Raw genomic sequence first — 72,089 nt, 5'->3', positions numbered from 1 at the left:
TTCATTTATGTAATGAAACCGCTAGAATTTCCAAACCTTGTGCTAAAGATAAACATAGACCTGTGGTAGGCATGCCTGTTATTTCTGCTAAAATAGGAGATCATTGTTATCATGGCTTATGTGATATGGGTGCTAGTGCTAGTGCAATACCTTTTGACTTATACAAAGAAATTATGCATGACATTGCACCCGCTGAGTTAGAAGATATTGATGTCACAATTAAACTTGCCAATAGAGATACTATTCCACCAATGGGAATTGTTAGAGATGTTGAAGTCTTGTGTGGGAAAACTAAATATCCTGCTGATTTTCTTGTTCTTGGCTCCGCACAAGATAGCTTTTGTCCCATTATTTTCGGTAGACCCTTCTTGAACACTGTTAATGCTAAGATAGACTGCGAAAAGGATGTTGTTACTATTGGTTTGGGTGATATGTCTCATGAGTTCAACTTTTCTAAATTTCGTAGACAACACCGTGAAGAGGAATTGCCTAGTAAAGATGAAATTATTGGTCTTGCTTCTATTGCCGTACCTAATAGTGATCCTTTAGAACAATATTTGCTAGACCATGAAAATGATATGTTTATGAATGAAAGAAGGGAAATAGATAAAGTATTCTTTAAACAGGAACCCATCCTGAAACACAATTTGCCTATTGAAATCCTAGGGGATCCTCCTCCACCCAAGGGTGATCCCGTGTTTGAGCTTAAACCGTTGCCTGATACTCTTAAATATGCTTATCTTGATGAAAAGAAGATATATTCTATTATTATTAGTGATAACCTTTCAGAGCATGAAGAAGAGAGATTATTGAAAACTCTGAGGAAGCACCGCGCTGCTGTTGGATATACTCTTGATGATCTTAAGGGCATTAGTCCCACTCTATGTCAACATAAAATAAATTTGGAGAAAGATGCCAAACCAGTTCGTGATCACCAACGACGACTGAATCCTAAGATGAAAGAAGTGGTAAGAAAGGAAATACTAAAGCTTCTGGAGGCAGGTATTATTTATCCCATTGCTTATAGTCAGTGGATAAGTCCTGTCCATTGTGTCCCTAAAAAGGGAGGTATTACTGTCATTCCTACTGATAAAGATGAATTGATTCCGCAAATAATTATTACAGGTTATAGGATGGTAATTGATTTCCGCAAATTAAATTAGGCTACTAAAAAAGATCATTACCCCTTACCTTTTATTGATCAAATGCTAGAAAGATTATCCAAACATACACATTTTTGCTTTCTAGATGGTTATTCTAGTTTCTCTCAAATACATGTGTCAGCTGATGATCAATCTAAGACCACTTTTACTTGCCCGTTCGGTACTTTTGCTTATAGACGTATGCCTTTTGGTTTATGTAATGCACCTGCTACCTTCCAAAGATGCATGATGGCTATATTCTCTGACTTTTGTGAAAAGATTTGTGAGGTTTTCATGGACGATTTCTCCGTCTATGGATCCTCTTTTGATGATTGCTTGAGCAACCTTGATCGAGTTTTGCAGAGATGTGAAGAAACTAATCTTGTCTTGAATTGGGAAAAGTGCCACTTTATGGTTAATGAAGGTATTGTCTTGGGGCATAAAGTTCCTGAAAGAGGTATTGAAGTTGATAAAGCCAAGGTTGATGCTATTGAAAAGATGCCATGTCCCAAGGACATCAAAGGTATAATAAGTTTCCTTGGTCATGTCGGTTTTTATAGGAGGTTCATTAAGGACTTCTCAAAAATTTCTCGGCCTCTGACTAATTTATTACAAAAAGATATACCATTTGTCTGTGATGATGATTGTGTAGAAGCATTTGAAATACTTAAGAAAGCATTGATCTCTGCACCGATTGTTCAGCCACCTGATTGGAATTTACCCTTTGAAATTATGTGTGATGCTAGTGATTATGATGTAGGTGATGTTCTAGGGCAAAGAGTTGATAGGAAATTAAATGTTATTCAATATGCTAGTAAAACTCTAGACAATGCTCAGAGAAATTATGCTACTACTGAAAAGGAATTCCTAGCAGTTGTATTAGCTTGTGATAAGTTTAGACCATATATTGTTGATTCTAAAGTAACTATTCACACGGATCATGCTGCTATTAAATACCTTATGGAAAAGAAAGATGCTAAACCTAGACTTATTAGATGGGTTCTCCTGCTACAAGAATTTGATTTGCATATTGTTGATAGAAAGGGAGCTGAGAACCCCGTTGCAGACAACTTGTTTAGGTTAGAAAATGTGCTTCATGACCTACTACCTATTGATGGTAGCTTTCCTGATGAACAATTAAATGTCATAAATGCTTCTCGTACTACTCCATGGTATGCTGATCATGCTAATTATATTGTTGCTAAATTTATACCACCTAGTTTCACATACCAACAAAAGAAAAAGTTTTTCTATGATTTGAGGCATGATACGTCTCCAACGTATCTATAATTTATGAAGTATTCATGCTATTATATTATCAACCTTGGATGTTTTATATGCATTTATATGCTATTTTATATGATTTTTGGGACTAACCTATTAACCTAGTGCCCAGTGCCAGTTTCTATTTTTTTCCTTATTTTTGAGTTTTACAAAAAAGGAATATCAAACGGAGTCCAATTGACGTGCCAATTTTTGACGATTTTTTATGGACCAAAAGAAGACCCCGGAGTAAAAGAGTTGGGCCAGGAGAGTCCCGGGGCGTCCACGAGGGTGGGGGCGCGCCCACCCCCCCCCCCCCCCCCAGGCGTGTGGTCATGTCTCGTGGACACCTCGGGCACCTCCTTGACGTGAGCCCGGCGCCAAAAATTCCTATAAATACAGAAACCTCGGAAAATTAACCTAGATCTGGAGTTCCGCCGCCAGAAGCCTCTGTAGCCACCGAAAACCAATCTAGGCCCTCTCTGGCACCCTGCCAGAGGGGGCCGTCATCACCGGAGGACATGGAGGAGGATCCCGGAGGGGCCATCATCACCATGAAGTCCAAGGACCAGAGGGAGAACCTCTCCCCATCTAGGGAGGAGGCCATGGAGGAGGAAGCACAAGGGGGAGAACCTCTCCTCCTCTCTCTCGGTGGCACCGGAGTGCCATCGGGAGGGAAATCATCGTCGCGGTGATCATCTTCATCAACATCACCATCATCATCATCACCCTCATCTCTTTTACGCGGTCCACTCTCCCGCACCGCACTGTAATCCCTACTTGAACATGGTACTTTATGCCACATATTATGATCCAATTATGTGTTGCCATCCTATAATGTTTTGAGTAGATATCTTTTGTCTTTGGGTTGATTGATGATCTAGATTGGTATGAGTTGTATGTTTTACTTTGATGCTGTCCTATGGTGCCCTCCATGTCGCGCAAGCGTGAGGGGTTCCCGCTGTAGGGTGTTGCAATACTTTCATGATTCGCTTATAGTGGGTTGGTGAGTGACTGAAACACAAACCCGAGTAAGGGGATTGTTGCGTATGGGAATAAAGAGGAGTTTATGCTTTAATGCTATGGTTGGGTTTTACCTTAATGATCTTTAGTAGTTGCGGATGCTTGCTAGAGTTCCAATCATAAGTGCATATGATCCAAGTAGAGAAAGTATGTTAGCTTATGCCTCTCCCTCATATGAAACTGCAATAGTGATTATCGGTCTTGTTAACGATTGCCTAGGACAATTCCGCACACCGATCCACCATTATTCCACACTCGCTATTTATAATATTTAGTAATATATTCTAACTTCATGATAACAGCACCTACTTTTATATTTTAGCTCTCCGATATCATACAAAGTTATCCTCTTCATACCCACAACCTAGTTTTATTTCTCATTGCTAGTTGGAAGCAAACGTTCGGTGTACGTAGAGTCGTATCAGTGGCAGATAGGACTTGAGAGAACATTGATCTTACCTTTAGCTCCTTGTGGGTTCGATACTCCATACTTATCACTTCCACCTTTGAAAATTGCTACGGTGATTCCTTGCACTTGGGGATTATCAAGCTCTTTTCTGGCGCCATTGTCGGGGAGCAATAGCGTGGGGTTGATATTCTCGTGTGTGCTTGTTTGCTTTCTTCACTAAGTAGATTTTGTTTTTCCTTTTTGTTTCTGTTTAGTTGTGGGTGAAACATACAAAAAAATTACTTGCCTCTCATGCCTAAAAAGTTTTTCAAAAAGAGAAGTGATTGGAAAGTTATGCATTGAAGAAGTGAGGGTCGACCTTGAGCACTCGTGTTCATGCTCATGGAAACAATGTAGAACTTTTCATGGAAGTTTATCTGTAAATAATTATCCCCTTATATATATCCATTGTATTATCTATACCTACTAATAAAGCAAGGTGCGTTTCTCCAATTTTTTCATCCGTTCACCATCAAAATAATATATTTTTTTTCTATCCGAGGTGGTACTTTGTACGTCCGTCTATTAGCAAAAGAAAAAATTTGTCCAGATCTACATCCATGGGCCGCACGCTATGGCCCATTAAAGTCCGCCGGTTTTTTTTCTGCCCACGCAACAACAAACAAAATCCTATTTCCCGCACAGAGCGGCAAATAGTTCAACGTACGCACAAGGCGCCATGACACGGCCACTCATTATATCCTGTGTTTTGTTTCTATTTTACTTCTTATGTTTCTTCCCTTTTTATTTTCTGTTAATTTTGTATTTTTACCGTTCCAAGTCTATATTTTTTTCTTTTTTCGAAAATTCAAAATTTTCAGAAAATAATTCGAATTTCATTTAAATTATTCTGATTTTTTATATGTGTCTATTTTTTTTAAAAAATCAATATTTAATAAAATGCATTTGACCAATTTTCAACATTTGAAAATATTCATGTTTATTTTTTCCTTCCCACGTAGAAACACAAAATCCTATTTCTCGTACAGTGCGGTAAATAGTTCAACATACACACAGGGCGCCAAGACTAGCCCACTCATTTTTTCTTTGTTTTGTTTCTATTTTTCTTCTTCTATTTCTTTCTGTTTTTATTTTATGTTTATTTTTTATTTTTACCACACATACCTTTTTTTCTTAAATTCGGAATTTTCAAAAAATGTTTCGAATTTCATTTCTTATTCAAATTTTCCTAAAAAGTTAGGAATTCCAAAAGGCTGTTCCAATTTTAGAAAAAGTTTGGAAAAAAATTTGTTGCTCCAAAGTTTGTTCAAAATGTTAATACTTATTCCCATTTTTCAAAATGGTTGTAGTTTGAAAGATTGCTCAATAATTAATAAAATGCATTTGAAAATATTAATGTTTTGCCGATATGTTCAAAAATTAGAAATAATGTTTCCATTAAAAAAACACATTTTCTTAAATTCTTCTGAATGTTCAAAATATGTTTCTATTTTCAAAATTTATTCACAACGTAAAAAATCGTATTTTAAAAAGGTTCATGTTTTTGTGAAATGTATGTGAATTTCATGAAATGCTCCGTTGAAACCTTTCGTTCTAATTTTTCCCAAAAATGTATGGAATTTTTAAAAAATAGTGATCGTAATTTGGAAAATTGTTCATGTTCCCAAGTATATTCCGTAGTTTCTGTTACGAATTCCAAAATTGTGTTCCTATTTCAAAAATGTGTGCAATTTTCAAATTTACTCGTTCCAATTTTTATTTCAGAAATGGAAAATTATTTCCCATTTTTTAAAAAATTGTTTGGGTTTCTCCAAATTTGTTCAAGATCTAAAATTGCATTTAACAAATGTTAGAAATTTGATAAATATTCGTGCTTTAGTGAGATGTTCAAAAACTGAAAATAAGTTTTGCAGTGAAAAGACATTTTCTACTCAAAAGATTTTTCCATTTCCTAAAATTGTTCACAAATTTAAAAAACTTCGTATTTTTTCAAAAGATTCATCCTTTTAAGAAATGTTGTTTAATTTCAAAAAATGTTCCGTTCAAATTTTTTGTACGTGTTTTTTAAAATGTATGGTTTTGAAAAAAATTGTTTGGAATTTGGAAAATTATTCATGTTGCCAAGTATATTTAGCAATTCATAGTTATGATTTTTTTTAAGTATAAAAAATGAAAAAGAAATGTTTTGAATCTGACATTGCAGTATATCCTTAAATATTCACGCTAAATATTGGTTAGCAGGACATGTTTGTTTGACTGGCTACTAACATGTGGGATTGCTCATACTGGGCCTTTGAGGTCGTGAGTTCGATCACTCCCATATTGGGCCTGCTCCGCATCAGACATATCGAGCTAAGTCGGCTTGTTCAGAATAAGGGACACCATAAATATTGACGATTGACTAAAAAATAAAAATAAATTATTAACTGTGGTAGCTTCCATGTGTAAATAAAAGAGAATATGCAGGTTAATTATAATTGAAGGAAATTGTGAGCACATGTCAATAAAAGAGAATATAACAGGTTGGCTCTAATTAAAGGGTATCATGTTGAACTAGAGAATACGGATATGTGGGGTCTTGATCCATTCTTATATTGAGTCAGATGCATGTAGTTTTATTATCCCGTTGCAACGCACGGGCATGTGTGCTAGTAAAAATAATGTGCCAAGCTTTGGTTTTAGGATGATTAGATTGCTTGTTTACTATGTGCAGAACAAAAACAGAAACTTTGGCTGTAGCGCATGATTTTATATTTTTACTGGAAAGTCAAATGGGTCTGAAACTTTTTGCACATTAATTCTGTATAAATTGCTCAAACTGTCAAATTTATTTCATAATTATTGGAGTCATAAAAGTTTACTAAACCACCAGATTACTACAGACTGTCTTGTTTTAGACAGATTCTGTTTTTCGTGTGTTCTTTGCTTATTTTGATGAATCTATGGGTAGTATCGGGGGGGGGGGGGGGGGTATGAACCATGGTGAAGTTGGAATACAGTAGATATAGTTCTAATATCAAATTGGAATGAGTTTGCAACAGTACCTAAAGGTAGTGATTTGCTTTATTATACTAACGGATCTCACAAATATTTTGTTAAGTTCTTTGTGGACGAAGTGTTCGAAGAACGAGGAATTACCGATGTGAGAAGAATAAAGAGAGGCAAGAGCTCAAGCCTGGGGATGCCCAAGGCACCCCAAGTAAATATTCTAAGGATACTCAAGCATCTAAGCTTGGGGATGCCCCGGTTGGCATCCCATCTTTCTTCTTCAATAATTATGGGTATACCTCGGTTTTTGTTTCGTTCACATGATTTGTGTATTTGTTTTTTTTCTGTTCTTCCTTTATGAACCATGCTAGTATGAGATAGACCTTCATTGTTTTATAGAATGCTTCATGTGCTTCACTTATATCCTTTAAGTATGATCTTATAGAATTGCTCTTTGTGCTTCACTTAAATCTTTTGAGTATGGTTTTATAGAATGCTTCCTGTGCTTCACTTATATATTTTGAGCTTGGATATTGGTTGGTCTATATTAATGGTAGAATCCTCCATGAACTTCACTTATATCCTTTGGAGTATGAATAATACTATCATCTAAAGCGGGTTTGGAAGAGTGTCAACTCTAGGAACTAGTGATCCCGCTATTCCGAACGAGAAGAATTTTGCTTATGTGGAGAGTAGAAAAATTTCTATGCTTGTATATCATGAAAAGAATGCTTTATGTGATGGTTATATTGTTGAAATAATTCATGATGCTACTGAAAATTATTATGAGGGAGGAATACATGCTTGTAGGAGTGCAATAATATCAAGTTTTTCTCTCTATGTGCTTAAAGTTTTGAAGTTATACTTGTTTTTCCTTCCTATACTAGTTGATTCTTGTTACCATAAATTGTGTGCTCACGAAATCCCTAGGCATAGGAAGTGGGTTAGGTTTAAATGTGCTAGTCATATTCTTCATGATGCTCTCTTTATGTTCAAGTCTTATCTTTCATGTGAGCATCATTGAAATCATCATGCCTAGCTAAAAGGCATTAAAGAAAAGCGCTTGTTGGGAGACAACCCAATATTTACCCTTACTATTTTTGTGTGTTTACATAATTAAGCTACTGTAGTAATCATGTTTTATAGCATTTGTTTCAATAAAGTGCCAAGTAAGACCTTTGGGAAGACTTGGGTGAAAGTTAATGTGATCTTGCTGTAAAAAAACAGAAACTTTGCGCTCACAAGATTAGCTGCCATTTTTTACAGAAGAGTGCTTTGGTGCTGATTCTTTTTGCAGAATATTAATAGACAAATTCCTCACGTCCATCAATTTACTTCATAATTTTTTGAGTAGCATAAGTATGGTTAGTGTTCAGATGATTACAGACTGTTCTGTTTCTGACAGATTCTGTTTTCATTGCGTAGTTTGCTTGTTTTCTAGTTTCTATGACTTATATTCCTCAATATAAATTATAGAAATGATATGGTACAGTAGGCATTGTGTGAGAAAAATTACGATCTTTGTCTTTGACAGTACCAAGATGAATGTTTTACTCTTTATCATACTAACCTATCTCACGAAGTTCCGTTAAGTTTTGTGTGATTGAAGTTTTCAAGCTTTGGGTGAGATATCGATATGAGGAGAATAAGGAGTGGAAAGACCCTAAGCTTGGGGATGCCCAAGGCACCCCAAGGTAATATTCAAGGAAGACTCAAGCGCCTAAGCTTGGGGATGCCCCAGAAGGCATCCCCTCTTTCGTCTTCAAAACTATCGGTATACCTTACTCGGAGCTATATTTTTATTCGTCACATGATATGTGTTCTGCTTAGAGCTTATTTTCAATTTTACTTGCTGTTTGAATAAAATCATTCGATCTGAAATCTTAAATGAAAAAGAATCCTCCCATGGCTAGTTAATTATTTGACTACTCAGTGTCCTTCACTCATATCTTTTTGGAGTAGTTTGTCATTACTCACGTGCTTCGAATATATCCTATGAGTAAATGGTTGAATGAATTGAATATCATAAATCTCAATTTATATATGTTTCATATGCTTATACCATGGGGAGTAATGACTTCACATAGAATAAGTATAGTTAGTAAACTTACTGAAAGTTAGCAAACGTAGAATTGGTCACTTGAACAATTCATGAAAGCATATTGAAGGAAGAGAGATTTCACATATAAATATACTATCTTGGACATCTTTTATAATTGTGAGCACTCATTAAAATATGACATGCTAAAAGGTTGATGTCGGACAAGGAAGACAACGTAATGGGTTATGTTTTCTTATATACGAAATAAAGTATATTGTCTTGGATCATCCAACATGTTGAGCTTGCTTTTCCCCCTCATGCTAGCCAAATTCTTTGCACCAAGTAGAGATACTACTTGTGCTTCCAAACATTCCTTAAACCAGTTTTGCTAGGAGAGTCCACCATACCTACCTATGGATTGAGTAAGATCCTTCAAGTAAGTTGTCATCGGTGCATGCAATAAAAATTGCCCTCTAAATATGTATGATCTATTAATGTGGAGAAAATAAGTTTTATACGATCTTGTGATGTGGAAGAAATAAAAGCGACGGACTGCATAATAAAGGTCCATATCACAAGCTGCAATATAAAGTGACGTTCTTTTGCATTAAGATTTTGTGCATCCAACCATAAAAGCGCATGACAACCTCTGCTTCCCTCTGCGAAGGGCCTATCTTTTACTTTTATCTTCTACCTTATGTAAGAGTCATGGTGATCTTCACCTTTCCTTTTTACATTTCATCCTTTGGCAAGCACATTGTGTTGGAAAGATCCTGATATATATATATCCAATTGGATGTAAGTTATCATGAACTATTATTGTTGACATTACCCTTGAGGTAAAAGGTTGGGAGGCGAATCTATAAGCCCCTATCTTTCTCTGTGTCCAATTAAAACTTTGGACCCATAAATATCACGTGAGTGTTAGCAATTGTGAAAGATTAAATGATAGTTGAGTATGTGGAGTTTGCTAAACCAAAGCTCTAACATAGACCCTTCCTGAAAATAAGATGAATTGCAATTGTTTGATAACTGAGAATATAGTTTGTTAGTTTCAAGAAAGTTTATGAACTATACTTTAACATGTGAATAGCTTGTTACTTGATCATGAAAAGTTTTATGAAGATGAGCTACTGTTATGATATATAATGATGTTATAAAAAGTGATTGAAACTATCATTGATGAAACTTATGCACTTGCTAGCATTCACACTTCATAAATTATTTCTTTTATCATTTACCTACTCAAGGACGAGCAGGAATTAAGTTTGGGGATGCTGATACGTCTCCAACGTATCTATAATTTATGAAGTATTCATGCTATTATATTATCAACCTTGGATGTTTTATATGCATTTATATGCTATTTTATATGATTTTTGGGACTAACCTATTAACCTAGTGCTCAGTGCCAGTTTCTGTTTTTTCCTTGTTTTTGAGTTTTACAGAAAAGGAATATCAAACGGAGTCCAATTGACGTGCCAATTTTTGATGATTTTTATGGACCAAAACAAGACTCCGGAGTAAAAGAGTTGGTCCAGGAGAGTCCCGGGGCATCCACGAGGGTGGGGGCGCCCCCCCCCCCTAGGCGTGTGGTCCTGCCGCGTGGACGCCTCGGGCACCTCCTTGATGTGAGACCGATGCCAAAAATTCCTATATACAGAAACCTCGGAAAATTAACCTAGATCGTGAGTTCCGCCGCCAGAAGCCTCCATAGCCACCAAAAACCAATCTAGGCCCTCTCTGGCACCCTGCCGGAGGGGGCCGTCATCACCGGAGGGCATGGAGGAGGATCCTGGAGGGGCCAACATCACCATGAAGGCCACGGACCAGAGGGAGAACCTCTCCCCATCTAGGGGGGCATGGAGGAGGAAGCACAAGGGGGAGAACCTCTCCTCCTCTCTCTCGGTGGCACCAGAGTGCCATCGGGAGGGGAATCATCACCGCGGTGATCGTCTTCATCAACATCACCATCATCATCATCATCACCGTCATCTATTTTACGCGGTCCACTCTCCCGCACCCCGTTGTAATCCCTACTTGAACATGGTGCTTTATGCCACATATTATGATCCAATGATGTGTTGTCATCCTATGATGTTTTGAGTAGATATCTTTTGTCTTTGGGTTGATTGATGATCTAGATTGGTATGAGTTGTATGTTTTAATTTGATGCTGTCCTTTGGTGCCCTCCGTGTCCCGCAAGCGTGAGGGGTTCCCGCTGTAGGGTGTTGCAATACGTTCATGATTCTCTTATAGTGGGTTGGTGAGTGACTGAAACACAAACCTGAGTAAGGGGGTTGTTGCGTATGGGAATAAAGAGGACTTGATGCTTTAATGCTATGGTTGGGTTTTACCTTAATGATCTTTAGTAGTTGCGGATGCTTGCTAGAGTTCCAATCATAAGTGCATATGATCCAAGTAGAGAAAGTATGTTAGCTTATGCCTCTCCCTCATATGAAACTACAATAGTGATTACTGGTCTTGTTAACGATTGCCAAGGACAATTCTGCACACCGATCCACCATTATTCCACACTTGCTATTTATAATATTTAGTAATATATTCTAACTTCATGATAACAGCACCTACTTTTATATTTTACCTCTCCGATATCATACAAAGTTATCCTCTTCATACCCACAACCTAGTTTTATTTCTCGTTGCTAGTTGGAAGCAAACATTCGGTGTACGTAGAGTCGTATCAGTGGCAGATAGGGCTTGAGAGAACATTGATCTTACCTTTAGCTCCTTGTGGGTTTGACACTTCATACTTATCACTTCCACCTTTGGAAATTGCTACGGTGATTCCTTGCACTTGGGGATTATCAAGACATTACTTTTGGGATGACCCACACCTTTATAAAGAAGGAGTAGATGGTGTTATTAGACATTGTGTACCTAAGCATGAACAGGAACAGATCCTACACAAGTGTCATTCCGAAGCTTATGGAGGACACCACGCTGGAGATAGAACTGCACATAAGGTATTGCAATCCGGTTTTTATTGGCCTACTCTCTTCAAGGATGCCCGTAAGTTTGTCTTGTCTTGTGATGAATGTCAAAGAATTGGTAATAGTAGTAGACGTCAAGAAATGCATATGAATTATTCACTTGTTATTGAACCATTTGATGTTTGGGGCTTTGATTATATGGGACCTTTTCCTGCCTCTAATGGATATACACATATTTTAGTTGCTGTTGATTACGTTACTAAGTGGGTAGAAGCTATTCCAACTAGTAGTGTTGATCATAACACCTCTATTAAGATGCTTAAAGAAGTTATTTTTCCAAGGTTTGGAGTCCCTAGATATTTAATGACTGATGGTGGTTCACATTTTATTCATGGTGCTTTCCATAAAATGCTTGCTAAGTATGATGTTAATCATAGAATTGCATCTCCTTATCACCCACGGTCTAGTGGTCAAGTAGAACTGAGCAATAGAGAACTCATATTAATTGTGCAAAAGACTGTTAATAGATCTAGAAAGAATTGGTCCAAGAAACTTGATGATGCATTATGGGCCTATAGAACTGCATATAAAAATCCTATGGGTATGTCTCCGTATAAAATGGTTTATGGAAAAGCATGTCACTTACCTCTTGAACTAGAACATAAGGCTTATTGGGCTATTAAAGAGCTCAATTATGATTTCATACTTGCCGGTGAGAAGAGGCTATTTGACATTAGCTCACTTGATGAATGGAGAACCCAAGCCTATGAGAATGCCAAATTGTTTAAAGAAAAAGTTAAAAGATGACATGCCAAAAGGATACAAAAGCGTGAGTTTAATGTAGGTGACTATGTATTGCTATACAACTCTCATTTAAGATTTTTTGCAGGAAAACTTCTCTCTAAATGGGAAGGTCCTTACATTATCGAAGAGGTCTATCGTTCCGGTGCCATAAAAATCAACAACTTCGAAGGCACAAATCCGAAGGTGGTGAACGGTCAAAGAATTAAACATTATATCTCAGGTAATCCTATAAATGTTGAAACCAATGTTATTGAAATCGTAACCCCGGAGGAATACATAAGGGACACTTTTCGGAACGTTTCAGACTCCGAAAAGGAATAGGTATGTGGTACAGTAAGTAAACCGACTCCAAAACAGTTCTAATGGCAATTTTCTTCCGTTTTGGAATATTTAGAAAAATAGACAAATAAGAAGCAGTCCGGGAAGGACACGAGGGCTCCACGAGGGTGGAGGGCGCGCCCTACCCCCTGGGCGCGCCCCCCTGCCTCGTGGGCACCTCGTGTGCTCTCTGGACTCCGTTTTCTTGCATGTTATGTATTTTGGTCAGTAAAAAATCATTATATAACCTCCCGAAGGTTTTGAACACCGTATCACGCAATTATCTCCTGTCTTTGTTTTGAGCTGTCCTGCTGCAGATTAGAGCAACATGTCATCCCAGGATTCGGAAGGAGAAAGCTATGTGGCTGATTACCTTGCAGATCCTAAGGTCTATGGGGATGTGGAGCATTGTGGTTGGACTACGGAAGAAGAAGAGGACTATGAACCCAAGGGAAGGGAGGAGACGAGCTCAGAAGAAGATGAAGTCCCATTACCTCAACCTGGGGATATGCATGTGGAGTTCAAAAAGTCAAGCCTCATGGATAGTGTAAAGAAACCTAAGATCGAGTTTATCCCTTTTCGCCTCTTGCAGGAAAACAAGCAGGAACTATGCAAAAAGATATTGAGCCTGGAGCAGGAGATCGATGACCTAAGGGACCAAAATTCTATCCTCAAGCGCAAATTAAGGAAGAAGCCTACATCATCAACAACTCCACCCTCTCCACCAACAAAGAAGAATTGAGTATCTGGTATGGGCACTCCCCTTGGCAACTTCCAAGCTTGGGGGAGTGCCCCGGTATCGTATCACCATCACTTTTATCTTCACCGCTTTTCTTAGTTCGATCCTTTTGATAATATCTTGAACTAGTGGCATAAAGTTTCTAGTATGATCTAGTTGTGAGTTTTGCTTTATGATCCTTCTATGTAATCGAGTCCGTGAGCTATATATAATAAAGATTAGTGTTGAGTCAAGGCCTTGATTGTTTTGCCATGATCTTGAGTGAATAAAAGAAAAGAGAAAGAATAAAAAGAAACAAAGAGATCATATGGATTTTATGGAGAGTAATGAGCTCACATATAAAAAGTATGATGAATAAAAGTTGTTGAGAGATGACAAACATAGCTTTGGTCATCATTGCAATTAATAGGAAGTAATAAAGAAAGAGAGGTCTTCACATATAAATACACTATCTTGGACATCTTTTATGATTGTGAGCACTCATTAAAGTATGACATGCTAAAGAGTTGACGTCGGACAAGGAAGACAACGTAATGGTTTATGTTTTCTTACATCTAAGATAAATTATATTGTCATGGATCATTCAACATGATTGAGCTTGCCTTTCCCCCTAATTCTAGCCAAATTATTTGCACCAAGTAGAGATATTACTTGTGCTTCCAAACACCCTTAAACCAGTTTTGCCATGAGAGTCCACCATACCTACCTATGGATTGAGTAAGATCCTCCAAGTAAGTTGTCATCGGTGCAAGAAATAAAAATTGCTCTCTAAATATGTATGACTTATTAGTGTGGAAGAAAATAAGCTTTATACGATCGTGTGATATGGAAGAAATAAAAGCGACGGACTGCATAATAAAGGTCCATATCACAAGTGGCAATATAAAGTGACGTTCTTTCGCATTAAGATTTTGTGCATCCATCCATAAAAGCGCATGACAACCTCTGCTTCCCTCTGCGAAGGGCCTATCTTTTACTTTCATCTTCTACCTTACATAAGAGTCTTGGTGATCTTCACCCTTCCTTTTTAAATTTTATCTTTTGGCAAGCACAACATGTTGGAAAGATCCTGGTATATATGGCTAATTGGATGTGAGTTTTCATGAACTATTATTGTTGACATTACCCTTGAGGTAAAACGTTGGGAGGCAAAACTATAAGCCCCTATCTTTCTCTGTGTCCGATTAAAACTCCATACCCATAAGTATTGCGTGAGTGTTAGCAATTGTGAAAGACTATATGATAGTTGAGTATGTGGACTTGCTGAAAAGCTCTTATATTGCCTCTTTCCTATGTTATGATAAATTGCAATTGCTCCAAGTGACTGAGATTATAGTTTGTTAGTTTTCAATGAAGTTTATGATTCATACTTGAAATTGTGATTTAATTGTTACTCTAGCATAAGAGATCATATGACAAGAATTATATAAGTTGTTGTTCTAAGAATGATCATGATGCCCACATGACCATATTTTATTTTTATCGACACCTCTATCTCTAAACATGTGGCATATTTTTTGATTTCGGCTTTCGCTTGAGGACAAGCGAGGTCTAAGCTTGGGGGAGTTGATACGTCCATTTTGCATCATGCTTTTATATTGATATTTATTGCATTATGGGCTGTTATTACACATTATGTCACAATACTTATCCCTATTCTCTCTTATTTTACAAGGTTTACATAAAGAGGGAGAATGCCGGCAGCTGGGATTCTGGGCTGGAAAAGGAGCAAATATTAGAGACCTATTCTGCACAGCTTGCCACACCCTGCCCACGAGGGTGGGGGCGCGCCCTACCCCCCTGGGCGCGCCCCCTACCTCGTGGGCCCCCTGGTGGCCCTCCGATGCCCATCTTCTGCTCTATGGAGTCTTTCGATGAGGAAAAACCATAAGCCATCTTTCCGGATGAGACTCCGCCGCCACGAGGCGGAACCTTGGCGGAACCAATCTAGGTTTCCGGCGGAGCTATTCTGTCGGGGAAACTTCCCTCCGGGAGGGGGAAATCATTGTCATCGTCATCACCAACGATCCTCTCATCGGGAGGGGGTCAATCTCCATCAACATCTTCACCAGCACCATCTCCTCTCAAACCGTAGTTCATCTCTTGTATCCAATTCTTGTCTCTAAGTACGGGATTGGTACCTGTGGGTTGCTAGTAGTGTTGATTACTCCTTGTAGTTGATGCTAGTTGGTTTATTTGGTGGAAGATCATATGTTCAGATCCTATATGCACATTAATACCCCTCTGATTATGAACATGAATATGCTTTGTGAGTAGTTACGTTTGTTCCTGAGGACATGGGAGAAGTCTTGCTATTAGTAGTCATGTGAATTTGGTATTCGTTTGATATTTTGATGAGATGTATGTTGTCTCTCCTCTAGTGGTGTTATGTGAACGTCGACTACATGACACTTCACCATTATTTGGGCCTAGAGGAAGGCATTGGGAAGTAATAAGTAGATGATGGGTTGCGAGAGTGACATAAGCTTAAAACCTAGTTTATGTGTTGCTTCGTAAGGGGCTGATTTGGATCCACATGTTTCATGCTATGGTTAGTGTCAGTGTCAAAACCGGCGGATCTCGGGTAGGGGGTCCCGAACTGTGCGTCTAAGGCGGATGGTAACAGGAGGCAGGGGACACAATGTTTTACCCAGGTTCGGGCCCTCTTGATGGAGGTAAAACCCTACGTCCTGCTTGATTAATATTGATGATATGGGTAGTACAAGAGTAGATCTACCACGAGATCAGAGAGGCTAAACCCTAGAAGCTAGCCTATGGTATGATTGTATGTTGTAGTTGTTGTGTCCTACGGACTAAAACCCTCCGGTTTATATAGACACCGGAGAGGGTTAGGGTTACACAAGGTCGGTTATAAAGGAGGAGATATCCATATCCGTATTGCCTAGCTTGCCTTCCACGCCAAGTAGAGTCCCATCCGGACACAAGACAAAGTCTTCAATCCTGTATCTTCATAGTCTAACAGTCCGGCCAATGGAGATAGTCCGGCTGTCCAGAGACCCCCTAATCCAGGACTCCCACAGTAGCCCCTGAACCAGGCTTTCAATGACGATGAGTCCGACGCGCAGTATTGTCTTCGGCATTGCAAGGCGGGTTCCTCCTCCGAATATACCACGGAAGAATTTGAATATAAGGATAGTGTCAGACCCTGCAAAATAAGTTCCACATACCACTGTAGAGAGAATAATATTTCCGCAAATCTAATTTGCTGACTTGTTTTGGCAACACGACATTATGCCATGGCCCGGTGATTGTTCAAACCGTTTCCTTTAGCTAGCCCCGCACATAACGCGAGGCAGTTTTTTTGACACGTCTTGTCAAAGCAGAGATCGTGTCCCCTTATCACGGGATTCTCATCAATACGGGCGTGGGTAACCCAACCGCGCCATCAATTACGGCGCTTGGGGGATAAGCGAGTTTTACCAGGCTAGTGGGGATGCATGGTTTCGTCCGCCCATATAAAGGGATAAGGATTCACCTTTTCATCCACGCCTTCTTCCTCCTTTGCTTATCCATTTTCGCGCACTCGAGCTCCAACACCCAAGTCCACATCCCTTCCCTCAACCCTCTCCAAACATGTCCGGAGCGGGAGGCAAATGGATGGTTTCCTCTGTTATGGAGGGACATATCAAGAAGCTGCGCGGAGCCGGATACTTAGCCGCGAATATCGCGCATCGGCTGCCCGCTGCGGGGCAGATCGTCCCTACCCCGGAACCTCACGAGAGGGTAGTTTTCCTCCACCACTTCCTCCGCAGACTGGGGTTTCCCCTCCATCCATTTGTCCGTGGTCTCATGTTCTACTACGGGCTAGACTTTCATGATCTGGCCCCGAACTTCGTCCTCAACATTTCGGCGTTCATCGTCGTGTGTGAGGCTTTCCTCCACATCCGGCCCCACTTCGGCCTGTGGTTAAAGACCTTCAATATCAAGCCGAAGGTGGTAGGAGGCCAACAAGCAGAATGCAGTGGAGCCATGGTGGGCAAGATGCCCAACGTTATATGGCTTGAAGGCTCCTTTGCGGAGACAATAAAGGGATGGCAATCGGCGTGGTTCTACATCACCGAGCCACGCGACGCCAAATGGGCGGCGGCCCCCGAGTTTCGATACGGATTCCCTACACGGCTCACTTCCTGGAAAGAGAAGGGCTTGTCGTGGGGTTCATCGGTGGAGCTAGATGGACTCCAGAAATGTATCCGGAGTATGGCAAGCAAGAAGCTCAAGCTTGTCAACATAGTCCAGGTTATGCTCATCCGACGGATCCTCCCATGTCAACAAAGGGATTTTAACTTGTGGGAGTTCGACCCGGCCCAGCACCAGACTCTGAGCGAGCTCTTCGATACGACGCACAAGGATGTCTGGAAGGTGCTGTTCAAGGGCGCCGAGGTCCCTCCTTCTCTCGCCGAGGACTGTGGACTAAGCGCAAAGAGCCTAGCGCGTTCGGTGAGTTCAATACGTCCCATAGGACATTTATTTCCCCTAGCTTAATCATGTGCGGGGTCTAATCTCCATGCCTTTGACAGGACTGGGTGGAGACGTCGGGGCAGATTAACTGTCCGGCCCCTTTGCCCGAAGACACCGCGGGCGCTCTCCTGACGGAGATGCTGACTCCAGCTCCTTACAAGGTGCCGGAGAAGACCAAGAAGGCCAAGGGAACCCGAAAGAGTTCCCGACACCAGGCGTCGTCGGACTCACCGTCTGATGACTCTGCGGCGCACTCCTCCCCCGAAGACGAGGAAGAAGAAGAAGATGCTCCCCCTCCAGTTGGGGGAGATAAGAAAAGGAAGGCTGCCCCAACTAGGGGGCCGAAGGGTCCAAGAAGGGAAGGACTCACCTTCCGGACAGTTCCACCGCCGCCGACGAAGGCGAAGACGAGTGGTTGCCCAGGGCCAAGCCCCTAGGGAGGCCATAAGTATTCGGATACCAAAGTAACTCATAGCATTCCTTTGTCGCACTGCTTTCCCTAACGCCGAACATGATTATGCAGGCCGCCACGAGCCAGTATCGATGTATCATCGGATGGCTCCCTGGGCTCGTCGGACATGGATAGCGATCCAGTCCCGACCGCCACCTCCCCTCATCCTGCTGACGACGCCGAGGTCTGTCTCACGAGGCACCGGGTCGAGGGGAGACAGTCCCGGAGGTGCCTCAAAGCGGCCTCCCGGACTCCGGGAGCCGAGGGGACAAGGCCCCTGAGAGCTCCGAGTTCGGCCCTCAACCGAACACCGCGCCGGAACCTCCAGTGGTTCCGGGCTCGGGCAGGCGGCCTCCTTCTAAGAGGGGCGAGACGCCTGTACCGGTGACCTCTGTCCATCCAGAGGTGCGGGACAATCTGCTGGAAGCGCTTCGCAGCGCTTCCATCGACAAGGAGCACCGCACTATCATGAATGCGGTGATCCAGAAGGTTCAGTCCGCCAAGAGCGGATTGACTGAAGCCTGTGCCAGCCTTCTAACAGGCTTTGAGGTAAGTGTTTGAAATATAGGAAAATACTGCCGGATAGACAGTAGCCCCTGATGCTCTGTTCGGTGTTCACAAAGAAAAGCCGAACAGAGGATCAAACAATATCGCAGAAGTCTAATGTGAGTATGTCAATATGCGTATGCAGGCTTCGCTGCTGGCGTCCGCCGCACTGACTGTGGAGGTCGCCGTACTGAAGCAGGACCTCGAGGGGTCCAAGAAAGAGCTTGGCCTTGCCAAGAGGCAGCTCGAGGAGAACAAGGGTAAGTAATACCCTGTCTATAGATATGTATATATATAAGAGGATGCGATTGCAAAATGACAGGATCATCGTATATTTGCCAGGGGCCACGACCGAGGTGGCAACCCTAAAGCAAGCGCTAACCAAGGCCAAAGATAAAGCGGCCAAGGAGCGCACCGAGCGAGAAAAGCAAGAGGCTCGTGTGGGCGAGGTGCAGCAAGAGCTCCAGGCTCTCGTGACGAAGCACGAGGCGTTGGAGCTTGACTCGAAGACGCGAGAGTCTGAGCTTGCCGCTGCCCTTGAGAGCGCAAAAAGTGCCAAGGCCGAAGCCCAAAAGGCCCTCCAGGAGATTGATGCGATGAAGAAAATAGCGGCGGGTAAGGCATTCTATATGCAAAGCAAGCATGTGAAAGTAAATTACCTATTACTTACCCGAATCCGGAGCTCTCCAGGAGCATTCGCAGATTTGCCCCGCAACGTGTCGGATGCTGCACAGTTTTACCAGGCCGAGGAGGGGAGCTCAACGGAGAAGCTGTTCTGGTCTTAGTATACTGGGACCGAACACCCGGTGCCCATGAGCGACCAGCTGAAGCAGCTGGTCGGGCTACATAAAGCGGCCGAACAGGCCATGAAGGGCTTTATAGTCCGGCTGTGGCCTGGCGACGCCCTTCCGAACAGCTACTTCGGCCTGGTGAGGTGGCTTGTGGACGCCTGCCCACGGCTGGAGGTCGTCAAGCGGTCTGTCTGCATCGAAGGTGCACGCCGGGCTTTTGCCCGCGTGAAGGTGCAATGGGCCAAGCTAGACGCCGTGAAGCTGATCAAGGATGGACCGCCGCAGGGCAAGGAGCATCGCACCCCCGAAATTTATTATGAGGGTGTCCTGAAGGGTGCCCGTCTTGTAGCGGACGAATGTTCAAAGGATGTAGTATTTGAGTAAACTTTCTCGTGTGATCATGTATGATGAAAACTTGTTTCATATGCGCTATGCAACGCTTGTGTGAATTTAAAATATTACCTTATGTTTGGCTGTTTATCCAATCTGAGAGATGGCTAGTCCTCGGCTTCTGCCCCCATGCCACGAGTGCTGGGGTGTTCGTGATAAACCTGAGCACTCTTGTTCCCATGTTTGGGACCTTCGAGGGAGGTGCTCAGCACAACGAACAAGGCAACCGGACTAATAATGCTTTATCACTCTCACTTAGCCATAGAATTCTATAATTTTAAATTTTGGCGAAGCCCCTGGTATTCGGAAGGCCGAATTCGGGGTGCGATACACGCCTTTAAGCCGGACAGGGCCGGCCCCTCGCTCTAAGCGGCATAAGTCTTTAGGGACTCGAAAACCTCGCCGAACAGCGACCAGTCTCTCGCTTTATCATGACAGTCAATTTTAGCTTTCTCTACTGAGGTGCTTTAGCCAAGTAGAACCGGGGCACAATCGCAGTAGTTCTCCTAGCGCTACCTTAGCCAATAGAGCGGAACGTAAGGTACCAAAACATAGGAGCCGGGCAAACCCAACATTTGACCAAAGACATGATTCGGAGCTGATGCATATAATGCTATAAGTTCGGGGTGCCGCACTTGTGAAAGTGTTCGGACTTTTCACACCATATTGTGGGGTACGTAAGCCCCTGGTGTATTTGTCGTACCAAAGTGTACGGTTGCAAGGCGTCATTAATGAACACATATATATAACAAGAATGCAATAATAGTCGTAATGTTATGCGTTGTTTATTCAAAAAGGTGCGTTAAGGCAAAATGATACAGATGGTGTGATAAGCAAAGAGTAGGACTATGTCCCTTCCAAGGGCAAGCAAAGGAATAGTATTAAATCAAATATTTCGCTCGTTATTGTAATCCACCTAGGAATTCCGTGGTGTGACGTAGCTTTCTGCCTCCTTGGTTGCTACATCATGTGTTCGGCAATAGTGCTGCCGGACAGGGTTTTCAGAGATTAAGGTCTTTAAAAAGAGAAAAATAACCAAACGGGAAGCCCCTAGTGCGGTTTAAGCCGCGTCTTGGGGCGTGCCGCAGTGTGCCCCCCTCCCCACCTGTGCCCATGGTATTTTTAATGCGTAATTATGTACGCGTGGCATGGGTTTCGCCGTCCGGCTGGGACTGGGGTGGGGGCCGCATTGCTACGCGAGCTCAGATCACGCCAGGCGGTCTAGTTGCCGATTGCTCCGAGCGCGCTTGAAGATGTCCGGGTCTTGAAACGCCGAATTGGTGGATTGCCTTGAGAGGCCGCTTTGCGCTTCTGCTGCGAGGGCCGCGGTGTGCTCCTCCGTTCAGAGAGAGCGCTCTGTGTTTCCATTGACTGTAATAACCCCGCGAGGTCCTGGCATCTTGAGCTTGAGGTATGCATAATGCGTTACCGCATTGAATCTCGCAAATGCAGTTCACCCGAGCAGTGCATGATAACCACTGCGGAACGGGACTATATCGAAGATTAACTCTTCGCTTCGAAAGTTATCCGGGGATCCGAAGACCACTTCCAGTGTAATTGAGCCTGTGCAATGGGCCTCTACGCCTGGAATGACGCCTTTAAAGGTCATTTTTGTGGGTTTGATCCTTGAGGGGTCTATACCCATTTTGCGCACTGTGTCCTGATAAAGCAGGTTCAGGCTGCTGCCGCCATCCATAAGGACTCAAGTGAGGTGAAATCCGTCAATGATTGGGTCCAGAACCAGTGCGGCGAATCCGCCATGACGGATACTAGTGGGATGGTCCCTGCGATCGAAAGTGATCGGATAGGAGGACCATGGGTTGAACTTTGGGGTGACTGGCTCCAACGCATATACGTCCCTGAGCGCACGCTTCCGCTCCCTCTTGGGGATGTGGGTTGCGTATATCATGTTCACCGTCCGCACTTGTGGGGGAAACCTTTTTTGTCCTCCGATGTGTGGCTGCCGGGGCTCCTCCTCATCATCGCTATGTGGCCCCTTGTCCTTGTTTTCGGCAATTAACTTGCCGGCCTGCTTGAACTCCCAACAATCCCTGTTGGTGTGATTGGCTGGCTTTTCTGGGGTGCCATGTATTTGACACGAGCGATCGAGTATATGGTCTAAGCTGGACGGACCCGACATACTTTGTTTGAATGGCTTTTTCCGCTGACCGGGTTTAGAGCCTTTGAATCTGGCATTGACTACTGTATCCTCGGTATTATCACTGTTAATGCGGCGCTTATGTTTGTTGCAACGTGACCTGCTATTGCCGTCCTTGGTATCCGAAGTACCATGGTTCTTTGATATGTTATTACTGCGAGCCAGCCAGCTGTCTTCTCCCGCACAAAAGCGGGTCATGAGTGTCGTGAGGGCTGCCATAGATTTCTGCTTTTCCTGACCAAGGTGCCAGGCTAGCCATTCATCGCGGATGTTGTGTTTGAAAGCCGCTAGGGCCTCTGCATCTGGGCAGTCAACAATTTGATTTTTCTTTGTTAGGAACCGAGTCCAGAATTGCCTGGCCGATTCTTCTGGCTGCTGAATTATGTGGCTCAAGTCATCGGCATCTGGTGGCCGCACATAAGTGCCCTGAAAGTTGTCGAGGAATGCGGCTTCCAGATCTTCCCAACAGCTTATGGACTCTGCTGGCAAGTTGTTAAGCCAATGCCGCGCTGGTCCCTTGAGCTTTAGTGGGAGGTATTTGATGGCGTGTAAGTCATCACCGCGGGCCATGTGGATGTGGAGGAGGAAATCCTCGATCCATACTGCGGGATCTTTTGTGCCGTCGTATGATTCAATATTTACAGGTTTGAAACCTTCTGGGATTTGATGATCCATTACTTCATCTGTGAAGCATAAGGGGTGTGCGGCGCCTCTGTATTGGGCTATATCGCGATGCAGCTCGAATGGGTCTTGCCCGATGTGTTTGGCCCGGCCGGATTTACTTGTACTGTATCCGGCGTGACGTTTATCATCTCGCATAGTGGCGCGCCCTCATGATCCGTAGATCGATCTTGCATGCTTTGCATTGTCCTCCAATATGTCTCGCAGGTCTGGCATATCTCCCCATGCCTTTTTATTTGAATGGCGTCGGGGTGCAGGCTGAGTTTTTGGCTGGAATGCCTCTCTATCGCGGCCACAAGGTGGCCGATCAGCCGTGTCATACACTTCTTCCTCCAGTCGGGGTAGCAACCTGCATTTTGGGTAACTCTTGGAGGGGTGCTCGAGTTTATATTCCTCGGCCGCGAGGACTTCAGTCCATCTATCAGCTAGCACATCTTGATCAGCTTGAAGCTGCTACTGCTTTTTCTTAAGGCTATTTGCCATGGCTATAAGCCGGCGTTTGAAGCGCTCTTGTTCGACAGGATCCTCTGGCACGGCGAATTCGTCGTCGCCGAGGCTTGCCTCATCTTCGGAGGGGGGCATGTAATTATCATCCTCCGCCTCTCCATCTGTCGCTCTCTCAGGAGGGCTGGCTCTTCCATCCTCCTGCTCTAAATCTTGCTGGAGGGGATTGTTGTTGTCTTCGGCACTATCCGAAGTGTTATTATCTCCTGTGCTGGTATCACCACTTTTGCTTTGGCGGGACTTAGAGCGGCGTCGCTAACGTTGCCGCTTGGGTTGCTTCTTGGAGGGGTCATCCTCCGCTATCTCATTGCCATTGCCTTCTTTGGGTGTGTCCACCATGTATATATCGTATGATGAGGTGGTTGTCTAGTGCCCCATGGGCAGTGGTTCCTCTTCGTCTCCCGCATCATCGTCCATACCGTCGATGTCTTCAGAGTCGAAGTCGAGCATGTCGGTTAAGTCATTGACAGTGTCTACTAAGTGGGTGGTGGGTGGGCCGCGAATTTCTTCGTCGTCCGCATCCCAGTCCCGCCGGACATAGTTCGGCCAGGATCCTCCTGACAAGGAGAGAGATCTTAATGAGTTCAGTATGTCGCCAAAGGGCGAGTGCTGAAAAATATCCGCGGAGGTAAACTCCATGATCGGTGCCCAATCGGATTCGATAGGAACGGGCGCGGGTGGTTCGGAGTCCGTGGCCGGAGAGGGATCCGACAGTCTAACAACACGGCTCTCGTGCAAGGTAAGGTCGATGTTTGGCTCGATCACCACTGAGGGTAAGGCCTCCGTGGCGGGGTCCATCCACCCATCCATGGTCGGCGCAACTGGCTCCGAATTGAGGGTCGGAGCGGCTGCCTGTGCGATCTCCTGAACACTGTCCGATGGTAGAGCTAAATCGTACTCATCGTGACCATGTGACGCACAAGGCAGATGCTCGAATCCATCGAAGATCAAGTCTCCACGGATATCGGCTGTGTGGTTTAAGCTTCCAAACCTAACCTGGTGGCCAGGGGCGTAACTTTCAATCTGCTCCAGATGGCCAAGCGAATTGGCCCGCAGTGCAAAGCCGCCGAACACGAAGATTTGTCCGGGGAGAAAAGTCTCACCCTGGACTGCATCGCTATCGATGATAGCAGGAGCCATCAAGCCTAACGGCGACGACACAAAGGAACTCTCAATGAAAGCACCAATGTCGGTGTCAAAACCGGCGGATCTCGGGTAGGGGGTCCCGAACTGTGCGTCTAAGGCGGATGGTAACAGGAGGCAGGGGACACAATGTTTTACCCAGGTTCGGGCCCTCTTGATGGAGGTAAAACCCTACGTCCTGCTTGATTAATATTGATGATATGGGTAGTACAAGAGTAGATCTACCACGAGATCAGAGAGGCTAAACCCTAGAAGCTAGCCTATGGTATGATTGTATGTTGTAGTTGTTGTGTCCTACGGACTAAAACCCTCCAGTTTAGACACCGGAGAGGGTTAGGGTTACACAAGGTCGGTTACAAAGGAGGAGATATCCATATCCGTATTTCCTAGCTTGCCTTCCACGCCAAGTAGAGTCCCATCCGGACACGAGACGAAGTCTTCAATCCTGTATCTTCATAGTCTAACAGTCCGGCCAATGGAGATAGTCCGGCTGTCCGGAGACCCCCTAATCCAGGACTCCCACAGTTAGGTTTACCATAATACTTTTGTTGTAGTTGCGTATGCTTGCAATAGAGGTTAATCATAAGTGGGATGCTTGTCCAAGTAAGGGCAGTACCCAAGCACCGGTCCACCCACATACCAAATTATCAAAGTACCCAACGCGAATCATATGAACGTGATGAAAACTAGCTTGACGATATTCCCATGTGTCCTCGGGAGCGCTTTACATCATATAAGAGTTTGTCCAGGCTTGTCCTTTGCTATAAAAAGGATTGGGCCACCTTGCTGCACTTTATTTACTTTTGTTACTTGTTGCTCGTTACCAATTATCTTATCACAAAACTATCTGTTACCTATAATTTCAGTGCTTGCAGAGAATACCTTGCTAAAAACCTCTTATCATTTCCTTCTGCTCCTCGTTGGGTTCGACACTCTTACTTATCGAAAGGACTACGATAGATCCCCTATACTTGTGGGTCATCAGTAACATACCGATGACAAAAGGAACAACGTATGTTGTTATGCGGTTTGACAGATAAAGATCTTCGTAGAATATGTAGGAGCCAATATGAGCATCCAGGTTCCGCTATTGGTTATTGACCGAAGATGTGTCTCGGTCATGTCTACATAGTTCTCGAACCCGTAGGGTCTGCACGCTTAAAGTTCGATGACGGTTATATTATGAGTTTATGGTTTTTGATGTACCTAAGGTAGTTTGGAGTCTCAGATGTGATCACAGACATGACGAGGAGTCTCGAAATGTTCGAGACGTAAAGATCAATATATTGGACGACTATATTTGGATACCGGAATGGTTCCGGGTGAGATCGGGATAATACCGGAGCACCGGGAGGTTATCGGAACCCCCGGGAGGTATATGGGCCTTAATGGGCTTTAGTGGAAAGGAGGGGAAAGGAGCAAGGGAGGGCCCCCCCAAGCCCAATCCGAATTGGCAGGGGGGGCGCCCCCCCCCCCTTCCTTCCTCCCTCCTTCCTCTTCCTTCCCTCTCCCTCTCCAAATAGGAAAAGGAGGAGTCCTACTCCAGATGGGAGTAGGACTCCCCCCTTGGGCGCGTCTCCTCCCCTTGGCCGGCCCTCTCCTCCCCTCCTTTATATACGGAGGAGAGGGGCACCCCATAGACACAACAATTGATCTCTTGGATCTTTTAGCCATGTGCGGTGCCCCTCTCCACCATAGTCCACCTCGATAATATTGTAGCGGTGCTTAGGCGAAGCCCTGCGACAGTAGAACATCAACATCGTCACCACGCCGTCGTGCTGACGGAACTCTCCCTCAAAGCTCGGCTGGATCGGAGTTCGAGGGACGTCATCTAGTTGAACGTGTGCAGAACTCGGAGGTGCCGTGCATTCGGTACTTGATCGGTCGGGTCGTGAAGACGTACGACTACATCAACCGCGTTGTGCTAACGCTTCCGCTTTCGATCTACGAGGGTACGTGGACACACTCTCCCCTCTCGTTTCTATGCATCACCATGATCTTGCGTGTGCGTAGGAATTTTTTTGAAATTACTATGTTCCCCAACAACCATTTGGTTACTTTGCCGTCTGTGGCAGACGACAAAGGGGAGGGCATATTTGTCGTCCGCTGGCAGACGGCTATCGTTAGCCTCCTAATATGGCTAACGCATGTTCTTTACCATCCACATTCTTTGTCGTCTGCCACAAACGGCAAAGAACCTGTTTACCGTGAGGTTCTTTGCCGGGCAGCTTTGTCGTCGGTGGCAGACGACAAAGAGCTTTGTCATCCGCTTTTGGTGCCTTTACCGTCTGCCATAGCAGATGGCAAAGAAGCTTATTCCTGTAGTGAAAGTGGTTGAGGGTTTTGGAGCAATATCACTAAGCATTTGAGCAAGCAAGCCATTAAGCAACACCTCATCCCCTTTTAATAGTATTGGCTTTCCTATGGACACAATGTGATCTTGGATCACTAAAATAAAGATGAAGAGTCTTGAGCTTTTGCCAATCTTTGTCCTTAGCACCTTTGAAGGGGTTCCACATCCTCTTGTCCTTTCCACACCATTGTTGAACTTGTCTGAAATACACTAGATAAAACTATCAGCCCAACAAGAGATATGTTGACATTAATTACCAAAATCACCTAGGGAGCACTTGTGCTTTCATAATACCTATAGTAGATTATGCCACGAATGATCATGGTTATAAATTGCCACTATTATGCCAGTTATGTAATTTGTTCATGCCACTACCTGCTTTCGAGAGAGATGTCACTAGTGAACCTATGACTCCCGGGTCCATTCTCCATTAATACAAAGATCCTATAATTTTGCTCTTTATTTTGCTTTACTTTTTGTCGTTTAATATTATTATTATTATATATTTGCTTTTAATGGCAAGACAAGGGTACTGACAACCCCCTTGCCAAGTTGGGTGCAAGCATTTTGTTTTATGTTTGTGTGCGGGTGTTGTTTACATTGTTAGCTTGTAGACTCCTACTGGTTCGATAAATTTGAAGGAAATATGCCCTAGAGGCAATAATAAAGTTATTATTTATTTCCTTATATCATGATAAATGTTTATTATTCATGCTAGAATTGTATTAACCGGAAACATAATACTTGTGTGAATACATAGACAAACAAAGTGTCACTAGTATGCCTCTACTTGACTAGCTCGTTAATCGAAGATGGTTATGTTTCCTAACCATAAACAAAAGAGTTGTTATTTGATTAACGGGATCACATCATTAGGAGAATGATGTGATTGACATGACCCATTCCATTAGCTTAGCACCCGATCGTTTAGTATGTTGCTATTGCTTTCTTCATGACTTATACATGTTCCTATGACTATGAGATTATGCAACTCCCGTTTGCCGGAGGAACACTTTGTGTGCTACCAAACGTCACAACGTAACTGGGTGATTATAAAGGAGCTCTACAGGTGTCTCCAAAGGTACATGTTGGGTTGGCGTATTTCGAGATTAGGATTTGTCACTCCGATTGTCGGAGAGGTATCTCTGGGCCCTCTCGGTAATGCACATCACATAAGCCTTGCAAGCATTGCAACTAATGAGTTAGTTGTGAGATGATGTATTACGGAACGAGTAAAGAGACTTGCCGGTAACGAGATTGAACTAGGTATTAAGATACCGACGATCGAATCTCGGGCAAGTAACATACCGATGACAAAGGGAACAACGTATGTTGTTATGCGGTCTGACCGATAAAGATCTTCGTAGAATATGTGGGAGCCAATATGAGCATCCAGGTTCCGCTATTGGTTATTGACCGGAGACGTGTCTCGGTCATGTCTACATTGTTCTCGAACCCGTAGGGTCCGCACGCTTAAGGTTTTGATGACAGTTATATTATGAGTTTATGCATTTTGATGTACCGAAGTTTGTTCGGAGTCCCGGATGTGATCAAGGACATGATGAGGAGTCTCGAAATGGTCGAGACATAAAGATTGATATATTGGAAGCCTATATTTGGATATCGGAAGTGTTCCGGGTGAAATCGGGATTTTACCGGAGTACCGGGAGGTTACCGGAACCCCCCGGGAGGTATATGGGCCTTAGTGGGCCTTAGTGGAAGAGAGGAGAGGTGGCCAGGGCTGGGCCGCGCGCCCCTCCCCCCTAGTCCGAATAGGACAAGGAGAGGGGGGCGGCGCCCCCCCTTCCTTCTCTCTCTCCTCTTTCCCCCTTCCCAAATCCTATTCCAACTAGGAAAGGGGGGAATCCTACTCCCGGTGGGAGTAGGACTCCTCCTGGCGCGCCCTCCTCCTGGCCGGCCGCACCCCCCCCCTTGATCCTTTATATACGGAGGCAGGGGGCACCCCATAGACACAAGTTGATCCACGTGATCATATTCTTAGCCGTGTGCGGTGCCCCCTTCCACCATAAACCTCGATAATATTGTAGCGGTGCTTAGGCGAAGCCCTGCGATGGTAGAACATCAAGATCGTCACCACGCCGTCGTGCTGACGGAACTCTTCCCCAACACTTTGCTGGATCGGAGTCCGGGGATCGTCATCGAGCTGAACGTGTGCTAAAACTCGGAGGTGCCGTAGTTTCGGTGCTTGATCGGTCGGGCCGTGAAGACGTACGACTACATCAACCGCGTTGTGCTAACGCTTCCGCTGTCGGTCTACAAGGGTACGTAGATCACACTCTCCCCTCTCGTTGCTATGCATCACCATGATCTTGCGTGTGCATAGGAAATTTTTTGAAATTACTACGTTCCCCAACAGTGGTATCCGAGCCTAGGTTTTATGTGTTGATGTTATATGCACAAGTAGAACACAAGTGAGTTGTGGGCGATATAAGTCATACTGCTTACCAGCATGTCATACTTTGGTTCGGTGGTATTCTTGGATGAAGCGGCCCGGACCGACATTACGCGTACGCTTACGCGAGACCGGTTCTCCCGACGTGCTTTGCACAAAGGTGGCTAGCGGGTGACAGTTTCTCCAACTTTAGTTGAACCGAGTGTGGCTACGCCCGGTCCTTGCGAAGGTTAAAACAGCACCAACTTGACAAACTATCATTGTGGTTTTGATGCGTAGGTAAGATTGGTTCTTGCTTAAGCCCGTAGCAGCCACGTAAAACTTGCAACAACAAAGTAGAAGACGTCTAACTTGTTTTTGCAAGGCATGTTGTGATGTGATATGGTCAAGACATGATGCTAAATTTTATTGTATGAGATGATCATGTTTTGTAACCGAGTTATCGGCAACTGGCAGGAGCCATATGGTTGTCGCTTTATTGTATGCAATGCAATCGCGCTGTAATGCTTTACTTTATCACTAAGCGGTAGCGATAGTCGTGGAAGCATAAGATTGGCGAGACGACAACGATGCTACGATGGAGATCAAGGTGTCGCGCCGGTGACGATGGTGATCATGACGGTGCTTCGAAGATGGAGATCACAAGCACAAGATGATGGTGGCCATATCATATCACTTATATTGATTGCATGTGATGTTTATCTTTTATGCATCTTATCTTGCTTTGTTTGACGGTAGCATTATAAGATGATCTCTCAGTAATTATCAAGAAGTGTTCTCCCTGAGTATGCACCATTGCGAAAGTTCTTCGTGCTGAGACACCACGTGATGATCGGGTGTGATAGGATCTACGTTCAAATACAACGGGTGCAAAATAGTTGCACACACAGAATACTCAGGTTATACTTGACGAGCCAAGCATATACAGATATGGCCTCGGAACACGGAGACCGAAAGGTCGAGCGTGAATCATATAGCAGATATGATCAACATAGCGATGTTCACCAATGAAACTACTCCATCTCACGTGATGATCGGACATGGTTTAGTTGATTTGGATCACGTAATCACTTAGAGGATTAGAGGGATGTCTATCTAAGTGGGAGTTCTTAAGTAATATGATTAATTGAACTTAAATTTATCATGAACTTAGTCCTGGTAGTATTTTGCAAATTATGTTGTAGATCAATAGCTCGCGTTGTTACTTCCCTGTGTTTATTTTGATATGTTCCTAGAGAAAATTGTGTTGAAAGATGTTAGTAGCAATGATGCGGATTGGATCCGTGATCTGAGGTTTATCCTCATTGCTGCACAGAAGAATTATGTCCTTGATGCACCGCTAGGTGACGGACCTATTGCAGGAGCAGATGCAGACGTTATGAACGTTTGGCTAGCTCAATATGATGACTACTTGATAGTTTAGTGCACCATGCTTAATGGCTTAGAATCGGGACTTCAAAGATGTTTTGAACGTCATGGAGCATATGAGATGTTCCAGGAGTTGAAGTTAATATTTCAAGCAAATACCCGAGTTAAGAGATATGAAGTCTCCAACAAGTTCTATAGCTAAAAGATGGAGGAGAATCGCTCAACTAGTGAGCATGTGCTCAGATTTTCTGAGTACTACAATCGCTTGAATCAAGTGGGAGTTAATCTTCCAGATAAGATAGTGATTGATAGAATTCTCTAGTCACCATCACCAAGTTAGTAGAACTTCGTGATGAACTATGATATGCAAGGGATAACGGAAACGATTCCCAAGCTCTTCGTAATGCGGAAATTGACGAAGGTAGAAATCGAGAAAAACATCAAGTGTTGATGGTAGACAAGACCACTAGTTTCAAGAAAAGGGCAGAGGGAAGAAGGGGAACTTCAATAAGAACAGCAAGCAAGTTGCTGCTCAAGTGAAGAAGCCCAGGTCTGGTCCTAAGCCTGAGACTAAGTGTTTCTACTGCAAAGGGACTGGTCATTGGAAGCGGAACTACCCCAAGTGATTGGCAGATAAGAAGGATGGCAAAGTGAACATAAGTATATTTGATATACATGTTATTGATGTGTACTTTACTAGTGTTTATAGCAACCCCTCAGTATTTGATACTAGTTCAGTTGCTAAGATTAGTAACTCGAAACGGGAGTTGCAGAATAAACAAAGACTAGTTAAGGGTGAAGTGACGATGTGTGTTGGAAGTGGTTCCAAGATTGATATGATCATCATCGCACACTCCCTATACTTTCGGGATTAGTGTTGAACCTGAATAAGTGTTATTTGGTGTTTGCGTTGAGCATGAATATGATATGATCATGTTTATTGTAATACGATTATTCATTTAAGTAAGAGAATAAATTGTTGTTCTGTTTACATGAATAAAACCTTATATGGTTACACACCCAATGAAAATAGTTCGTTGGATCTCGATCGTAGTGGTACACATAATCATAATATTGAAACCAAAAGATGCAAAGTTAATAATGATAGTGCAACTTATTTGTGGCACTGCCGTTTAGGTCATATTGGTGTAAAGCGCATGAAGAAACTCCATGCTAATGGGTTTTTGGAATCACTTGATTATGAATCAGTTGATGCTTGCGAACCATGCCTCATGGGCAAGATGACTAAAACGCCGTTCTCCGGAACTATGGAGCGAGCAACTGACTTATTGGAAATAATACATACTGATGTATGAGATCCGATGAGTGTTAAGGCTCGCGGCGGGTATCATTATTTTCTGACCTTCACAGAAGATTTGATCAGATATGGGTATATCTACTTAATGAAACACAAGTCTGAAATATTTGAAAAGTTCAAAGAATTTCAGAGTGAAGTGGAGAATCATCGTAACAAGAAAATAAAAGTTTCTACGATATGATCGCAGAGGTAAAATATTTGAGTTACGAGTTTGGCCTTCAGTTAAAACAATGTGAAATAGTTTTACTACTCATGCCACCTGGAACACCACAGCATAATGGTGTGTCCGAACATCATAACCGTACTTTATTAGATATGGTGCGATCTATGATGTCTCTTATTGATCTACCACTATCGTTTTGGGGTTATGCATTAAAGACAGCTGCATTCACGTTTAAAAGGGCACCATCTAAGTCCGTTGAGACGACACAATCTGAACTGTGGTTTGGCAAGAAACCAAAGTTGTCGTTTCTTAAAGTTTGGGATTGTGATGCTTATATGAAAAAGTTTCATCCTGATAAGCTCAAACCCAAATCGGAGAAATATGTCTTCATAGGATACCCAAAGGAGACTGTTGGGTACACCTTCTATCACAAATCCGAAGGCAAGACTTTTGTTGCTAAATTCGGAGTTTTTCTAGAGAAGGAGTGTCTCTCGAAAGAAGTGAGTGGGAGGAAAGTAGAACTTGATGAGGTAACTGTACCTGCTCCCTTATTGGAAAGTAGTTCATCACAGAAATCTGTTCCTGTGACTACTACACCAATTAGTGAGGAAGCTAATGATGATGATCATGTAACTTCAGATCAAGTTACTACCGAATCTCGTAGGTAAACCAGAGTGAGATCCGCACCAGAGTGGTACGGTAATCCTGTTCTGGAAGTCATGTTACTAGACCATGACGAACTTGCGAACTATGAGGAAGCGATGATGAGCCCAGATTTCGCGAAATGGTTTGAGGCCATAAAATCTGAGATACGATCCATGTATGAGAACAAAGTATGGACTTTGATGGATTTGCCCGATGATCGGCAAGCCATAGAAAATAAATGGATCTTCAAGAGGAAGACGGACGCTGATAGTAGTGTTACTATCTACAAAGCTAGAATTGTCGCAAAAGGTTTTCGACAAGTTCAAGGTGTTGACTACGATGAGATTTTCTCACTCGTATATATGCTTAAGTCTGTCCGAATCATGTTAGCAATTGCCGCATTTTATGAAATCTGGCAAATGGATAAACAAAACTGCATTCCTTAATGGATTTCTTAAAGAAGAGTTGTATATGATGCAACCAGAAGGTTTTGTCAATCCTAAAGGTGTTAACAAAATATGCAAGCTCCAACGATCCATCTATGGACTGGTGCAAGCATCTCGGAGTTGGAATATACGCTTTGATAAGTTGATCAAAGCATATAGTTTTATACAGACTTACGGTGAAGCCTGTATTTACAAGAAAGTGAGTGGGAGCACTACAACATTTCTGATAAGTATATGTGAACAACATATTGTTGATCGGAAATAATGTATAATTTTCTGGAAAGCATAAAGGAATATTTGAAAGGAGTTTTTCAAAGAAAGACCTCGGTAAAGCTGCTTACATATTGAGCATCAAGATCTATAGAGATAGATCAAGACGCTTGATAAGTTTTTTTCAATGAGTACATACCTTGACAAGATTTTGAAGTAGTTCAAAATGGAATAGTCAAAGAAATAGTTCTTGCCTGTGTTGCAAGGTGTGAAATTGAGTAAGACTCAAAGCCCGACCACGGCAGAAGATAGAAATAGAATGAAAGTCATTCCCTATGCCTCAGCCATAGGTTCTATAAAGTATGCCATGCTGTGTACCAGATCTATTGTATACCCTACACTGTGTTAAGCAAGGGAGTACAATAGTGATCTAAGAGTAGATCACTGGACAGCGGTCAAAATTATCCTTAGTGGAATAAGGAAATATTTCTCAATTATGGAGGTGACAAAAAGGTTCGTCGTAAAAAGTTACGTCGATGCAAGTTTTGACACAGATCTGGATGACTCTAAGTCTCGATCTAGATACATATTGAAAGTGGGAGCAATAAGCTAGAGTAGCTCCGTGCAGAGCATTGTTGACATAGAAATTCGCAAAATACTTACGGATCTGAATGTGACAGACCCGTTGACTAAAATTATCTCACAAGCAAAACATGATCACACCTTAGTACTCTTTGGGTGTTAATCACATAGCGATGTGAACTAGATTACTGACTCTAGTAAACCCTTTGGGTGTTGATCACATATCGATGTGAACTATGGGTGTTAATCACATGGTGATGTGAACTATTGCTGTTAAATCACATGGCGATGTGAACTAGATTATTGACTCTAGTGCAAGTGGGAGACTGAAGGAAATATGCCCTAGAGGCAATAATAAAGTTATTATTTATTTCCTTATATCATGATAAATGTTTATTATTCATGCTAGAATTGTATTAACCAGAAACATAATACTTGTGTGAATACATAGACAAACAAAGTGTCACTAGTATGCCTCTACTTGATTAGCTCGTTAATCGAAGATGGTTATGTTTCCTAACCATAAACAAAAGAGTTGTTATTTGATTAACGGGATCACATCATTAGGAGAATGATGTGATTGACATGACCCATTCCATTAGCTTAGCACCCGATCGTTTAGTATGTTGCTATTGCTTTCTTCATGACTTATACATGTTCCTATGACTATGAGATTATGCAACTCCCGTTTGCCGGAGGAACACTTTGTGTGCTACCAAACGTCACAACGTAACTGGGTGATTATAAAGGAGCTCTACAGGTGTCTCCAAAGGTACATGTTGGGTTGGCGTATTTCGAGATTAGGATTTGTCACTCCGATTGTCGGAGAGGTATCTCTGGGCCCTCTCGGTAATGCACATCACATAAGCCTTGCAAGCATTGCAACTAATGAGTTAGTTGTGAGATGATGTATTACGGAACGAGTAAAGAGACTTGCCGGTAACGAGATTGAACTAGGTATTAAGATACCGACGATCGAATCTCGGGCAAGTAACATACCGATGACAAAGGGAACAACGTATGTTGTTATGCGGTCTGACCGATAAAGATCTTCGTAGAATATGTGGGAGCCAATATGAGCATCCAGGTTCCGCTATTGGTTATTGACCGGAGACGTGTCTCGGTCATGTCTACATTGTTCTCGAACCCGTAGGGTCCGCACGCTTAAGGTTTTGATGACAGTTATATTATGAGTTTATGCATTTTGATGTACCGAAGTTTGTTCGGAGTCCCGGATGTGCTCAAGGACATGATGAGGAGTCTCGAAATGGTCGAGACATAAAGATTGATATATTGGAAGCCTATATTTGGATATCGGAAGTGTTCCGGGTGAAATCGGGATTTTACCGGAGTACCGGGAGGTTACCGGAACCCCCCGGGAGGTATATGGGCCTTAGTGGGCCTTAGTGGAAGAGAGGAGAGGTGGCCAGGGCTGGGCCGCGCGCCCCTCCCCCCTAGTCCGAATAGGACAAGGAGAGGGGGGCGGCGCCCCCCCTTCCTTCTCTCTCTCCTCTTTCCCCCTTCCCAAATCCTATTCCAACTAGGAAAGGGGGGAATCCTACTCCCGGTGGGAGTAGGACTCCTCCTGGCGCGCCCTCCTCCTGGCCGGCCGCACCCCCCCCTTGATCCTTTATATACGGAGGCAGGGGGCACCCCATAGACACAAGTTGATCCACGTGATCATATTCTTAGCCGTGTGCGGTGCCCCCTTCCACCATAAACCTCGATAATATTGTAGCGGTGCTTAGGCGAAGCCCTGCGATGGTAGAACATCAAGATCGTCACCACGCCGTCGTGCTGACGGAACTCTTCCCCAACACTTTGCTGGATCGGAGTCCGGGGATCGTCATCGAGCTGAACGTGTGCTAAAACTCGGAGGTGCCGTAGTTTCGGTGCTTGATCGGTCGGGCCGTGAAGACGTACGACTACATCAACCGCGTTGTGCTAACGCTTCCGCTGTCGGTCTACAAGGGTACGTAGATCACACTCTCCCCTCTCGTTGCTATGCATCACCATGATCTTGCGTGTGCGTAGGAAATTTTTTGAAATTACTACGTTCCCCAACAAAATGTTGGTTCTTAACGGGAAATATTTTCTGTTCTTGTGACACGTCACCTTTCCTCTTCAGGGAATCCAGCAACTCCAATGGGACTAGCAGAACGCTAGTGAACCGAGAGAGGGAAAGGGGCTCGGAAGTTTTTTGCTCTGTTCTTTGGGCACTGGAGCTTGAGGATGATGGAAGCAAGAGCAAGATGGAAAGCATGGAGATTGATTCATTTTATAGTGTTCCTTTTATAAGCAAGTAAAAACACCGAAGGCGTGCACTATGTGGTAGTAAAATTCACGAGTACCCAATGTGGTATGTGTTACATGTGCACGTGAATCGAGGGTTTTTGCCGGTAATGACACCAAAAATCTGGGGCCCGGTCTCTTTATTGACAAGACGTGCCAATAGCAATGGCCTCGAGCTACACTAACACGATATAATGATAACTCAAGGCATCTTTCGCTTATGCAGTGCGTGGTAGCATTTCGGGTTCGGTCGAAGTTGTCAGAACACGGCCAAACCGGCGCCCCCATCCTGACACAAGAAGACTTCATCATTAAGATAACTAGGCATTGAAAGGGTCTTCGGATCTGGCGAAAAGAAAAGAAAACCTGGGAAGCTCAGTTGGGGCTCCTCAGACAAGATTCTGGTCGCTTTGGAGACAAACATGCGAAGAAGATGATTGAACCAGTTTACAAGGCCAAAGACCTAAGATGAACGACAGACGTCTGAGGATAGTTCTCAGCTTGAAGACCAGTTCAGGGGCTAATGATGGTATCCTGGATAGGGGGTGTTAACCATGTCGGCTCCGAGACATGGGCTGGGTCGAGGACCCCCAGGTGACCAACCAGTGAGCCACATTCGCCGAGCCCCATGGAGGAATCAACATGAAATCTTCCGAAGACTTGGCACATACTCCAAGGCATGAATGCAATCTTCGACGTGTTTATCTTCAGATGTAATCGACCTATGTTCAAGATGAAATCTTTCGAAGACTTGACACATACTCCAAGGCATGAATGCAATCTTTGATGTGTTTATCTTCGGATGTAACCAACCTATGTGTAACCTTAGGTACCCCTGTGTCTATATAAACCAAGGGGTGTAATCTGTAGAGAAAAACAACTCATTTATACACGATCTCGAGGTGGATCAACATGTATTCTGTACCCCATCCACAATCAATACAAACAAAGTAGGTCGTAGGGTTTTACATCTTCGAGAGGGCCTCAATCTGGGTAAACATCGTGTCCCCCTTGTGCCCTGTTACCGTCGTCCTAAAGCTACCAGCTCGGAACCCCCTACCCGAGATCTGTCGAATTCGACTTCGTCACCACGGAAGGGAAGCCGCAAAAACCAACTGAGACCTATGATAATTGGATGTAGTTGAAAAATCAAAAACCGCAAAAACCTCTCGAACCTTCCAAGAGAAGGTGCTATCACGGCAATCCCTGATGTAGCTGCACAATTCAACCTGATGAGATCGGCAGTAATCTCGATGGTCAACAACTCTCGATGGTCAACAACAGCACCTGGGAAGGCACCACAAAGGTTAAAGCATTTATAACTATAATAATACAAGTCATGAATCGCGTAATACATGGGGTACAAATTAGAATAGAATTATGTATAGATGGAATCTCAAAGCTACTTACATAATAAACTCACGAACTCTCTATTTTTTTTTAAATGGATTTTATTTTCAGAAAAATAGCAAATTGTATGAGCATTGTATTGACCTTTTTGTTTCGGACCATTTCAGTGGATTATAATACATGGAAGCCGCCAACTTACATGGGCATCCATCATGAAATTAACATATGCGCACGAACAATAACTGAGAAATACACTCCCGATTGTTCAGTTTGAGAATCGTAGGTGGCTTACCTTAAAGTCCCAACTTATTTGTCAGTGTAGTCATATTTGTTGGATGATACTACTCCCTCCATTCCAAATTACTCATCGCAGAAATGGATGTATCTAAAACTAAAATATATCTAGATACATCCATAGCCGCGACAAGTAATTCGGAACGGAGGAAGTACTATGGTAGATTAATTACTGATTATACACGGTGAACTCGTGAATGTCCCATCGCTCAGTTTGTTCTGGTTTCTACTGCTGTGCTTTGTTAGAGCTCAAATTGATTGAAAGGAGTGTACCAATTAATCACCGGGCATCCTCTGTTGCTTCTGCTTAAGCATTTCATCAAACACTTGACAGACGCGACAATTGACAAGGTTGGCGGCTCCATCCATGGAGCAGCGGGGTGCAGCGGCCATCAGCGCAGGAGGAAAGCAAGAACCCCGGCCAGCATCTCGTCGCTGCCGCGACTCCTCACCGTGGTTCTTACAGCTGCGTCTCATGCGGCCACATCGGTCGCGATGCCGAGGTAAGAATGGCACGCGGCGGCGGGATGCAGGCACAGGCGCGCCACCGCGGGAGACGCCCTGGAGATGTTCGAGGTGCGGGGCCCCTGGCCACCGACGAAGAGGAGGAGAGATCGGATACGGTGCGTCGCTGGTGGCTCCGGCGGTTGGACCACGGGCGGCGGCGGCGGCGGCAGTCACGAGTCGAACTCGGATTGCGTGGTTTCTACGCGGCGGGGCATCAGGGGTCGATCTATATCTGGCGGGCTGCGGGGATAGATCGCACTTTTCCTTCGATCCTGCGAGCAAGCCGTCCCCTCGATAGATCACGCGCGACGTTCCCCTGACGACCTAACAACCCGGCGAGCTTCTCTCGCCGACGGCGAGCAAAGAATCCGGCGAGTTTCCTCTTTCTTATCCGATCATCATTTGAATTTCAGCATCGCAATTGTTCTATTACTACTTGTTTCGCTTGTGCAATCACTTGGTCTCTCTGTTCTTTGCTGTGTCCTGTGTTTCGCAGAGATGGCTAGTCATGTCGCTGCGACCCTGCCGCCGCTGCTTCCTACCCCGGCGCGCTGCCACCTCCTGACGCCTCCTCCGGCAGTGTACACGGCTCGTGTGGAGCTGGACACCAAGAAGCAGCAGCCTGGACGTGCCTCGATGAGCCGAAGCTGGATCAGAGACAAGATCGACCTTCCCGGACGTGCTTCCCGGAGCTCCAGCTGGGCCACTGACAAGACGCTCCGCCGTGCCAAGAGTTTGAACGGCGGCGTCGAGCGCCTCGGCCGCGTGGAGACGCCGAGAGAAAACTGGAAGAGGCCGGCGAGCCGCGCGCCATCCGTCGACCGGTGCGACAAGAAGCCGAGGCCTCCGACTGAGATGGTGGCAGCCTCGGAGGAATCAATCTCCGCCGGCCCCGCCCCGCCGGCCGGCCGGTTCGAGAAGAAGGCGACGCCTATGACTGAGATGGTCGCAGACTCGGTGGTGACGTCCTTCCCTGGCCCTGCTCCGTCGATCGACCTCTCGGAGAAGAAGGCAGAGCCTACGACTGAGATGGTGGCAGACTCGGAGGCGGCGACACTCTTCGCTGGTCCTGCGGCGTCGGTTGACCGGTCGGAGAAGAAGCCAATGCCGCCGGCCGTGGTGGAGGCATCACCCTTCGCTGGCCTCGCTCCGTTGATGTACCGGCCCGACAAGAAGCCGAAGGCTCTGGCTAAGATGGAGGTGGACTCGGAGGCATCCTTGTTCGCTGGCCCGACATTCATGGTGTCGCCGGACCCGAGCGAGCTGCCCATGCCGACCTTCATCATGTCGCCGGATCCGAGCGAGCTGCCCATGCCAACCTTCCTCCATAAGCACAAGGTCGCTAAAGTGTTAGCTAGACTAGTCGCTCCGATGCTCATTGATCAGCAAGATTGAAGCTGCTTTCAGTGTGTAGCTAGGTGGAGTATGCTGATCAGCAAGATTGAAGCTGTTTTCCGTCTGTAGGCTGTAGCTAAGTGGAGTATGCTGATCAGCAAGATTGAGGCTGTTTTCAGTATGTAGCTAGGTGGACATGATTAATACAATCACCATTTAGTATTATGGAGCTTGGCACTGATCTTATCTGCGATGGCATGAAATGATGGTGTTGTGCATTCTGCAAATAAGTGTCTGCAAAGTGCAAACAGAGACATTTTCGCAAACACCTTCAGGGCGTGAGCTGACCAGCCTCCTTGGGCCGCGTGGTGACTAGCTTTGACATGCTGCCATCCTTTGGACGAGCTCCGTCAACTGCTTGACCGCCGTGACCCGTGAGGCCGTGCGCGTCAGCGGTTGCCGCGTTGGAGGGGTTGCGGCTTGCAGGAGTAGCAGGTGTCTTTGCCCAGTAAGTGTTCGACGAAACGCGCCGGCGCCCTAGCATCAGTTGCCGCAGGGCGGGCAGCCGCCGGAGCCGCGTTCCCCGACCCCGCTGACGTCCCCGCCGCGTCGGCGTACAACCGGTGGCTCTCCCCGTCGCTGCGGCCCCCGGCTCACCCGCAGGTGCGTCTCACGTCGCCCAGCGGCCAGATCCCACCCCCCAACGCGCCCGCCCTCCTCGCCATCTTCAAGCTCTGACCCGTGGCAGTGCACTTCAACCTGAGGTCACAGCCACAATAGCATGCCCACCAGCCACCAAGTCTGTTGAATCAATGCCTCTCACACTAGCACTGCGAAATGGAATTATGCAAGTGGAAGGCGAATTTTCCGGCCACCAGCTCCTGCCGCAGCTTTTACGCCAACCAAATATGATGCTATCATATATGATTCAGGCCATGCTGGAAGTAGGATATGGATTGTTTGACAATATTGTTTTTTCCCGCTTATCGTATTGTTGCACTGAGTTTTTCGAGTCCACGAACCAAATTTTGAAAGAGCAACCAGGCATTACCACCCAACCACAGTACCTTGCTTGACCTTCTTGAAATCCCACTACTTATGGACACATGTGACATGCTTCGATAGTCTTGCCTGGGATATTTGTTTTGTATTTGAAGCTGATTGATATTGTTGCATATGCAAAAATTTCAGGTTGCAGTTTTTTTTCCAAATCATTTTATTTTATTTTTCTCATTTACAGTAAATTGCACGAAGTGTATCTTAGAGCAAGTGCAAACCTTTTCATTTTAAGGCTTACAACCTTTATGCCTAAAATAGTTTGGTTGCAGTTGGAAGACTGTTGTGAAGCAAGCTTTGGCCTCTACCTCAGGCCAACAAGCCGTCTAGAATAGTCATTGTTCAAAAAACAGTGAGGTTTGTGTATGTGTAATTTGAGATGGTGATGCCTATATTTGTTTCTGGCCTTGGCGCTCAACAATTTTATACTGGACTAATCTGACTAGAAAAATGATTCTTTTCTATAACTGCATTCATACATCAAAACAACATACTGCCGTGGTTAGTACTTACTATTTAGGGGGGTCGTATTTGTGCAAAACAGATCTTGCACGTTTGGGGGTTATAATTTTATGTCCTTGAGTATTAAGTGCATAGATAGCTGACATATTTGGCTGATAATACTAGGAAGTGATTAACATTGACAATGACAAACCAGTTTAACGCCATTGGCTTTCTACTAGAATAAGCACCTTCCTATGTTTCTCGCAAAAAATAAATGCCTTCCTATGTAATTCAAGGATGGTCTGATCTCCCGATGCACCCTTTTATACCTTCCCCTGCTATACTATGCTACCTGTGCTAGACATTTTTCAACCTGTTGTATTATTCATGCCTAGAATATATTTGCATTCTTTTATCATGGTACATCTGCTGGTAGGAGCTAGGATCCTACCTGGTCTAGGGCGTAGGTTGTACGGGAAGGGGGAGGGTTGACGGAGATGCGATCGCGGCTGCCGGCGGCGGGGCGCCATGGCGCGATGAAGAAGAGGCGGCGGCAGCGCAAGAGGCGGCTAGGGTTCCCGGCTCCCTTCGGAAGTCGAGCGAATAATGATTGCTTCTTGCTTGATTAGATTGATACATCTCCTCTCCTTATATAGAGAGGTTTACTTGACTCCTAAGCAAACGATCGTAATAACGATAAGATAATTGGGCTAAGCCCCTAATAATGATAAGATAACTTGGGCGACAACCCACTGGGCTAAACCCCTAATATGCCGGTCATAATACTTCTCCCCGCCTGCACAAACAGCTCGTCCTCGAGCTGTAAGGTGGGGAAGCGCTTGCTGAACTCCTCGGGGTGATCAACCAGCGTCAAACACCTTCGCGACAGCTGGGGCGGCCAGGTCGGCGGCGACGGCGTCCTCCGGAATGTAGTTTGCAGCTTCCAGGTAGAAGAGTCACGGGCAGACGTGGCTGGGCGTGTAGGGCTCATCGCAGTTGAAGCACAACCCTTGGCGGCGACGCTCGAGTAGCTCGGCCGAGGTGAGTCGGCGGAACGGGCGCGCCGCGGTCGCTGCGAGGGGTGCTGCGGAAGGCTGAGCAGGCCGACCCTACGTGGGAACATCCGGCCAGGGTAGCGACCCAGCGGCTCGGGACGGTGATTCCTTTTGGATGGCCACCGCGCGGTACTCGAACGCGCGGGCGTAGTACATGGCCATTTGGAGATCCTGGGGTCCCCAAAGCTCCACGTCCACGTGGATGTGATCCGAAAGTCCACCGACGAAGAGGTCAGCCCGCTATTGCGCCGTCGCGCCCGACGCGTGGCATGCCAGGGCCTGGAAACGGTCGGCGAAGTCTTGAACCGTGGATGTGAAGGGGAGGCGGCCTAGCTTTGCCAGGCGGCTTCCGCGGATCGGTGGCCCAAAACGAAGGAGGCAGAGCTCGCGGAAGCGCTCCCAAGGGGGCATGCTGCCCTCGTCCTGCTCGAGGGCGTAGTACCAGGTCTGTGTCGCGCCGCGGAGGTGGTAAGAGGCAAGCCAGGTACGCTCCGAGGCGAGGGTGCGCTGCCCGCAAAAGAACTGCTCGCACTGGTTGAGTCAGTTGAGGGGGTCCTCCGTGCCATCATAAGTGGCGAAGTCCAGTTTGGCAAACCGCGGACACGTCTGAGTCGGAGCGCCGTGGCCGACTGGCTCGGAGGTGCGAAGCAGCGAGGATTGGGGCGCCCGGTCAGCATGGCCGCGGCCTGTGGAGTGCCCCGCCGAGCCGGAGGGGTCGCTGAACTGTAGAGTGGGTACCGGCGGGTCTCCAGCCAACGTGTAGATGGGTGGCGACGATGATCCAGTCAACCAGGCCGGTATTGGGGACGGTGACGGCGGGAAGCGCACTTGCTGGATCGGTACGCCTCCCTGCGTGGGTGACCCGGGCCCCGTGTTGGGCGGGGGCGGGGCCGGCAGCTGCGGCCTGCGGCGGTACAGACCCGGGTGGCGTGGGGGGTGCAGCGAGGGCCGGGACCGGCCACTGTGGCCATTGAGGCGCGGCAGCGGGCGGCGGTGGGGCCGGCGGCTGGGGCTGCGGCTGCCCGGACCCGGGAAGCGTCAGGGGCGCAGCGAAGGCCGGGGCCGGCCACTGTGGCCATTGAGGGGCGACGACGGGCGGAGGTGGGGCCGGCAGCTGGGGCTGCGGCTGCCCGAACCCGGGAGGCGTCGGGGGCGCGGCGATCGCCTGAGCCGGCCATTGCGGCCAGTGGGGGGCGACAGCGGGCGGCGGCTGACCGGGCCAGTGGTGGTGTAGAGGCCTGATCGGCGCCGTGGTGGGCGCGTACCAGGGCAAGGCGGCTGGCCCAGTCGCGGCGGCCGGCTGCAAGGGCGGCGGCTGCCGCCCTGCTAGGTAGAGGCGTATGCCCTGGACGGCGGTGACGAGGTCGTTGAGGACCCCGGTCATCTCCGCCGGCGAGTAGATGGCGACGGGCGGCGCGGTGGAGGGCAGCGGCGTCTGGCCGGTGGAGGCCAGCGGCGGGGTGGGGAGAGGCAGCGGCGCGGTGGTGACGGGCAGCGGCGGGTTGGGTGGTGGTGCAGACATGATTGGAACCGAGCTACCTGATACCAAATTGGTAGGAGCTAGGATCCTACCTGGTCTTGGGCGTAGGTTGTACGGGAAGGGGGAGGGTTGACGGAGATGCGATCGCGGCTGCCGGCGGCGGGGTGCCGTGGCGCGATGAAGAAGAGGCGGCGGCGCAAGAGGCGGCTAGGGTTCCCGGCTCCCTTCGGGAAGCCGAGCAAATAATGATTGCTTCTTGCTTGATTAGATTGATACATCTCCTCTACTTATATAGAGGTTTACTTGACTCCTAAGCAAACGATCCTAATAACGATAAGATAATTGGGCTAAGCCCCTAATAATGATAAGATAACTTGGGCCACAACCCACTGGGCTAAACCCCTAATATGCCGGTCATAACATCTACCGTCACATGATCTTCTTGATGCATATTCGCAATTGAAAATAGAATTTTGTGCCAACTTGCTTTCTTATGCACCATGCTGTTAGCTCATGGGAGAATCAGTAATTCTGACATGAAACAGTACATGATTGTTCTGAAATTAGTGGTTCCATGGTGTCTATATCTAACTTATTTACTTTAGCAGTGCAAGAGGATGCTTTTGGGCGAGACACCCTACTTATGTAGGAAGAAATGAAGTCAGCCTGCACCAGGAGTGTACTTGACAACAACAGGGACACAAAGTTGGTCTGATTGGCAAGGCTTCTGGTTTGCTCTTTACACATGCCAATTTAAACATCTGACTCTAATATAAGTGCTAGAGTACTTCTGAAAATCAAGATTTATTTCTGGTTATCACTAAAGAAAAGTATTCTTACTAAATCAGCTTTAGCTAGGAGAGAATGGAAAGAAATGTCCTTTACCTAATCAGCTTTAGGCAGGAGAGGCTACAAAGGAGACGAAAAATGACATTTTTGTGATAAGTTATCATTGTTGTGCCTCTTGTGTGCTTTCCCTGTAGATTTTCTTTGCTGGACTGCAGAGTCAAATGTTCTTATATTCTATACTCAATATTTACAAATATTAACCATTTGTGAACTGTGATAACGGTTACATGGTTTCAGCCAAAATGTCTAGCTAAGACTTTCTGATCATATAGGACTCCTACTCCAAAGAAAACACCGAAGGCGGTCATAAAGATGATGGCTTCACTACCAATCTGTTTTATGGGGTCAATGGAAACTGGACTCGCTTCTGCCGAACCACAATGGTTTGCAACCATAGGTCCACACAGTTTTGGGTTTCCACCAAAGCTAGAATCCGGAAATGTGCTGACCTGGCCCATGTTTGGAATAGGGCCTTCTAGGTCATTATTAGAAATGTTGAATCTGGAAAGGAAGTGCAGATTGTTCAATGCAGCTGGAATCTTACCAGTGAGATGATTACCAGACAAGTCGAGCATCTGCAGGTTCGTGAGATTGCAGATCTGTTCTGGTATCTCTCTAGATAATCTGTTGGAGCTCAAGTTAAGTGAAAATAGTCCTTGTAACCTACCGATCTCTGCCGGAATCATACCAGTGAAATTATTCATGGCTAGATTAAGCTCTTTAGGAAAAGCACTGGGCGTGAGGTATTGCAGAAATTGGTTCTTGTTCCAAACAGGCAGCTCAAAGAATACCTTTGGCGCAGTATTATCTGATTCTAGCATTGGCATCTCCATTAAGGCCCTTGGAATTTCCCCTGTAAGGCTGTTGTTTGATATATCTAGAGAGAAGAGAAAATTTAGGCTGCTGATCCATTCAGGTATCGGTCCAGTTAGTTGATTGCCTTGCAAAAATAGCATCCCCAAATTCGGTAGCTTTGATAACCAATCAGGTATTTTTCCAGACAATGAACAATGATTTATATAAAGAACCTGGAGATTCTAAAAACCATCAATGATGACATCCTCTGGCATGGTCTCATGCAGGAAGTTGCACCCAATATAAAGGGTGGTGAGGCTCCTGGAACTGCTAAGCATCTGAAGTGTTCTTGTGATATTTGTGAGAGAGTTATTAGCAAGTGATAGGAATAAGAGGGACTTCATATTGAATAATTTTCCTGACAATTGACCATGGAAAGGATTGTAAGATAGCCGTAGTGCAGTCAGCTTGCTGCAGGAGTATATGCTTTCTGGAACTGTGCCGGTGAAGTTATTGGAAAGAAGATCTAGTTTTTTTAGATTGGACAGACTTGCGAAGTTGACCTTGGTAAGTTCCCCACTAAATTGGAGTCAATTGTTACAAGATTTGGCAGTTGCCTAGAGCTGCTGGCAGCTCCCCTGACATGTTGTTGTGTTCCAAATGCAGCTCCTCCAATCTCTTCAGATCACCTATAGACTCTGGAATATTGCCGCTGAGCTCATTCCTGCCAAGATCAAGGATGACCAGATTTGTGAGCTTGCTAATGCCATCGAGAGCTCCTTCTAACCTATTGCTAGGCAACGAGAGGTGCTCTAACGAGGTTACGTTGAAGAGTTCATCTGGAAGTGTACCATTGAGGTTGTTGTAGCCAACACCAAGCAATTTCAGCACCGAGCAATTACTGAGTCCTGGAGGGATGTTCCCACTGAGTTGGTTGAAACTGAGCTCAAGCACAGCAAAAGATGGCGCGCTAACACATGGTGTAGTTGGTATTTGACCAGTAAATCTGTTGGAACTAGCATTAAGAACGACCAGGCTCTTCATCACCTCCCATGTTGTGGATGGTAGTATGCCTGTAAGCCAGTTGCTTGAGATGTTGAGTACCTGCAGAGGCCGTGCAGGGGTTGAAGATGGCAGCTTGCTCAGGCCTCCTGTGAGGCGGTTGAAGCTGATGTCAAGAAGAAGGATGCTGCTGGATGACACTAATTCCAGTGGCATGCCACCAGACAGCAAGTTCCGGGAAAGGTTGAGGCACAAAAGTCCGGTGAGGTTGCCAAGGAACGGCGAGATGGGCCCCTCGAGGCCTCGAGAAGCCAACGAAACATCAGTGACCTTCCTATCTTGATTGCAGGTGATCCCTTCCCATGTGCAGCAGTCGGTGTCGTGCCGCCACGACGTCGTGAGGCCGCCGTCCTGCGAGAGCCCGACGAGGAGCTGGAGAAGGGAGCTCTTCTCCTGCTCAGTGCAGGAGCTGGTCGGAGAGACCAAAGAGACCAGCAGCACGAGAGCCAAGCCAAGTGAAGGCATGTGAAATTTCTTGGTGTACCTGCTGTATGAAAAACAGTTGCTGCATGGTGTTGTGGTGGAACTGCCCATTCTGAATATTTTTGTTTGATAGTTTCCTGAAACTGTCCATCCTGAAAGCATGCTAAACTACCATTTCCTAAATAAAAAAAACAAGAGCTGTCCATTCGGATTCTGTCGGTTTTGTTGAATGTTTCTGTTTGAAATTTTTGGTGATGTCATTTTGATGCCACCTAATTTTTTTCTGAGTTGCTAATAATATGCCGTGTTAAGTCGAGTGTTGACTACCGGTGTCTCACTGGTAGTTGAGTGGCTATAATATTTCGTGTCAAGTAGAGTGTCATTATATTTCAATGGGAATGCATATATGTCATGGATCATTGTACATGTGGGTAATAACATTTCATATTAAATCCAGCGTCGATGCTATTAAGGTTTGCTCCTACTTCAGATGCAATCTTCTCTTACAAATTATTCTGTTTATTATGACATACAGAAGCATGACAACAGACTTTGAAGATTGCAACTGAACGCGTACCACTTTACGACTTTGTGGAGGTCTCGAATTCTTATTGCTTTGTACAAAAAGCCCACCTAAAATTCTTATTGCTTTGTACAAAAAGTCCACCTCACAGAGTCACAGTTCCCCACTTGGAAGGAGAAGATCGTAAGCTAATGGGCATGTGTCTATGAACGCTTAGAGCATCTATAGGCGGACCCTTCAAATTGTCAGTTGATGGGTATGTGTCTGTGAGCATAGCAGATCGCCTTTGACATGGTCGCAAGTATAGTGGTTCCAACGAGTAAGAGTAAGCCTTTAGCAATTATGCAGCAAGACTGAGGTTCAAATAGTGTGGGTTAGACAAAGATGTAGGGTTCCCGCTACCTATAAAAAAAAGAGGTAGGGTCTCCGCAAAAAAAAGTCAAAGCATTTTTCGGTGACATGGTCTCCCTCATACATCCCACCATGCTAAAGAAAAGCAAATCTTGTGGGTTAGACAAAGAGGTGTACCTCTTCTTTTGGTTTATGGCCTTAGAAAGGTTAATGCATGGTTAAATACATGTATGACCTTTAACCTGTGGGCCAACCCATTTAGACAAATATAATAATTAATCTATGCATCAGACATCTAGTTCCAAATCTCCAGTGACATGTGTTGTTTTCTTCGAAGATTACAATCTCATCAGACATAACCCAAAACAACCAAACGGGTGAAGATGAACTTCAGATGGGGAAAGTAGATCTCGAGTAGAGAGATGAACCTTTTACACATGGAATAAGGGTGGTTAAAGGCGATTTCAGTATGAAAAAGTAGAGTAAAAATTATTTAGCTTATTCTCTCAACTTCAATTGACCGCAACTGAATTTATTATATTTAATATTACTTACCGATCAGAACACCTATCAGTATAACTTCTAAAAGGTTATTGAAAAGAAATGTAATTTGGTGGGCATGTGTTCTTTTTCTAGGTAGTACGTAAGTTAAAAGGGAAACACATTACCTACAGTGTTGTAGTTCAGAATCAAGTTTTGTGATAATCATAGTGTTTACGTACTCCAGTGTTGTTTATTATTCACATTTGGATTTGGATTGAGCTCACTTGAGAGTGTCATGCTTTGCCAATATCTATTGTGATAGTTGGCATTTTTTGTTAGTAGAGTCGTCAATCTCTCAGCTAAACAACTGGCTGGAAACACAAGACATCAACTAAAATTCTAAATTATTATTTTTTACTTCTACATGCACATATGTGGTCTCTAGGTTAAGATATGTACAATTAAGTTAGTCTAGGTCAACTTGCAGAAGTTCATACCAACTTCTCTCTAGCTCGGCTCGGCTAAATACAAGGCAACCAATCGTAAATACACTTGGGGTGTATATCATTCTACACTTAATATTTATAGGGGTGTATATCATTGCGTGTAAATGCCCACTTGTGTCATATCTTGGAACCCACTTCATTAGTTTAAAATTAAATTAAAATAATTAATATGTGTATACTCAAAACACTAGCACTATTTGCAAATCTTGCAAGCATTTTTTGGGGGTAGAAAAAAAATTTGTCAGAAACTGATCATTTTTTTAGAAATCAGAATTGATCATTTGTGGACGACCAATAGGAATATGTACAATAAGCTTAGCTAAGATAAGTCGCCATGCAAATGTTGTTAGTCACACTCCTACAACATCGTACTGTATGCTGGCTGGATATTTCTATGCTGGGTTGGCAATACCTAGAGGATATTGCTAGCATTGTAGCTGCTGATTGTAATCATCCTATTTGAGTAATGAAAGTTCCTTTCCCACAAAAAAGGAGCATGTACAATTTTATCTTTTTCTAGGCACTGTAACATCCCTAAGCCCACCCAATTTGAAGCCCAAGATGAAGCCAGCCCAAACTGTTATCTATAAGCTAACCCAAATACTGCCCCCCGTACGGCCCAACGTCGAGTCCTGCCCAACTCAATGCGCCGGAGTCCCGAGGACCGCCGCACCGCCGCACTCCCACTTCTGGTGGCCAGAGGCCAGGCAGAAATCGAACCAAGCCTCCCCCTCCCGGAGCTCTCTGGCGAGGGGGATGCGGCGACTCCCGGCGACCCCGCGTGGCGGTGGGCCGGCTGCTCCGAGTTCGCTAAGCTCGCTGGAGGACGGACACCGGATGCTAGGAAACAGGTCTAGTGTCGCGCACTCAGAAGGTATATATCTGAAAAAAAAGGAAGTCCGAGGAAAAAATAATACTTGGGCGCCTGGTTGATGTTCAATTGTTCGCTAGTCTCGTTTTAAGTTCAAATCCGTCCACGCGGCGACCCTTTACGGCGGCGTGCGGCGGTTCGCCTCCCGCCTCAGCTGGTCCGAGGAGGCCAGGCAGGCAGGGGACCGGAGATTCGACCAAGGCCGAACGTGACGTGAGCCCTTTGCCGAGGTATATTGTAGAAACCACGGAGCAGGTGCTTAATTCGTGCCACATTGTAGTGCTAGCTTTGTTGACATTTCTGAATTTTCTCTCAGCGCCAGTGTTGTTTTCTGTGGATACTTGCGATCCTGGGTTGGAGACTTGGAGTTACAGATTGCTAGACTGCAAATAGTTACAGATTTGAGTGTGCCAGACTGCAGATTGCTTTTGCTTATTATGTGTCCTCCTCTAGTCAACTTTCTCCAAGAGAAACATTCATCACTGTATGCGTATGTATCAAAGTAAATACCGACCAAATAGTTACACATTCCACAACAATAATATGCTTACACACTGTTGACATTGCTCACTCGTTAATCATGTTTCTGCTAAATGGAGTACAACGATGAACGTCACTAACTGACGATAGCAGGTTTACAAGAGATGTTGTTCTTGCTGGGGCTGGAGCCACTGACATGGTCTTGCTGAACTGGGAACCACTTGAAATCATGTAACGGTTTGGGCAGTGATAAAAGTTACAAGGTTTTAGCCAAAATATCCGGCTAAGACCATATGATCATATATGACTCCTACTGCAAAGAAAGCACCAAAGGCGATTGCAAAGATGACCTTACTGCCAATCTCTTCTCTGGAGTTGATGGACTCTGGACTTGCTTCCGCTGAACCGCAATGGTTTACAATCGAAGGACCACACAATTTTGGGTTTTCATCAAAGCTAGAATCTGGAAACGTGCTAAGTTAGCCTGCGGTTGGAATAGGGCCTTCGAGGTCATTATTAGAAACATTGAATTTGAAAAGAAAGTGCAGATTGTTTAGTGCGGCCGGAATTGTACCAGTAAGATGATTGCTGGACATGTCGAGCATCTGCAGATTTGTGAGGGTGCAGATTGGTTGTGGGATCTCTCCTGATAATTTGTTGGAGCTCAAATTAAGTGAAACGAGCGCTCTTAGTTGACCGATCTCCCCTGGGATCACACCAGTGAATTTATTGATGGCTAGATTAAGCACTTTTGGAAAAGCACCAGGTTTGAGGTATTGGATAAATGGACTGAAAAGATACACAGGCAGTTCAAAGAAGACCTTTGGTGCAGTCTTGTCTGATTTTAGCATTGGCATCTCCATTAAGGCAGTTGAAATTTCACCTGTAAAGCTGTTGTTTGATATGTCTAGATACAAGAGCAAGTTCAGGCTACTGATCCATTCAGGTATTGGTCCAGTTAGCTGATTGCTTTGCAAAAATAGCACCCTCAAATTTGTGAGCTTGGATAACCAATCAGGTATTGCTCGAGACAATGAACAATCACTCATAGAAAGAACCTGAAGATTCTCAAAACCATTAATGCCGTTATCCTCTGGCATGGTCTCATGCAGGAAGTTGGACCCAATAAGAAGGGTGGTCAGGCTCCTGGATCCCCCAAGGATCTGAAGTGTTCTTGTGATATTTGTAAGGGAGAGGTTAGCGAGTGATAGAAATGAGAGGGACTTCAGATTACCTATCTTTTCTGACAGTTGGCCATGGAAATGATTGCTGGAGAGCCGTAGTGCAGTCAGCTTGCTGCACGAGTATAAGCTTTCTGGAATGTTGCCGATGAAGTTATTGTGCAGGAGATCTAACTTTTTTAGATTGGGCAAGTTTGAGAAGTTGACCTTGGTAAGTTCTCCGTGAAATTGGTTGCCCTTTAAGATAATTGTTGTGAGATGTGTACAGTTGATCAATGCTGATGGAAGCTCCCCTGACATGTGGTTTTGTTCCAAATGCAGCTCCTCCAAACTCTTCAGCTTGCCTATGGCATCTGGTATATTGCCGTTGATCTTGTTGCCCCCAAGATCAAGGGTGACCAAATTTGTGAGCTTGGTGATGCCATTGAGTGCTCCTTCTAACCAATTATTAGGTAAAGAGAGGTGCTCTAATGATGTAACTTTGAAGACCTCATTTGGAAGAGTTCCACTGAGGTTATTATAGCCAGCGCTTAGCAATTTCAGCATGGAGCAATTACCGAGTCCATGAGGAATATTTCCACTGAATTCGTTAATACTGAGTTCAAGCACAGAAAAAGATGGTGCGCTGAGACAGAGTGTAGTTGGTAGCTGCCCAGTAAAACTATTGGTGCTGGCATTGAGCACGACCAGGCTCTTCATCACCTCCCATGTTGTGGATGGAAACCTTCCGGTAAACAAGTTGCTTGAGATGTTCAGTACCTGCAGAGGCCATGCAGGGGTTGAAGATGGCAGCTCGCTCAGGGCTCCTGTCAGGCGGTTGAAACTGACATCAAGGATAGTGATGCTGCTGGATGACACCAATTCCAGCGGCAAGCCACCGGACAATGAGTTGCACGATAGGTTGAGGCGCAATAAGCCTGTGAGATTTCCAAGGAACTGCGAGATGGACCCCTCGAGGCCTCGAGAGGCCAACAAAACATCACTGACCGTCCTGTTGGGGCTGCAGGTGATCCCTTCCCAAGTGCAGCAGTCCATATCGTTCCGCCATGACGACCCGAGGCCGCCGTCCTGCGAGAACCCAGCAAGGAGCTGGAGGAGGGAGCTCTTCTCCTGCTCCGTGCAGGAGCTGGTCGGAGGGGCCAAGGATATCAGCAGCACGAGAGCCAATCCTAGAAAAGGCAAGGGGAATCTGCTGCTGTTTGGGCAATGGTGTGACCGCATGGCTTTCTGAAGAAGCTAGCAAGGGAACCAATGGGCTGGTGAAGATCACGAGAGGAATGGAACAGGCAGCTCATGTCTCCATTTTATTTGATCCTCTTTCAAGTCGCACTCAAGAAAAGGAAAAGAAATGGGCCTAGGATTGACTGTTGTTGGCAAGGAGACTAGTAGCACAATAGTCAGCCCAAAGAAAGGTATGTGAAATCACTACCTACGTGAGCGACTAGAAATTAGCCTGTAAACCACAAGCGTAAGCTTTGGTCTGCCAGGCTAAAGTACTAGTTTCTCTTAAAGAAAAAACAAGAGAGGAAAGGAGCAACCTGCTCTGGTCTCTGTCTCATTTCATCCCTTCTGGTCATCGTGATGACAAGAAAATCTGGTCAAAGATTAGCTGCTATTGCATATCCACTAATTTATTCACGAGTCTGACTTCCAAGCACAAACTGGTTTGTTAATCTTAGTCTGACCTCTTATCGTATCAGTTTTGCAATTAAATTCCATCATCGATGTCAGGGTTGATTTAGAGAAGATGTGGATCACAACTCTCCCATAGGAGGCCATTCAGGCATTGTGGCTACCTATCAAAGGGTAAAAAAGCTATTTTATTGGCGCCAGACGAGGAGATTGAAACTTTTCTACAGGAGTGTGCAGTTTGCCAAAGAGTCAAGGGAAAGCATTGCCACTACCCTGGTCTCCTAGATCCACTGCCACTACCTAAGTGTTGTTGATTGATTGAATGGTGTGTTGTAGCTATCGTCATATGGCCTTTCTTAGATTGTTAATGCTGCTCAAACCTAGTTCTTTTCGGCATCTGGCACCCCTTCGCTCGTATTGGCAGGATGCGTGCCATGCAAGCTGGCTTGGTTGCATGATTCCCCCAGAATCTTGCCCTAGCTTTCCTAATTCCGTGTAGTCAGTGATGTGTCATTATTGCCTAGTATTATCTGCAATACACACATAAGAAGGATAATTTTTAAGCTATGCACACCTACCCACAACAGCGACATCACCTATATAATAGGGGTTAGTTGGGTTTGACTTAAAGCAAGGCTGAACATTTTTACAACTTATCTGATGACAGCTACATTTTTTTCTTACACAAAATAATAACACCCACCCGGTGCAACTGAATCAACAGGAGGTTGAAATTATGTGGCATCTAATCTTTATTGTGTTGAGTGCCACACGATATTCACTACACCCCATGTACATTATGCTTGGATTGTCTTGCACTTGACCCATGTGTTTAGACACTTCATTTTATTTGGTGCTGTGAATGATTTTTATGCCTACCATAGACCTTTCATTGAGCGCTTTGCCCATGCTTGCTATGACTTTGAGGTAGATGCTTATTCTTTTGTTACACATATTTGCATCACTACCTCACATTTACATGCTTGTCCCCATGATATCTTTGCTTGTGCTCGATTGATATGCTTACATGCCATGTCACAATCCCTTGTCACACCATATGCTTTGCATGATGATGACACTTGTTTGGTCACTCATCTCTTGAATGCTTGGTTTTGCACTAACGCTAACCACATTTGTTTTTCCAAGTGTTTGTTGTCCTTACTCCTTTTGAAGGAACCACAAGATGGTGCCACAGTGGAGAGTGCCCATTTCGAGCTTCAAGATGACAAGTACTTGGTGAACGTCCACTTCTACACGGTGAAGCCATCTCTTTCCCATGGTGATTTGGTTTTTGATCCGAGGTCAGATCTTTCCCAAGGGAGGGGAGATGATGTGGAGCATCCTATGGACATCACCATGTCAAGAGTCCTTCGGCGAGTGACATGTGCGACATCTACTTCACATACCCAAAGGTGAATCATCTCCTTTACACGTGCTCACTTGACACCTTCGAGGATGGTATACTACTTGACACTCCACTCGTGTGCATTCATAGCTATTGTCGGAACACTACGGACGATGAGGAGGAGTGCAAGAGCCAAGGAACAACTACACCATCCGCGAGGTAAGCCTGGAAGCGGAGACGGAAGAAACGGAGCTGCCGGAAGCTACAGTGGCCGGATATCCTGGCCAGAGGCCGGACATCCGGCGCATGCGCAGAAGAGCTTCAGCAGCCGGACATCCGGGCGACCCCCGGACATCCGGCGCCTGTCAATAGGACGGACATCCGGCATTGCCCCGGAAATCCGGACAACGGCTATCCAGAGAAGAGCAAAACAGCATGTTCTAGGCCGGACATCCGGCCAGTGCCCCGGACATCCGGCGTCTCATGAACGACCGGACATCCGGCCCCCAGCCCGGACATCCGGCGCCTGCCTGCGCGCAGAGTTGGGCCAGAGGCCCATGTATCCCTTTCCCACTTACCCCTTCGTGGCTTAGACTATATATACTACTCCCCCTCCTCCTAGTTAGGGTTAGCGTTGTTGAGGGAGTCCTGGATTAGGGGGTCTCCGGACAGCCGGACTATCTCCATTGGCCGGACTGTTAGACTATGAAGATACAAGATTGAAGACTTCGTCTCGTGTCCGGATGGGACTCTACTTGGCGTGGAAGGCAAGCTAGGCAATACGAATATGAATATCTCCTCCTTTGTAACCGACCTTGTGTAACCCTAACCCTCTCCGGTGTCTATATAAACCGAAGGGTTTTAGTCCGTAGGACAACAATCACAACATACAATCATACCATAGGCTAGCTTCTAGGGTTTAGCATCTCTGATCTCGTGGTAGATCTACTCTTGTACTACCATTAATCAAGCAGGACGTAGGGTTTTACCTCCATCAAGAGGGCCTGAACCTGGGTAAAACTTCGTGTCCCCTGCCTCCTGTTACCATCCGGTCTAGACGCACAGTTCGGGACCCCCTACCCGAGATCCGCCGGTTTTGACACCGACATTGGTGCTTTCATTGAGAGTTCCTCTGTGTCGTCGCCGTTAGGCTTGATGGCTCCTATTATCATCGGTAGCGATGCGGTCTAGGGTGAGACTTTTCTCCCCGGACAGATCTTCGTATTCGGCGGCTTTGCACTGCGGGCTAATTCGCTTGGCCATCTGGAGTAGATTGAAAGCTACGCCCCTGGCCATCAGGTCAGAGTTGGAAGTTTGAACTACACGGCCGACATCCGCGGAGACTTGATCTTAGACGGATTCGAGCCACAGCCGGGCACGCCGCACTGTCGCGGTGGGTATGACCTAGCTCTGCCGCCGAATAGTACCCTAGAGGCAGCGCCCGCATCAGCCCCGACCCTTAGCTCGGAGCCAACTGCGCCAATCGAGGACGGGTGGTTAAACACCGCCTCAGGGGTTGCAGTCTCAACGGCGATCGAGCCAAACACCAGCATAATCCTCTGCGCAGCCCGTGACACCAATGTGCCAGACCCTTTTTCTGACTCCGAACCACCCGCGCCCCTGCCAGTCGAATCCGATTGGGCGCCGATTATGGAATTCACCGCTGCAGATATCTTTCAGCACTCGCCCTTTGGCGACATTCTAAATTTGCTAAGGTCTCTCTCTTTGTCAGGAGAGCCCTGGCCGGATTATGGCCAACAGGATTGGGATGCGGACGACGAAGAAATTCGATGCCCACCCACCACCCACTATGTAGCCACTGTCAATGATTTAACCGACATGCTCGACTTCGACTCCGAAGACATCGACGGTATGGACGGCGATGTAGGAGACGAACATGAACCAGCACCTATAGGGCACTGGAAAGCCACCTCGTCATATGACATATACATAGTGGATACACCCAATGAAGGCAATGGCGATGAGATAACGGAGGATGACCCCTCCAAGAAGCAACCCAAGCGCCGACGTCAGCGGCGCCGCTCTAAGTCCCGCCAAAGCAAAAAGTGGTGATACCGGAACATGAGATAATAATACTCCGAACAGTGCCGAAGACAACAACAATCCCCTCCAGTAAGACTTAGAGCAGGAGGATGAAGGAGCCAGCTCTCCTGAGAGAGCGGCAGATGGAGAGGAGGATGACAATTACATCCCCCCCTCCGAAGACGAGGCAAGCCTCGGCGACGATGAATTCGCCGTCCCAGAGGATCCCGTCGAACAAGAGCGCGCCAAGCGCCGGCTTATGGCCACGGCAAATAGCCTGAAGAAAAAGCAGCAACAGCTTCAAGCTGATCAAGATCTGCTAGCTGACAAATGGACTGAAGTCGTCGCGGCTGAGGAATATAAACTCGAGCGCCCCTCCAAGAGTTACCCAAGGCGCAGGTTACTACCCCGACTGGAGGAAGAAGCGTATGACACGGCGGATCGGCCACCTCGTGGCCGCGATAGAGAGGCATTCCAGCCAAAAGCTCAGCCTCCACCCCAACGCCATTCAAATAAAAAGGCAGGGGGAGATACGCTAGACCTGCGAGACATGTTGGAGGACAAGGCAAATCATTCAAGATCGATCTACGGATCACGAGGGAACACCACTCTGCGAGACAAAAAACGTCACGCCGGATACAGTAAAAGAAAACCCGGCCGGGACGAACACAGCGGACAAGACCCATTCGAGCTGCGTCGAGATATAGCCCAATACAGAGGCGCCGCACACGCCTTATGCTTCACAGACGAAGTAATGGAACATCAATTCCCAGAAGGTTTCAAACCTGTAAACATTGAATCATACGACGGCACAACAGATCCCGCAGTATGGATTGAGGACTTCCTCCTCCACATCCACATGGCCCGCGGTGATGACTTACACGCCATCAAATACCTCTCATTAAAGCTCAAAGGACCAGCGCAGCATTGGCTTAATAGCTTGCTAGCGGACACCATTAGCTGTTGGGAAGATCTGGAAGCCGCATTCCTCGACAACTTTCAGGGCACTTATGTGCGACCACCAGACGCCGATGATTTGAGCCACATAATTCAGCAGCCAGAAGAGTCGGCCAGGCAATTCTGGACTCGGTTCCTTACAAAGAAAAATCAAATCGTTGACTGTCCGGATGCGGAGGCCTTAGCGGCTTTCCAGCACAATATCCGAGACGAGTGGCTAGCCCGGCACCTTGGTCAGGAAAAGCCGAAATCTATGGCAGCTCTCACGACGCTCATGACCCGCTTTTGTGCGGGAGAAGACAGCTGGCTGGCTCGCAGTAATAACCTCTCAAAAAACCATGGTACCTTAGATACCAAGGATGGAAATAGTAGGTCACGTCGCAACAAGCATAAGCGCCGCATTAACAGCGAAAATACTGAGGATACGGCAGTCAATGCCGGATTCAAGGGCTCTAAACCCGGTCAGCGGAAAAAGCCATTCAAACAAAGTACGCCGGGTCCGTCTAGCTTGGACCGTATACTCGATCGCTCGTGTAAAATACACGGCACCCCAGACAAGCCAGCCAATCACACCAACAGGGATTGTTGGGTGTTCAAGCAGTCCGGCAAGTTAATTGCCGAAAACAAGGACAAGGGGCCGCATGGCGATGACGAGGAGGAACCCCGGCAGCCGCACACTTCAGGACAGAAGAGGTTTCCCCCTCAAGTGCGGACGGTGAACATGATATACGCAACCCACATCCCCAAGAGGGAGCGGAAGCGTGCGCTCAGGGACGTATATGCGTTGGAGCCAATCGCCCCAAAGTTCAACCCTTGGTCCTCCTGCCTGATCACCTTCGATCGCAGGGACCACCCCACTAGTATCCATCATGGAGGATTTCCCACACTGGTCCTAGACCCAATCATCAACGGATTTTACCTCACTCGAGTCCTTATGGACGGCGGCAGCAGCCTGAACCTGCTTTATCAGGACACAGTGCGCAAAATGGGTATAGACCCCTCAAGGATCAAACCCACAAAAACGACCTTTAAGGGCGTTATTCTAGGCGTAGAGGCCCATTGCACATGCTCAATTACACTGGAAGTGGTCTTCGGATCCCCGTATAACTTCCGAAGCGAAGAGTTAATCTTCAATATAGTCCCGTTCCGCAATGGTTATCACGCGCTGCTCGGGCGAACCGCATTTGCTAGATTCAATGCGGTACCGCATTATGCATACCTCAAGCTCAAGATGCCAGGACCCCGCAGAGTTATTACAGTCAATGGAAACACAGAGAGCTCCCTCCGAACAGAGGAGCACACCGCGGCCCTCGCAGCAGAAGCGCAAAGCAGCCTCTCAAGGCAATCAACGAGTTCGGCGTTTCAAAGCCCGGACACCTTCAAGCGCGCTCGGGGCAATCAGCAAATAGACTACCTGGCGCGATATGAGCTCGCGTAGCAATACGGCGGCCACCCCAATTCCAGCCCAACGACGATATTCGTGCCGCGCGTACATAATTACGCATTAAAAATACCATGGACACAGGTGGGGAGGGGGCACAACTGCGGCACGCCCCAAAATGCGGCCTAAACCGCACTAAGGGCTTCCCATTTGGTTATTTTATCTTTTTTCAGGATCTTAATCTTTGAAAACACTGACCGGCAGCACTATTGCCGAAGACATGATGCAACAACCAAGGAGGCAGACAACTACGTTATACAACGGAATTCCCAGGTTGATCTCCGATTTCATATCATCCCTCAGCTAGCCCTTGGAAGAGACTTAGTCCTACTTTTTGCTTATCGCACTATCTGTATCACTCTGCTTCAACGCAGCTTTTTAATAAACAATGCATTACATTACGACCATTATTGCATTATATATATATGTGTGTGTGTGTGTGTGTGTTTGTGTGTGTGTTCGTTAACGACGCCTTGCAACCGTACACTTTGGTACGACCAATATACCAGGGGCTCACGTACCCCACAATGCGGTGTGAAAAGTCCGAACACTTTCACAAGTGCGGCACCCCGAACTTATAGCATTATATGCATCAGCTCCGAATCATGTATTTGGTCAAATGTTGGGTTTGCCCGGCTCCTATGTTTTGGTACCTTACGTTCCGCTCTATCGGCTAAGGTAGCGCTAGGAGAACTACTGCGATTGTGCCCCGGTTCTGTCGGGCTGAGCACCTCAGTAGAGAAAGCTAAAACTGACTGTCATGATAAGGCAAGAGACTGGTCGCTGTTCGGCGAGCTTTTTCGAGTCCCTAAAGACTTATGCCGCTTAGGGCGAGGGGCCGGCCCTGTCCGGCTTAAAGGCGTGTATCACGCCCCGAATTCGGCCTTCTGAATACCAGGGGCTTCGCCGAAATTTAAAATTATAGAATTCTATGGCTAAGTGAGAGTGATAAAGCAATATTAGTCCGGTTGCCTTGTTCGTTGTGCTAAGCAGCTCCCTCGAAGGACCCAAATATGGGAACAAGAGTGCTCAGGTTTATCCCGAACACCCCAGCACTAGCGGCATGGGGGCAGAAGCCGAGGACTATCCATCTCTCAGATTGGATAAACAGCCAAACAGAAGGTAATATTTTAAATTCAAACAAACGTTGCCTAGCGCATATGAAACAAGTTTTCATAAATACAGGATAAAACGAGCAAGTTTACTCAAATATTACATCTTTCGAACACTCATCCGCGATAAGACGGGCACCCGGCAGAACACCCTCGTAATACATCTCAGGGTGGCGGTGATCCTTGCCCTCCGGCGGCCCCTCCTTGATCAGCTTCACGGCGTCGAGCTTGACCCACTGCTTTTTTACACGGGCGAAAGCCCGGCGTGCACCTTCAATGCAGACGGATCGCTTGACGACCTCCAGCCGTGGGCAGGCATCCACAAGCCGCCTCACCAGGCCGAAGAAGCTGTTTGGAAGGGCGTCGCCAGGCCACAACCGGACTATAAAGCCCTTCATGGCTTGATCGGCCGCCTTATGTAGCTTGACCATCTGCTTCAGCTGGTCGCTCATCGGCACCGGATGTTCGGCCTCAGCATACTGAGACCAGAACAGCTTCTTCGTCGAGCTTCCGTCCTCGGCCTGGTAAAATTGTGCGGCATCGGACACACTGCGGGGCAAATCTGCGAATGCTCCTGAAGAGCTCCGGATCCGGGTAAGCAATCGGTAAGTTACTTTTACATGCTTGCTTTGCATATAGAAAGCCTTACCCACCGCTATCTTATTCATCGCGTCGATCTCCTGGAGGGCCTTCTGGGCCTCGGCCTTGGCACTCTTTGCACTCTCAAGGGCCGCGGCAAGCTCAGACTCTCGCGTCTTCGAGTCAAGCTCCAACGCCTCGTGCTTTGTCACGAGAGCCTGGAGCTCTTGCTGCACCTCGCCCACCCGAGCCTCGTGCTTCTCTTGCTCAGTGCGCTCCTTGGCCGCTGTATCTTCAGCCTTGGTTAGCACTTGCTTCAGGGTCGCCACCTCGGTCGTGGCCCCTGGCAAACATACAACGATCCTGTCATTTTGCAATGGCGTCCTTTTTATATATACATATCTATAGACGGGGTATTACTTACCCTTGTTCTCCTCGAGCTGCCTCTTGGCAAGGTCGAGCTCTTTCTTGGATCCCTCGAGGTCCTGCTTCAGTACGGCGACCTCCGCAGTTAGTGCGGCGGACGCCAGCAGCGAAGCCTGCATATGCATATTGACATACTTATATTAGACTCCTGCGATATTATTTGATCCTCTATCCGGCTTTTCTTTGTGAACACCGAACAAAGCATCAGGGGCTACTGTCTATGCGGTAATATTTCTACTACATTTTAAACACACTTACCTCGAAGCCTGTTAGAAGGCTGGCACATGCTTCAGTCAATCCGCTCTTGGCGGACTGAACCTTCTGGATCACCGCACTCATGATAGTGCGGTGCTCCTCGTCGATGGAAGCGCTGCAAAGCGCTTCCAGCAGATTATCCGGTGCCTCTGGATGGACAGAGGTCACCGGCATAGGCGTTTTGCCCCCCTTAGAAGGAGGCCACCTGCCTGAGTCTCGAACCGCTGGTGGGTCCGGCACGGTGTTCGGATGAGGGCCGAACTCGGAGCTCTCGGGGGCCCCGTCCCCGCGGCTCCCGAAGTCCAGAAGGTCGCCTTGAGGCGCCTCCGGGACTGTCTCCCCTTGATCCGGTGCCTCTTGAGACAACACCTCGGCGTCGTCGGCAGGATGAGGGGAGGTGGCAGTCGGGACTGGGTCGCTATCCATGTCTGACGAGCCCAGGGAGCCGTCCGATGATACCTCGATATTGGCTCGGGGCGGCCTGCACAATTAAGTTCGGCGTTAGGAAAAGTAGTGTGATAAAGGAATCCCATGGGTAACTTTGGTATCCGAATACTTACGATCTCCCCGGGGGCTTGGCCCTGGGCAACCACTCGTCTTCGCTTTCGTCGGCGGCGGTGGAGCTGTCCGGAAGGAGAGTCCCTCCCTTCTTGGACCCTCCGGCCTCCGCAGTTGGGGCGGCCTTCCTTTTCTTGTCTCCCCCAGTCGGTGGGGGATCATCTTCTTCCTCCTCCTCGTCTTTAGGGGAAGAGTGCGCCGCAGAGTCATAGGACGGTGAGTCCGACGACGCCTGGCGTCGGGAACTCTTTCGAGTTCCCTTGGCCTTCTTGGTCTTCTCCGGCACCTTATAAGGGGCCGGAGTCAGCATCTTCGCCAGAAGAGTGTCTGCGGGGCCTTCGGGCAAAGGAGCCGGACAGTCGGTCTGTCCGGCCATCTTCTGCCAGTCCTGTCAAAGGTCCGGGAGTTTAGATCCCGCATAGAGTCAATCTATATAAAAAATAAGTATCATGTGAAAGGTAAAGCAGCTTACCGCACTAGCTTGGCGCTTCGCGCTGAATCCGCGATCCTCAGTGATAGGGGGAGGGACCTCGGCACTTTTGAACAGCACCCTCCAGGCGTCTTCATGAGTCGTGTCGAAGAACATGTTCAGAGTCCCGTGCTGCGCCGGATTGAACTCCCACAAGGTGAACTCCCGTTGTTGGCACGGGAGTATCCGGCGGATGAGCATAACCTGGACTATGTTGACAAGGTTGAACTTCTTGTCCATCATGTTTTGAATACATGTTTGGAGTCCGGTTAGCTCTTTCGAACTACCCCAGGACAGGCCCTTCTCTTTCCAGGAGGTGAGCTGCATGGGGATGCCAGATCGGAACTCGGGGGCCGCTACCCATGCGGGGTCGCGCGGCTCGGTGATATAGAACCACCCCGATTGCCACCCCTTTATGGTTTCCACAAAGGAGCCCTCGAGCCATGTTATGTTGGGCATCTTGCCCACCATAGCGCCTCCGCACTCCGCCTGGCGGCCGCCCACCACCTTCGGCTTGACGTTGAAGGTCTTCATCCATAAGCCGAAGTGGGGCTTGATGCGGAGGAAGGCCTCGCACACGACGATAAACGCCGAGATGTTGAGGATGAAGTTCGGGGCCAGATCGTGGAAATCCAGGCCGTAATAAAACATGAGCCCCCGGACGAAAGGATGGAGAGGGAATCCCAGTCCACGAATGAAATGGGTGAGGAATACCACCCTCTCATGGGGCCTGGGGGTGCGGATGAGCTGCCCCTCATCTGGGAGTCGATGCGCGATGTCGTTGGGCAGGTATCCGGCTCTCCTCAGTTTCTTGATGTCTCCCTCTGTGACGGAGGAGACCATCCACTTGCCTCCCGCTCCGGACATGGTTGGAGAAGGTTGAGATGGAAGTGAGGACTTGGGCGCTAGAGCTCGAGTATGCGGGAGCGGATGAGCAAAGGAGGAAGAAGGCGTGGATAGAAAGGTGAATCCTTATCCCTTTATATGGGCGGACAATGCTAAGCGTCCCCACTTGCCTGGTAAAACTCGCTTATCCCCCAAGCGCCGCAATTGATGGCGCGGTTGGGTTACCCACGCCCGTATTGATGAGAATCCCGTAATAAGGGGACACGATCTCTGCTTTGACAAGATGTGTCGAAAAACTACCTCGCATTATGTGCGGGGCTGGTTAAAAGAAATGGTTCGAATAATCACCGGGCCATGACGTAACGCCATTAGATCTGCGAAAATATTATTCTCTCTACGGTGGAATGTGGAACTTATTTTGCAGGGTCGGACACTATCCTTGTATTCAAATTCTTCTGTGATGTATTCGGAGAAGGAACCTGCCTTGCAATACCGAAGACAATACTGCGCGCCAGACTCATCGTCATTGAAGCCTGGTTCAGGGGCTACTGAGGGTGTCCTGGATTAGGGGGTCTCCGGATAGCCGGACTATCTCCATTAGCCGGACTGTTAGACTATGAAGATACAAGATTGAAGACTTCGTCTCGTGTCCGGATGGGACTCTACTTGGCGTGGAAGGCAAGCTAGGCAATACGAATATGAATATCTCCTCCTTTGTAACCGACCTTGTGTAACCCTAACCCTCTCCGGTGTCTATATAAACCGAAGGGTTTTAGTCCGTAGGACAACAATCACAACATACAATCATACCATAGGCTAGCTTCTAGGGTTTAGCCTCTCTGATCTCGTGGTAGATCTACTCTTGTACTACCCATATCATCAATATTAATCAAGCAGGACGTAGGGTTTTACCTCCATCAAGAGGGCCCGAACCTGGGTAAAACTTCGTGTCCCCTGCCTCCTGTTACCATCCGGCCTAGACGCACAGTTCGGGACCCCCTACCCGAGATCCGCCGGTTTTGACACCGACAGTTGTGATAGCTCATTTGAGAGATAGAGCTACGCTCATCCATATCGGATCTACTCCACGAGAGAGACCGCGGCCTCTACAGAGAAGATCCCTTTGGATTCAAGCCCCCTTTCTAAGGGAAGACCCCCCCCCCCCGTGGATTCAAGACCTCCTCACAGAGAAGACCGGTTACCTCTTGTATCGTCCGTTGTTGACTTTGGATCTTGTATCTCCCTTTGTGTTCATGGATCTAGCACATGTGTGACTATTTCTTGTTGGTTGAGTGTTCTCTTGTGTTCCCCTCATGATTTTCCCCTCGTGTTTCCCCTCATGTTCTTCGTGTTCTTCGCGGGATCCACTCCTTTCGTGAAAGATCGGGCCACTAGGATTCTACCCTACATCACTTTTTCATCAATATTAACTTTACTAAACAAGGAATCAACAGAAGAAACACCAATCATTTTAAGATCTTCATCACTTTTGCGAAAGAAATCACTAGTAAACGCTTTTTCTAAAAATTCTCTTTTAGCTCTAAGCATAGCGGTCCTTTTCTTACTTTCATCCATATAAATATAAAGATCTTTAATTGATTCATCTACTTTAGGCACAAAAATTTTCATCTTGAGATTTTCCACATCATAAGCAATTCTATCAACACTTCTAGACAAATCATCAATCTTGTTCAACTTTTCTTCTATGGAAGTGTTGAAAACTTTTTGCGTGTTGATAAATTCTTTAATATTATTCTCAAGATCAGAGGTATTCCTATTATTATTATAAGATTGATTTCCATAGGAGTTACCATACTTATTAGAGGAATTACTAGGAAAAGGCCTAGGATTAAAATTACCTCTATAAGCATTGTTATTGAAATTATTTCGAGAGATAAAATTCACATCTATGGCATCACTAGTTTGCTCAATCAAAGTAGACAGAGGCATGTCATTAAGATCAATAGGAGCACTTCTACTACCAACCAATTTCACAAGAGCATCAACTTTTTCACTCAAAGAAGAAATTTCTTCAACCGAATTAACCTTTTTACTAGTAGGAGCCCTTTCGGTATGCCATTGCGAATAATTTTCCATGATATTGTCAAGAAATTTGGTGGCTTCACCCAAAGTAATTTGCATAAAAGTATCACCTACGGCAGAATCTAAAAGATTACGAGAAACAAAATTCAACCCCGCATACAAATTTTGTATGATCATCCAAAGATTTAACCCATGAGTTGGGCAATTCCTTAGCATCATTTTCATCATTTCCCAAGATTGTGCAACATGCTCATGTTCAAGTTGCATGAAATTCATGATCTGGGTTCTAAGGGAAATAATTTTTGCGGGAGGAAAATACTTAGTGATAAAAGCATCTTTGCACTTATTCCAAGAATCGATACTATTGCGAGGCAAAGAAGAGAACCACTTTTTTGCAGAATCATGCAAGGAAAATGAAAATAATTTCATCTTGACCACATCATTGTCCACATCTTTTTTCTTTTGCATATCGCATAATTCCATGAAGGTATTAAGATGGGACGCGACATCCTCATTAGGAGTACCGGAAAATTGGTCTTTCATGACAAGATTCAACAAAGCAGTATTAATATCACAAGTCTCCGCAGTATTGTTGTTGGTATTTGAGAAAGCACATAACTTGGTGTTCTCTTAAGTCATGATGACTACACAACAAGATTGCACTCAAAACAGATCCACAAGAAAACGGCAAACGAAAAAGAGAAGCGGATAAAACGGCAAATTTTTGTGAAGTGGGGGAGTGGAAAATGACATGCAAATGGCAAATAATGTAAATTGCAAGGAGATGATATTTGTGATTAGGAACCTGGTTATGAAGAAGATTCTCCCCGGCAACGGCGCCTGACATTCCTTTTGATGTCGCTTGAAGCTACGTCGGTTTTTCCCCAAAGAGGAAGGGATGATGTAGCACAGCGGCAGTAGGTATTTCCCTCAGATATGAAACCAAGGTTATCGAACCAGTAGGAGAACCAAGCAACACAACGTAAACAGCCCCTGCACACAAATAACAACACCTCACAACCCAACGTGTTAAAGGGGTTGTCAATCCCTTTCGGGTAACGGCGCCAGAAATGGCGTGTTGACGGGAGAAAGTTGTTATAGATTGAATAAATAGATTGCAAATAAAATAAAGTGTAGCAGGATATTTTTTATTTTTGGTTTAATAGATCTGAAAATAAAAGCAAGAGAAAAATATATCGCAAAGGCAAATATATGAGAACGAAGACCCTGGGGCCGTAGGTTTCGCTAGTGGCTTTTCTCGAGAAAAATAGCAAATGGTGGGTGAACAAATTACTATTGGGCAATTGATAGAACCTAAAATAATTATGACGATATCTAGGCAATGATCATTACATAGGCATCACGTCCAAGATTAGTAGACCGACTCCTGTCCGCATCTACTATTATTACTCCACACATCGACCGCTATCCAGCATGCATCTAGTGTATTAAGTTCATGAAAAACTGGAGTAATGCAACAAGAACGATGACATGATGTAGACAAGATCAATTTATCTATGGCGGTAGATATAGATCCCATCTTTTTATCCTTAGTAGCAACGATACATACATATCGGTTCCCTTTCTGTCACTAGGATCACCGTAAGATTGAACCCACTACCGGGCACCTCTTCCCATTGCAAGATAAATAGATCAAGTTGGCCAAACAAAACCCAAATATCGGAGAAGAAATACAAGGCTATAAGAGATCATGCATAAAAGAGATCAAAGAAACTCAAATACTTTCATGGATATAAAAAGATAGATCTGATCATAAACTCAAAGTTCATCGATCCCAACAAACACACCGCGAAAGAGTTACATCATATGGATCTCCAAGAGACCATTGTATTGAGAATCAAGAGAGAGAGAGAGATGAAGCCATCTAGCTACTAACTACGGACCCGAAGGTCTACAAAGAACTACTCACACATCATCGGAGAGGCACCAATGGAAGTGGTGAACCCCTCTGTGATGGTGTCTAGATTGGATCTGGTGGTTCTGGACTCTGCGGTGGCTGGATGAATATTTCGTCGACTCCCCTATGGTTTTGGAAATATTGGGGTATTTATAGAGCAAAGAGGCGGTCCAGGGGGCACCCGAGGTGGGCACAACCCACCAAGGCGCGCCTGGGCCTCCTGGCGCGCCCTGGTGGGTTGTGCCCCCCTTGGGGCACCCCCCAGGTGCAACCAGGGCCCGTTATGTTCCTTCTGGCCCATAAAAAATCTCCGTAAAATTTCGTGGCATTTGGTCTCCGTCTGATATTGATTTTCCGCGATGTAAAAAACACGGAAAAACAGGAACTGGCACTTGGCACTATGTCAATAGGTTAGTACCAAAAAATGATATAAAATGACTATAAAATGATTATAAAACATTCAAGATTGATAATAAAACAGTATGGAACAATCAAAAATTATAGGTACGTTGGAGACGTATTAAGATCCCATCTGGAGGCCTTCTCCGGCACTCCATCAGAGAGGGAATCGATCACGGAGGGGCTCTACATCAACCTTGTTGCCCTTCCGATGATGCGTGAGTAGCTTACCACAAACCTATGGATCCATAGTAAGTAGCTAGATGGCTTATTCTCACTATTTTATTTTCAATACAATGTTCTCATCGATGTTCTTGGAGTTCTATTCGATGTAATCACTTTTTGTGGTGTGTTTGTTGGGATCCGATGAATTATGAGTTTATGATCAGATTATCCATGAATATTATTTGAGTCTTCTCTGAACTTTTGTATGAATGATTATTATAGCTTTGTATTTCTCTCCGATCTATTGACTTGATTTGGCCAACTACATTGATTTATCTTGCAATGAGAGAGGTGCTTTATAATGGGTTCGATCTTCCCAGTGACAGAAGGGAACATGACATGTATGTATCGTTGCTATTAAGGGTAAAAAGATGGGGTTTATTCATGCATGAGTTTACTTTGTCTACATGATACGTCCATTTTGCATCATGTTTTCTTACTATTATTTATAATGTTTTTATCCATAACAATGCTTTCTGGAGTAATTCTAATGCCTTTTCTCTCATAATATGTGCTACGTCTTGAGCTTGCGTTGGTTTTCCCCGAAGAGGAAGGGATGATGCAGCAGAGTAGCGTAAGTATTTCCCTCAGTTTTTGAGAACCAAGGTATCAATCCAGTAGGAGCCCACGCTCAAGTCCCTCGTACCTGCACAAAGCGATAGCTACTCGCAACCAACGCGATTAGGGGTTGTCAAGCCCTTCACGGTCACTTACGAGAGTGAGATCTGATAGATAAAATATTTTTGGTATTTTTGATATAAAGATGCAAAGTAAAAAGTAAAAGCAAAGTAAATAGCAAAACAATATAAAAGTGATAGGGATTGATATGATGAGAATAGACCCGGGGGCCATAGGTTTCACTACTGGCTTCTCTCAAGAGCATAAGTATTCTACGGTGGGTGAACAAATTACTGTTGAGCAATTGATAGAATTGTGCATAATTATGAGAATATCTAGGCATGATCATGTACATAGGCATCACGTCCGTGACAAGTAGATCGAAACGATTCTACATCTACTACTATTACTCCAGTCATCGACCGCTATCCAGCATGCATCTAGAGTATTAAGTTAAAAACAGATTAACGCCTTAAGCAAGATGACATGATGTAGAGAGATAAATTCATGCAATATGAAATAAACCCCATCTTGTTATCCTCGATGGCAACGATACAATACGTGCCTTGCTGCCCCTTCTATCACTTGGTAAGGACACCGCAAGATCGAACCCGAAGCTAAGCACTTCTCCCATGGCAAGAACTACCAATCTAGTTGGCCAAACCAAACGGATAATTCAAAGAGACTTGTAAAGATAACCAATCATGCATAAAAGAATTCAGAAAAGATTCAAATATTATTCATAGATAGACTTGATCATAAACCCACAATTCATCGGTCTCAACAAACACACCGCAAAAAGAAGATTACATCGAATAGATATCCACAAGAGAGGGGGAGAACTTTGTATTGAGATTCAAAGAGAGAGAAAAAGCCATCTAGCTACTAACTATGGACCCGAAGGTCTGAGGTAAACTACTCACACTTCATCGGAGGGGCTAGGATGATGTAGAAGCCCTCCGTGATGACGGCCCTCTTCTGGCGGAGCTCCGGAACAGGCCCCAAGATGGGATCTCATGGATACAGAAAGTTGCGGTGGTGGAATTAGGGTTTTGGCTCCTGTTCTGATTGTTTGGGGGTACGTGCGTATATATAGGAGGAAGGAATACGTCGGTGGAGCACCGAGGGGCCCACGAGGCAGGGGGCGCGCCCTAGGGGGACGCCCCCACCCTCGTGACCACCTCTTTGATCCCTTGCAGTAGGGTCCAAGTCTCCTGGATCACGTTCGGTGGGAAAATCACGTTTCCGAAGATTTTATTCCGTTTGGACTCCGTTTTGATATTCTGTTTATCCGAAACACTGAAATAGGCAAAAAAACAGCAATTCTGGGCTGGGCCTCCGGTTAATAGGTTAGTCCCAAAAATAATATAAAAGTGGAAAATAAAGCCCAATATAGTCCAAAACAGTAGATAATATAGCATGGAGCAATCAAAAATTATAGATACGTTGGAGACGTATCAGGCATCCCCAAGCTTAATTCATGCTCGTCCTCGAGTAGGTAAATGATAAAAAAGAATTTTTGATGCGGAGTGCTACTTGGCATAATGTCAATGCAAACCTTATTAATTGTGGTATGAATATTCAGATTAGAAAGATTCAAGACAAAAGTTTATATTGACATAGAAAATAATAATACTTCAAGCATACTAACAAAGCAATTATGTCTTCTCAAAATAACATGGCCAAAGAAAGTTATCCCTACAAAATCATATAGTCTGGCTATGCTCCATCTTCCCCACACAAAGTATTTAAATCATGCACAACCCCGATGACAAGCCAAGCAATTGTTTCATACTCTAACTTTTTCAAAACAAATTCAATCTTCACGCAATACATGAGCGTGAGCCATGGATATAGCACTATAGGTGGAATAGAATGGTGGTTGTGGAGAAGACAAAAAGGAGAAGATAGTCTCACATCAACTAGGCGTATCAACCGGCTATTGAGATGCCCATCAATAGATATCAATGTGAGTGAGTAGGGATTGCCATGCAACGGATGCACTAGAGCTATAAATGTATGAAAGCTCAACAAAAGAAACTAGTGGGTGTGCATCCAACTTGCTTGCTCATGAAGACCTAGGGCAATTTGAGGAAGCCCATCATTGGAATATACAAGCCAAGTTCTATAACGTAAAATTCCCACTAGTATATGAAAGTGACAACATATGAGACTCTCTATATGAAGAACATGGTGCTACTTTGAAGCACAATATATGAGACTTGCTATATCATGGTGCTACTTTGAAGCACGCCCCTTTTTATTTATTTATTTATTGGGCCTTATTTTTTTTCTTTGGCCTTTTTTGGGACAATGCTATATTGAATGATGATCATCACACTTCTATTTATTTACAACTCGATACTAAAACAAAGTATGACTCTATATGAATGCCTCCGGCGGTGTACCGGGATATGCAGTGAATCAAGAGTGACAAGTATGAAAGAATTATGAACGGTGGCTTTGCCACAAATACTATGTCAACTACATGATCATGTTAAGCAATATGACAATGATGGATATGTCATGATGAACTAGATGGTGGAAAGTTGCATGGCAATATATCTCAGAATGGCTATGGAAATGCCATAATAGGTAGGTATGGTGGCTGTTTTGAGGAAGGATATGGTAGGTGTATGATACCGGCGAAAGTTGTGCGGTATTAGAGAGGCTAGCAAGGGTGGAAGGGTGAGAGTGCGTATAATCCATGGACTCAACATTAGTCATAAAGAACTCATATACTTATTGCAAAAATTTAGAAGTTATCAAAGCAAAGTATTACGCGCATGCTCCTAGGGGGATAGATTGGTAGGAAAAGACCATCGCTCGTCCCCGACCGCCACTCATAAGGAAGACAATCAATAAATAAATCATGCTCCGAATTCATCACATAACGGTTCACCATATGTGCATGCTACGGGAATCACAAACTTCAACACAAGTATTCTTTAAATTCACAACTACTCAACTAGCATGACTTTAATATTATCACATCCATATCTCAAAACAATTATCATGCTTCAATCTTTTCTTAGTATTCAACACACTCAAAAGAAAGTTTCACAAATCTTGAATACCAAGCGTATTATTATTAGGCAAATTACCATGCTATTAAGAGACTCTCAAATTAATTTAAGTGAAGCATGAGAGATCAATAGTTTCTTTAAAACGAATCCACCACCGTGCTCTAAAAGATCTAAGTGAAGCACATAGAGCAAAATTATAACGCTCAAAAGATATAAGTGAAGCACATAGAGAAAAATTATCTAGCTCAAAGGATATAAGTGAAGCATATAGAGCAAAATTATCTAGCTCAAAGGATATAAGTGAAGCATATAGAGCAAAATTATCTAGCTCAAAGGATATAAGTGAAGCACATAGAGTATTCTATCAAATTTTTATTCATGTATGGCTCTCTCAAAAGGTGTGTACAGTAAGGATGATTGTGGCATACTAACAAACAAAGACACAAATAATACAAGACACTCCAAGCAAAACACATATCATGTTGGTGAATAAAAATATAGCTCCAAGTAAATTACCGATGGAAGTGGACGAAAAGAG

General features: G+C 45.5%; 1 protein-coding gene and 3 pseudogenes across 1 annotated transcript; 1 reads left to right on the top strand and 3 right to left on the bottom strand.

The window, feature by feature from the left end:
• Positions 1 to 38,461: 38,461 nt before the first annotated feature.
• On the top strand, positions 38,462 to 40,325 carry LOC125516315 (uncharacterized). The gene has a single exon (XM_048681796.2). The coding sequence runs from the start codon at positions 39,264 to 39,266 to the stop codon at positions 40,158 to 40,160; it is 897 nt and encodes a 298-aa protein (XP_048537753.2). The 5' UTR covers positions 38,462 to 39,263; the 3' UTR covers positions 40,161 to 40,325.
• A 2,135-nt stretch (positions 40,326 to 42,460) lies between these two features.
• On the bottom strand, positions 42,461 to 43,516 carry LOC147964305 (uncharacterized; annotated as a pseudogene).
• Positions 43,517 to 45,217: 1,701 nt separating this feature from the next.
• Positions 45,218 to 47,426, bottom strand: LOC147964304 (receptor-like protein 2; annotated as a pseudogene).
• Positions 47,427 to 50,744: 3,318 nt separating this feature from the next.
• LOC125516613 (receptor-like protein 2) lies at positions 50,745 to 52,880 on the bottom strand (annotated as a pseudogene).
• Between the last annotated feature and the right edge of the window lie 19,209 nt (positions 52,881 to 72,089).

This window comes from Triticum urartu, chromosome 6A (assembly GCF_056163025.1).
Source record: "Triticum urartu cultivar PI428250 chromosome 6A, HENAU_Tu73, whole genome shotgun sequence".
In the NCBI taxonomy this organism is placed as follows: domain Eukaryota; kingdom Viridiplantae; phylum Streptophyta; class Magnoliopsida; order Poales; family Poaceae; genus Triticum; species Triticum urartu.
The sequence above is the reverse complement of the archived record's forward strand: the minus strand, read 5'-3'. Positions and strand labels throughout refer to the sequence as shown.

What these genes read in the sequence shown, in the direction of transcription:
- LOC125516315 (XM_048681796.2), top strand. Translation starts at nt 39,264, where the DNA reads ATGGCTAGTCATGTCGCTGCGACCCTGCCGCCGCTGCTTCCTACCCCG.